This window comes from Gopherus evgoodei, chromosome 12 (genome assembly GCF_007399415.2).
Source record: "Gopherus evgoodei ecotype Sinaloan lineage chromosome 12, rGopEvg1_v1.p, whole genome shotgun sequence".
In the NCBI taxonomy this organism is placed as follows: Eukaryota; Metazoa; Chordata; order Testudines; family Testudinidae; genus Gopherus; species Gopherus evgoodei.
Genome location: NC_044333.1, coordinates 4044877 through 4115241, shown reverse-complemented (window position 1 = coordinate 4115241; position 70365 = coordinate 4044877). Strand labels below are relative to the sequence as shown.

General features: G+C 51.3%; 2 protein-coding genes and 1 non-coding gene across 4 annotated transcripts; all 3 read left to right on the top strand.

Annotated features, from left to right (window-relative positions):
- Window positions 1-7580: 7580 nt before the first annotated feature.
- LOC115660693 lies at window positions 7581-7768 on the top strand. The gene has a single exon (XR_004002900.1). It is a non-coding gene; the product is annotated as a U2 spliceosomal RNA (small nuclear RNA).
- A 16172-nt stretch (window positions 7769-23940) lies between these two features.
- On the top strand, window positions 23941-63080 carry AARS1 (alanyl-tRNA synthetase 1). 2 transcript variants are annotated; one of them, XM_030582299.1, is made up of 21 exons: window positions 23941-24047; window positions 26188-26351; window positions 27245-27433; window positions 29963-30108; window positions 32666-32857; window positions 33872-34016; window positions 35974-36119; window positions 38018-38126; window positions 38246-38396; window positions 39019-39143; window positions 41137-41281; window positions 42083-42261; window positions 43874-43987; window positions 45105-45311; window positions 46602-46786; window positions 46863-46971; window positions 48054-48167; window positions 48718-48837; window positions 49507-49593; window positions 53691-53804; window positions 62164-63080. In XM_030582299.1, exons 2-21 carry the CDS (start codon window positions 26208-26210, stop codon window positions 62347-62349), a joined length of 2907 nt encoding a protein of 968 aa, XP_030438159.1. In that variant the 5' UTR covers window positions 23941-24047; window positions 26188-26207; the 3' UTR covers window positions 62350-63080. The 2 variants fall into 2 exon arrangements, with proteins under 2 accessions (XP_030438159.1, XP_030438160.1); XM_030582300.1 differs by lacking the exons at window positions 48054-48167; window positions 48718-48837; window positions 49507-49593; window positions 53691-53804; window positions 62164-63080 and adding an exon at window positions 47967-48053.
- A 1016-nt stretch (window positions 63081-64096) lies between these two features.
- On the top strand, window positions 64097-66711 carry EXOSC6 (exosome component 6). The gene has a single exon (XM_030582301.1). It carries the CDS (start codon window positions 64097-64099, stop codon window positions 64898-64900), a length of 804 nt encoding a protein of 267 aa, XP_030438161.1. The 3' UTR covers window positions 64901-66711.
- Window positions 66712-70365: the final 3654 nt, after the last annotated feature.

Below are 70365 nucleotides of genomic sequence, written 5' to 3'. Positions count from 1 at the left end.
ACGGGTACGTCACAGGAAGTGGGTGGGTTTATGCAATTCATGAGTATGTGGCAGCAGCCAGGGAAAACAGTGAGATGAACCCAAGTAACCAGACTGAAAGAATTCTTGGTCTTTGAGTAGAATTGTGTGTTGAGTTCTTGCTTTTGAATTCGTAGATTGCAGTCGTTTAGGGGGAGTGATTGTCGCTTAGAGTTTCATAGTTATCAAAGTCTGGTTGATGGCATTTGGTCCCTGGCTGGGAGCTCATCATGGTGATGTATAAAGCTGTGGCGGAGGTAGGGCTGTCTCGTTTTCCAGCCTATTGCTTGACAGATTTTTGGCTTAAATCAAGTGCATTGCTGGTCACTGTCAATATTACAAGTGAGTGGGCATGACTTTATGCACCCACAAAAAGGAAGCAGCCAGTAGAGCTTTTATGTTAGACTTTATCTCCTGCGCCAATTAAGCTGTACCATGTGAGAGACCTCCTATCCCCATTACCTGGTCTGCTTATTCATACCCGAGACTGTCTGTAACTTTTTGTTCACTGCTGTCTGACTGTATCTTGATCTCACCCACCATATATCCTGCATTGGGGATGTTGGGGACTGTATTTGTTATGTGCTATCCCATACCAAAATACTGGTGTTTCCCTATACTCTGTATGTTACCTTCAATGACCAATAACTGATGTTTCAAACTCTCTGTATCATCTATTTTTAAACATTCTCTAATAAACTTCTCAATCTCGATTTAATCTCATTTACTACACTGACACACTATATTTGCTACTCTTAAAAGACTTAATGGTGCTCCGAGATGCATCCTGCTGCCCTTAAAACACAGCTCAAGGCACCAGCCTCTACCCCGGTATGTCTTATGCCCGGGAGTCCCAGGCCCCTGAGTGCTGCCCTCAGGGTCTCGGGGACATGGCAGGTCAGCAAATCCAGGGGGCAGTGCAAGAACAGGAAGGATACCCCCCCGAGATGCTGCCGCAAGCAGCTCCCACATCCTGAGACGAACGTGCCGGGACATCACCACGAGGGAAAACATACACCCCCACTCTCCAGCTGTCAGGGGGGCTGTCCTGCCGTGCTCCAGCCCCCGGAAGAACCTCCAGCCGAACGCCAGCAGCTCCAGCCAATAACAGTCTGCCCCACCGGGCTCCCGGCACCAGAGAAACCTCTCCCTGATGGCCAGCAGCTGCAGGGAGCCAACCCCACCACGCTCCTACTGCAGGAAGAATCGCCTGCCAATCACTAGCAGCTGCAGAAATACTGCCCCCCCCCTCCACGCCACCGGAGAGAAATACAGCCGCCCACCTGCTGATACCGTCTGGAGTTTGCCCCCGCGTGCCCCAACTACCGGAGAAAACCCCTGCTGCCCAGCTGCTGCCCCTGGCAACCCCGCTGTACCCCACCACCTGCCCCCATGAGGGGACTCTCCCGTGGTCCCGCCACCACCCGTGCCACCCGGAGTCCCTGTCCCATACCGCTGCCGCATGTCCTACCTGGGGAGCCCAGCTGTGTGCTGCGGCTGCTGCTGCCTGAGCCGCAGGGGGTCCTTGCTCTGTGCCCTGGCAGCCGCTGTCCCTTGTGCAGCCTGGAGAGCCCCGCCAAGTGCTCCAGCCGTTGATGCCTGAGCCGCTGGGGGATCCCTGCCCCGCGCCCCGGGTGCCGCTGTCCAAGCGGCCGGGGGAGCCCTGCGGCGTGCCTCAGCCGCCGGGGGACTCCTGTCCCGCGCCCCGGCTACCGCTGCTCAGGGAGCCCCACAGCGAGCCCCGGCTGCTGCTGCTCGGGCCGCCGGGAGACTCTTGTCCTGCGCCCCAGCCACCGCCGCTCACAGCACCTGGGGAGCCCCCTGATGGGCAGCTCCAGCTACCTGGAGACTGCCCCGCCATGTGCCAGCCGTTCCAGAGGCAGAGAAATGCCCCCACTGCACCCAAGCCACAGAGGGACTCCCCCGCCGCTCACCAGTGGCTGCAGCCACCAAGGGTCAGCTCTGCCACATATGAGCTGCCCCAGACGCCGAGCCCCACGTATCCCAGCCACAGGGGGGTTCTCCCACCACCTACCAGCAACCCCAGCCACCGAGAGACTGCCCCCACACGGACAAGCCGCTCCAGAACCCGAGAGACCTGCCCGCCGATCCCTAGACGCTCCAGCTGCCAAGAGATGTCCCCCCTATTCTCTTGCGGTCACCGGATACACCCCCTGTGCTCCAGCAACCCCTGCCGCCAAGGGGCAACCCCCTGACCCCCGGCAGGACACCCCCACCCCTCAGGAGCCCCAGTCACTGGGAGGCATCCCCAGTGCTCCTGGGGCGCAGCTTCCGCTGAGGGTTGCCCCCCCCACCAGCCGTGTGACGGAAGGCAGCCAGGAGGGCCCCAACACTCCACAAGATGGATGCTCAGCTCTAGACACCATTTACTTGGAATACCCCCTTGCCGCAGATGTGCTCATCTGCCCCATTTGCTTGCCGCCCCGACGCTTCCATGTCCTCAGAGGGGTCACCAGACATCTGAGGAGGTGCCACAACAAGTCCACCGCCTTCAGCTGCGCCCTCTGCAGCCTGCCCTTCGAGTCCCAGAAGAGATGCAAGGCACACCAGGCCAGCTGCAAGAAAGTCCACACAGCAGCAGCTCCGGTTCCGGTCCCCTGCCATCCTGTGCCCCGGCCTGCTACTCCTGTGCTGCAAGGAAACAGAGCGACCCCGCCAGCCGCCGTCCAGAAACCCACTCCAGTCCCTGAGCTGGTGGACCAGGTCCCCGCCGCCGGTACGACATCTACCGCAGCGGAAAACGTCAACTATGCCCCTGCCAGCAGGTGTCCTGTCACATCCTCCCAGGTCACCCGGAAGCTCTCCGAGCTGAGGCGTCTCAGTGCCTCCTCGAGGCCCAACCCGCATGACTGCACCCCAAGAAGGGTCAGTGCTCCGCCACGTGTGGCTGCCGGAGACCCTGCCTCCGGAGGCACCAACGCCAGCCCTCGGTCCACCCTGCGAACACCAGCCACGAGGGGAACCAACGCAACTCCTCAGCCCGCACCGCAAACCCCACCCGCCGGGGGAACGGAGACCACTCCCCAGACCACTCCGCACGCTGCTACTGTCGGAGGACCCACCGCCACAACCAGGCCACAGCACCAGACCCCCATCGCCAGACGGACCGACATGGGCCCAAGAGACACCAGGCCGATCCCTGCCATCAGAAGGTCACGTCCTCCCACAGCAACCCTCCCAGATGACAGCCGCACACGAACGACTGGGTGTCACCCCCACACCCACCGGCCCGAACCAAGTCCCACCAACAACCTGTAATGACCCTACCCCACTGGTGACTATGCCTTGGGAACCAACTGAAAGGCCCCCTGAGCCACAAGTGAGACAACCCGCCGACCACGCGGCAAACTCACTGCCCATGCCGACCGAAGAACCAGAGGACCAGCAGCCGACGGTTAGACCAGTGACACCTTGGCAGGCCACCTGGATCGAGGAACTCCAATCAGCAGCCTCCTTCAAGGAATCTGAGCTGCTCATTTACAGGCTCACCCGCGAGTTATCTGCAGAGATTGCCTCCAAGAGAACATCAAACCAGGAGACCTTCCGGCCTGCCCTCAGACGGCCCGTCCCGAACTACGACACTACCACGAGAGGAACTGGAAGAAGGAACGCCAGCTGCCGCTACAACCCGACAGCAGCCTCAAGGATCCAGAAGCTGTACAGAGTGAACAGCCTCAAGGCCGTAAGAGAGGTCTTCGATGGTCCCCCTTCCTACTGCACGATCTGCCTGAGCGCCTCTATAACTACTTCCTCGGAGAGTTCGGCAGAGTACCCAGGAACAACGCGCAGCATGGAGTGCATCCGTCCCCTGCCCCATGTTACCAATGCAGGCAACCTAGAGGCCGACTTCACACCGAAAGAGGTGATGGCCAGGCTCTCCAGAACAAAGAACACCGTGCCCGGAAAGGACGGCATCCCCTACAGCCTCCTCATGAAGCGAGACCCCGGCTGCCTCGTGCTCCCTGGCATCTTTAACTTGTGCCGGCACTTTGGCCAGTCTCCCACCTCCTGGAAGAAGGCCATCCTGATCTACAAGAAGGGCAAGAGAGACGACACCAGCAACTGGAGACCCATCTCCCTCTGCTCCACGATATACAAACTGTACACCAGCTGCCTGGCAGCCAGGATCACGGAGTGGGCAACGACCGGGGGAGCCATCAGCCTGGCCCAGAAGGGCTTCATGCCATCAGACGGGTGCTATGAGCACAACTTCCTGCTCCAGACCGTCATCCAGATGACCAGGAGGGCGCGGAAGCACTGTGCAATATCGTTGCTCGACCTGGCCAACGCCTTCAGGTCCATCCCCCACCACCACATCTTCAGCACACTACGGGAGTTCGGGATGCCGGAGACCTTGCTTCGCCTGATCCGGGAACTCTATGAGGACTGCAGCACCACCATCCACTCGGTGGAAGGGGAGACCGCTGAGATCCCTGGCAGCCAGGATACGGAGTGGGCAACGACCGGGGGAGCCATCAGCCTGGCCCAGAAGGGCTTCATGCCATCAGATGGGTGCTACGAGCACAACTTCCTGCTCCAGACCGTCATCCAGATGACCAGGAGGGCACGGAAGCAGTGTGCAATAGCGTGGCTCGACCTGGCCAACGCCTTCAGGTCCATCCCCCACCACCACATCTTCAGCACACTACGGGAGTTCGGGATGCCGGAGACCTTGCTTCGCCTGATCCGGGAACTCTACGAGGTCTGCAGCACCACCATCCACTTGGTGGAAAGGGAGACCGCTGAGATCCCGATTCGCAGCGGCGTGAAGCAGGGCTGCCCCCTCAGCCCGATCGTCTTCAACCTCGCCATGGGGCCACTCCTGTGGGCAATCTCTGACGGCTTCGACCTACACGGCGAGAGGGTGAGTGTTTTGGCCTACGCGGACGACCTGGTCCTGATCGCAGATGACCCTGAGAGACTCCAGGGAATGCTCAACACCATCAGGAGAGCCATGGACTGGACGTGTCTCCGCTTTAATGCCAAGAAGTGCGCGTCCCTCCACGTCAACAGGAGCAAGATGGACTCGGTGCTGACGACAGAATTCCTCATCCAGAGCGAGTCTGTTCCCCAGGCAGAGGAGCAGGCATACCAGCACCACGCTGATGGACTTCCGCGTCCAGCAGACCCCCGAGGACACCATCTGGGAGATCCTGCAGGACACCGCCAAGATTGATGCACCCCTGCTGGCGCCGTGGCAGAAAATCAACACCCTCAACACTTTCCTGATCCCCTGCATCGCTTTCGTCCTGAGAGGATCCGCCATGGCAAAGGTGCCTCTCAACAAGGTGGACAACACCATCTGACAGCTGGTTAAGAAGTGGCTGTCTCTACCCCAGAGAGCCAGCAATGAGCTTGTATACATCGCTCACAGGCACAGTGGCACCAACGTCCCCCGCATGGGAGACCTCTGCGACATCGCGATCATCACACACGCCTTCCGCCTCCTGACGTGCCCGGACGCCATGGTAAAGAATGTTGCGACGACCGCCCTGCGTGCTGTCATCGAGAAGCGAATTGGCAGACCTCCCTCTGACCGAGATGTAGCCACCTTCTTGAGTGGTTCTCTGGATGGCGAATTCGCCCAGGACAGAGGCGACATCGTCTCGCTGTGGTCCCACGCCCGCAATGTCACGCGCTGGCTGGGCAAGCAACTGGGCTGCCGCTGGGAATGGAGCGAGGAACGGCAGGAGCTGGGAGTCCTGGTGCCGTGGATTGAGACGGAGGGCAACATCATCGTCAGCCCCGGAGCCAGAGGTGTACTGGAGAAGTCACTGAAAGCCGCCGTCCACGTGCCGTACGTGGACACTCTGAGGAAAAAACCTGACCAGGGCAAGGCCTTTGAGGTGACCAGCAAGTGGGACTCCAGCAACCACTTTCTCCCTGCAGGCAGCTTCACTCGATTCGCTGACTGGCGGTTCATACACCGTGCCCGACTGAACTGCGTTCCGCTCAATGGAGCTGTCAACCATGGGAACTGGGACAAGCGCTGCAGGAAGTGTGGGTATGCCATGGAGACCTTGCCCCACGTCCTGTGCAGCTGCAAGCCCCACACCAGAGCCTGGCAGCTGCGCCACAACGCCGTCCAGGACCGCCTAGTGAAGGCCATCGCCCCGCAGCCGGGTGAGATCACCGTCAACCGCACCATCCCCGACACCGACAGCCTGCTGTGCCCGGACATCATCGTCATGGACGAGGATCGGAAAAAGATCATCCTCGTCGACGTGACGATCCCATTCAAGAACAGGACCCCGGTCTTCCGCGAAGCCTGAGCCCGCAAACTTGAAAAATACGCTCCCTTGGCTGACACCTTGTGGGCAAAGGGCTACGAGGTTTACACCGATGCTCTGATTGTCGGGGCCCTAGGTGTCTGGGACCCCGATAACGAACTAGTACTTAGGACCTGTGGAGTGGGCCGCCACTACGCACGGCTTATGAGACACCTAATGGTCTCGGACACTATTCGATGGTCTAGAGACATTTACACAGAGCACATCACCGGCCACCACCAATACCAAGAGTGAGCCGGCATGACTGCGTGCACCCACAAGGGGGAGGAGACCTGTAAACCTCTCCTGTTGGACTTTATCCCCTGAACCCTGAACCAACCGAACTGAACTCTACCATGGGATGGTCATCCTATCCCCATTACCCAGTCCATTTATTCAAACCCACGACTGTCTAATTTTTTGTATGACTGATGTACCCTCACTGCTCCCTGACTGTATCTTGATCTCACCCACCATACACCCTTGTAGCAGGGTGGACTCCTGCTCCGGGAGAGAAGGGGTTAAAGCAGCCCTGGCAAGGGGCCGTAGCTGGAGCCAGAAGCCTGGGCTGATGGGGGGAGTGGCTGCAGCTGGGGGCCACACCCCAAACTGAGCCACAAGGCAGTATAAGAAGGCCAGGGGTGCCAGAAGCAAAAAGAGTCTCTCTCTGACTGGAGAGAGAGACAGGCCTGGCTGCTTGGGAACTCACCCAGGGGACCTAGAGGAAGGCAGGGCTGGGGAAAAGCCTTAGGAGCTGAGAAGCCCTGGGCCAGCAACTCCCCGGGCTGCAGGGCCTAATTCTAGGCCTCCAAGGTACTGGGCTTGCAGAGGAGCAGCCAAAGGGTGGGTAAAGGCAGCCAGGCCAAAACCCCTTTGCCTATGTGTCCCTACTGCATCACACTATGATGAGTGGCTGATACTGGTGGGGGCCAGACAATGACTGGGCAGTAGCCAATACTGAGGCAAAGTGGGGATAGTGGGTGGGTGGGGGAGACCCAGTTAAAAGGGCACTGAGGTCCAGGGAGGGGCCCAGGGCCAGCAGAGGACAGGTGGATCACCGGCCTGCAGAGGGCGCTCAGTAGCTGGAATCAAGCTAATTCCCCAAAACAACCAGCAGGAGGCGCGTGGGCGTGAGTCAGCCCCTTTACAACCCCACGTTGGGGACATTGCAGACTGTATATGTTATGTGCTGTCCAATACCAAAATACTAGCATCCCTCTATACTCTGTATGCTACCCCCAATGACCAATAACTGACGTTTCAAACTGTCTCATCTATTTGTAAACATTCTCTAATAAGCTTTTAAATCTGTTCTTATCAGTTTAATATCTGATACGTCCTCTGTTTGAGGACTATATATTAAATAGATTTTTGGAACAGGGGGATGGAATAGGAGCTTGCTCCATTCACTCCACACATCGACCTGGTATTGCAGTACCTCCAGGAACGGTGCACCTCCCCTCGAGGAGACTATTCTGGTTAAAAGATAGAATCAGTTGAATTTTTTACACCCATACTGACTTGGACTCTAAATATATTTTATGGGTGGTGTACCCAAGATCCCTTATTCACTGACCTCTGCCATGTACATTGGCCAAACTGGACAGTCTCTACACAAAAGAATAAAGAGACATAAATCAGACATCAAGAATTGTAACATTCAAAAGCAGTAGGAGAGCACTTAAATCTCCCTGGACACTCAATAATGGACTTTAAAAAGTCACCATTCTTCAAAACCAGACTTCAGTGAGAAACTAGAGAACTGGAATTAATTTGCAAACTTGACACCATCAAATTAGGCCTGAATAAAGACTGGGAGTGGCTGGCTTACTCCAAAAAAAAAAAAAAAGTAATTTTCTCTCTTGATATTCATACCTTCCTGTCAATTGTTGGGAATGGGCCACTGTCACGGAGCGTGGGGGAGTCTGGCCCTGCACCCCTCTTCCTGGGACTCTCAGTGACTCTCAGCCAGCCAGTAAAACAGAAGGTTTATTGGACAACAGGAATGCAGGTTATAGCAGAGCTTGGAGGCACAACCAGGACCCCTCAGTCGAGTCCTTCTGGGGGTTCAGGGTGCTTGGATCCCAGCATAGGATTCCCTGAATTCCAACCAATCAGCCCAAAACCAAAACTGAACTGTCCTTCCTCCAGCCGGCTCCTTTGTCCAGCTTCCCAGGCAAAGGTACTGACACCCTTCCCGCCCACCTGGCTCAGGTTACAGGCTTAAAAATCCTGTCCCTCACCTAAAGTCCTCCCCGGCTCTCCCATCCCCGACACAGACAGACCCTACTGCATCACAGCCACCTCCACCCTGATTGAATTGGCCTCGTTAGCACTGTATTCAGGTATACATGAAAAGATGGGAGTTGCCTTACCAAGTGGGTCAGTGCCTCCTTAGCACTGACTCCCCCCTACTTGGTAAGGCAACTCCCATCTTTTCATGTATACCTGAATACAGTGCTAACGAGGCCAATTCAATCAGGGTGGAGGTGGCCCATTCCCAAGCATAGGCGGTAGGTTATATACATTTGCAGTGCTCGGGCTCCAGCAATATTTGGAGCTGGGTCTCTCCCTTGTCTCTGCCTGGATCGGGCACCGCCCCTGCGGGCCTCCCCCGCCCCACGTCCCTGCCTGGACCAGGTCCCAGACCCCGCTTGCCACCCCCGCCCCCCGCCTGTCCCCCGCCCCGCCGTGTCCCTGCCTAACAGAAAGCAGCCTGCGCCTCTGCCCCGCCTGCTTGCGAGTAGAGCAGCTCCCTGCAGAACTGCTGTCTGCTACCCCAGGGTCCTAGCGCCTCCCATCAGATAATGGCATGGCAGGCTGCCCTTACCTTGCCCTTCTGCCCTAGCCCTGAGCCTCTCCAATGCCCCAAACCCCTCATCCCCAGCCACAGCCCTCATCTCCCCGCACCCTGATCCTCTACCCCAGCCCTGAGCTCCCCCCGCAGCATGAACCCCCCATCCTCAGCCCCACAGCCCTCACCCCTGCAATCCCTCCTATCCCCAAACCCCCTCCCAGAGTGTGTGCCCCTCCCAGAGCATGTACCACCTCCCCCTTCCTACAGCCCCGCCCAGAGCCTGCACCCAAACGCCATCCCAAAGCCTGCGCCCCTCCTGCACCCTAATCCCCAGCCCAGGACCTGCACCCCAGACCTCCCCCAAAAACCCTGCCCAGCGCCTTAGGCAGGTGGGGGCAGAGTTTGGGGAGGCAGGTTCTGGGCACCACCAAAATGTCTACAAACTTGCCACCCATGTTCCCAAGTACTGACAGGGAGGTGTGAGAATCAAGCCTGAATGTGTGTTTGAGAGAGTTATGTGAGAGCAGAAAAGAGCTGTTGAGGCTGCCGCAGAGCACAGGGCCAGTTTAAGTGGTAAGTTAACAGCTAACTAAGCTACAGCTCATAGGAGAGGCCTCTAAAAAAGAAAAAAACTGACCCCATTTCAAATGTTATCAAAACCGGTGGAGTAAATAAAGTAGATATGGGGCGAAGTTCTCTCTAACTATAGACGTTGTTGTTCAAATACGATAAATGGGCCCCTCTGGCTACACAAATACCCTCTCCCGTTACTGAGTGTTCATTACTGACAGGTGTGAGGCCAGGGCTGGCGGGGAGAGATCATTGCATTTGTAAAATGAGTGTTTATGCGTGTAGGGCTGCTGTCAGCGTCCTAAGGCAGCTGCTGCTGCTAAAATTGTGGCCGCGGCTCCGGAACTCATTTAAATCCCTAAATAACCGCCCTGCTGATAACAACCGGGACAGATGTGAGGTCAGAGCGGCCGTGTCACGAAGCGCTCCCGCCACGCTCAGCTACCCCCACGGAAAGACTCTCCCGCGGCTCCGCCGAGAGATTCCTGCCCTGGGCCCCAACCGCGGCCGCTGATGCAGCCAGGGGATCGCCGCCCGGTGCCGCAGCCGCTGCCGCTCCAGCCGCCGGGGGTTTCCCGCCCGGTGCCCCAGCCGCTGCTGATGCCTGGGGAGCTTCCCGCTGCGCTTCAGCGGGCAGGGCTCCGACCCGCCGCTCAGCAGCGGCTCCAGCCGCCGGGAGACTGCCGCGCCGCGTGCGAGCAGCTCCAGCTGCCGAGAGATGCCCCCGCTGCACCCCACGGCGTGAGTGGCGGCGGCTGGGGCGCGGGTCAGGAATCCCCCCTACTTATGCAGCCTGGGGATCCCCGCCACGCGCACCAGCAGCTGAGGGATTCCTGCCCCGCACCCCAGCCGCTGCTGCTCTGGCCGCCGGGGGTTTCCCGCCCCGCGCTCCAGCCGCTGCCGCTTGTGATGCCTGGGGAGCTTCGACCTGCGCTTCAGCGGGTAGGGCTCCCCAGGCATCACGAGCGGTGGGGGCTGGGGCCCGGGGCAGGAATCCCCCGGCGGCCAGAGCAGCAGCGGCTGGTGCACGTGGCCGGGATCCCCAGGCTGCATAAGTAGGCGGGGATTCCTGCCCCGCTCCCCAACCGCTGCCGCTCGCGATGCCTGGGGAGCCCTGCCAGCTGAAGCGCAGCTCAAAGCTCCCCAGGCATCACAGGCGGCAGCGGCTGGAGCGCGGGGCGGGAAACCCCGGGCGGCTTGGGGAACTGGGGCTGGGGCGCGGGGCAGGAATCCCTCAGCGGCTGAAGCAGCAGCGGCTGTTGCACGTGCCGGGGATCCCCAGGCTGCATAAGTGGGGGGGGAAGGGAAGGAAAGGAAAGATTCCTGCCCCAGCCGCTGGCGCCGGTGAGGGATTCCTGCCCCGCGCCACAGCCGCTTCTGCTCAAGCCGCCGGGGGATTCCTGCCTGTGCCCCAGCCGCCGCCACTCACGCCCTGGGTGCAGCGGGGGCATCTCCGCAGCTGGAGCGGCTCGCACGCGGGGGGCAGTCTCCCGGCGGCTGGAGCCGCTGGTGAGCGGCGGGTCGGAGCCCTGCAGGCTGAAGCGCAGCGGGAAGCTCCACAGGCATCGCGACCGGCGGCGGCTGGGGCGCGGGGCAGGAATCCCGCCGAGGCTGGAGCAAAACAGTACCAAGGGACCTCGATATAAACAAGATTGAGGACAGTTTCATCCAAAAAGCTACAGTGATACAGAAAGAATGAAAAGCTGCCTTCGCTAACATCCCAGTTTAAAGTAATTGCAACTATTTTAATATACCATAATTCATAAGCATGTAATTAAGAATTAGATGGTCTTGAACTACATAAAATAATCAAGATAACAATGATAGACACATTCAGTAACTAGAATATGAAAGATGAGTGCAGTGTAAATGCTGACAATTGCCTCCCCCAAAACTGGCAGAGTGCCCCCTTCACCCTCCTCCCCAAATACACACACCGCTTCAAAAGCACTCACCTGCAAAAACATAAGTCAGTACTTATGCTACAGCCAACAAACTCACCCCAGGGTCACATAGTCACTCCTGTTCCCTAGCATTTCTCCTCCCTTAGGTTCTCCCTGAGTTGCCCCACCCCTTCCTTAGGGGTCGGGGTTGATGGGTGGTAAATGGCTTGGGGATGAAAGTCTCATTATGCAGCTCTCCACTTGCATAGCAGGCTGCTAGCCTCAGCACAAGGTCCCTCAAACAAACAGACCACACTATATACTTCTGTAAGGTTAGCACCCTGGTGGCCAAAATGGAGTCTGCTCTGCAGGCAACTCTGACCAAAGAGAAGGCCCGTGCAGGAATGCAGCAGGAGAAATCCCTTCCACCCCAGGGCACCTTGTTCCAACCCCCCAGAGTGAACACACACCCCCAACAGGAAAAGTACAATGGATATAACAAAGAGAGAGATTTATTTACAGGGGGATGAGAGGAGAAAAACAACAAGGGGAAATATAGGGGGAGCAGTAAAACAGGGCTGCACCCAAACCAAGGCCCAGGGGCCCAGTGGGAGCACAGTCTGGAAGGGCAGACACTGAGCATTGCATCTGCACACAGAGTTCAGGAGGCCTGAGCAAAGTTCTAATCCAGTGGTGAGTCTTGGGTGCTCCTGGTCGTCTTCGGCGCCAGTGAACTCTCCCCAGCAAACCCCTCCGGTGCCCTCTTCTGCCGCTCTCTGCAATGCCCCACAGAGCGATCACCTCCCCCACTTAACTAGTGAGCAGCCTCCCTCTTTGTTCCCAGTGCAGAGTCACAAGCCCCAGTACTCCCAGCCCCACGCAGCCCTGGGCAGTCGTGATACTGGGTCTAGCTCCGGCCTGTCCTCAGGCGATTCCTCCCTGGCACAGTGCTGCTCCGGGCTCCTGTCCTGGGCTGTCCCCAATCGGCCGCCCTGTCCTTCTCAGGCTTCTGGCAGGTTCTCTCCTGCTTCCTTTGCCATGGCCTCTGAGCTGCTCCAGCCCCACCCCCTGGAGTTTCCCTCCTTTTTTCTCACTCTCTCCCTTTGTGACGTTATTGATATAAACTGGGACCATAGCAAAACTGGTTGATAAAAACTGGGACCAGCAAACCCTCCGCAAAGACGCCTGTGGGAGGTCCACCAGAGCAGCCTGCCACCCTCCCCGCAACTGGCAGAGCGCCCCCTGGCGGCACGCCGCCCCAAGCACGTGCTTGGTGAGCTGGGGCCTGGAGCCGGCCCTGCATAGAACCAGGTCAATTAAGCTTTGGCTCAGAACCCCACGCTATCCAAATCTGAAATTTGGGATTGAGAGTTTGGTTGGTTAAAAATCAGTGACCATGAGACAAAAAGCATCAGCAAAAGCAATGAAACTGCAAGCCCTGATGGACAGCCTGCAGTTTGAACATGAGCAAAAACTGGCAGAAATTCGAATGAGAGAAGCAAGCCCTGGCCCAGCTGGAGGAAGAGCCGCTGAACGAGAGAAAGAAGCTGCTGAGAGAGAGAAAGAAGCTGCTGAAAGAAAGGAGGAGGCTGATGAGAGGAGAAGAAAAAGCTCGTAAGGGGCGTCTGGAACTGCTGGCTGGCTGAGGGAGAAAGCTCGACAAAGGCAACAGGAGACTCACAAGATGCAACAAGAAACTGCCAGACTTCAGCTCCAAGTCAAAGAACAAGGGAAGAACAACAGAATTGTATCCTCTTGAAAATCCAGTTTATAACTATGTTGACATGTGGTATTACTCTGGGCAGTTTGCTGTGTGTAATCAGTTTTGCTATGGCCAGGGAGAGGGGGAGTCTAACCCGGTGGGTAATAGCAGTTTGTCTGTTCAAGAAAGCAGTGTCTGTGAATGGAGTTTCTGAATGTCAAGATCTCATTGGGGAGGAAAATGTTTCTCAGGAGCAGATTCAAGTAATGGTCAGGTGGAAGCCCTAACTGAGGAAGGAAAGGGTAGATTTGTAATGAGTAATGGATTGGTGGCTAGTACAGCTTGTAAAAGTAAATCTGAAATGGGTAACTGTGATTTGCTGCAAGTAGCTCAGTGTAGTGAAAAAAGCAGCAGCTTATCTGTGGGGAGTGGCAATGTGCCTGGCAGGGAAAGTTTGGAGGAGCCTAGGCAGCCTTGTGAGCTGATGGCTTTGTCTAGTCAGCAGTGTGGGAAGACAAGGATAGTGAAGATGAGTGTCCCTATCCCTTACCTGTTTCCTGTGTGGAGAAATGTGACAGTGAAGGAAATGTGCCTGTGTCTGACAGGGGTATTGACTTGCCTATGGAGGAAGCTACCTCAGGGCTGGTCTACATCAGAAAGTTGCAGCGCTGGTGAGGGAGTTACAGCGCTGCAACTTAGGAGGTGTACACATCTGCAGGGCACCACCAGCGCTGCAACTCCCTGTTTGCAGCGCTGGCCGTACTCCCGTTTTGTCTCGGGTGTAGAGAATCCAGCGCTGGTGATCCAGCGCTGGTAATCAAGTATAGACACTTACCAGCGCTTTTCTTGACCTCCGTGGAATAAGCAGGTATCCCAGCATACCTGAGGAAGCCTCTGGTAATCAAACTGGTCTCCTTCCCCAGCTTGCTCTCGCGTTCCCCGAACCCCGAGCAAGCAGGTCTCCTTCCCTGAGGTTTGCTGGGTGGTTCCGGGAACGCGAGAGCAAACCGCGGCGAAGCTGGTCTCCTTCCCCGGTTTGCTATCGCTTTCCCCGAACAAGCAGGTCTCCTTCCCTACGGTTTGCAGGGTGGTTCGGGGAACGCGAGAGCAAACCGCGGCGAAGCTGGTCTCCTTTCCCGGTTTGCTCTCTCGTTCCCCCGAACCCCCGAGCAAGCAGGTCTCCGTCCCTGCGGTGTGCAGGGTGGTTCGGGGAACGCGAGAGCAAACCGGAAGGAGACCAGTTTCGCCGCGGTTTGCTCTCGCGTTCCCCGAACCACCCTGCAAACCGCAGGGAAGGAGGACCTGCTTGCTCGGGGGTTCGGGGAACGAGAGAGCAAACCGGGAAAGGAGACCAGCTTCGCCGCGGTTTGCTCTCGCGTTTCCCCGAACAAGCAGGTCTCCTTCCCTGCGGTTTGCAGGGTGGTTCGGAGAACGCGAGAGCAAACCGCGGTGAAGCTGGTCTCCTTTCCCGGTTTGCTCTCGCGTTCCCCGAACCCCCCTTGAAGCCGCCCAACAGCGCTGCAGTGTGGCCACATCTAACACCACTTGCAGCGCTGGTTGCTGTAAGTGTGGCCACTCTGCAGTGCTGGCCCTATACAGCTGTACTAATACAGCTGTAACAACCAGCGCTGCAAAATTGTAGATGTAGACATGGCCTCAGTCTCCAAACAGTTGTCTGTGAACAGCCCTGTGTGCTGGGACAAGGGAAATAAGATCCCAAGCTGTGTGTCTGGGAAAGAAGAAGGTGTTTATGGCTTTTCTTTGCCTGTGGAGCAGACAGAAGGTGCCTTTCAGCCTGGAATGGTTGAGAATAGTGCAGTTGTCTCAGAGTTAATTGTAAATACAGCTAAAGCGCAGGAAGGGAATGGTCCTAAGTTTGTATCTGCTGGGGAGAATGACACTGTGACTAGGTTGCATCCAGTTAGTGTCTTAGCAAAATCCCAGAGACCAGACAATTCTGGTGCTTGTAGTTTGCCAGTTGCTAATGTGTGGTCGAAAAAGGATGTAGCAACTCTGTCTGATCAGGGTGATACCCTAGCCAGAGCACAAGGAGAGCATGAAGGTGATTTAAGTGTGTTACCTACTGACAGTTTTAGTAAGAAGGAAAAGATTTCTGAACTTGTTCATGGCCAAGGGAAGAAAAATGCTTCTAACCTGTTATCTAGAAAGTCTGTAAGGTTGCCTGAAAGGGAATCGTGTAAAAATCTGCCTGGTGGGCCAGAGGTGATTCTGAATGTAAATGAGACCCACAAAGAGTCTGTGGTTGCTCAGGAAAGTGTTCCTGTAGAGCAAACCCTAGGTGAGGAGGGTAAGGGCAGAAGTTCTGAGAGGGGTGAATTGCTGCTTAAAAAAGCTCACAGGAAAAGGAACCCCCATGGTAACCTGTGCAAGCAGTTTACTGCAACTGAAGGGTGTGGAAGTGATTTAATCAATGAAGTTTCAGTTCCTAACAGCCAGAAATTTTCTATTGTGAATGGATCCATTGACTTTCCTTTTGAAAGATCCAGCTTTAAAAAGGTCTCAGATGGAGTAAAAGCTGTTAAGAAAGTTGAGCAGCCCTATAACCGCATGGCTGTGTGTGGCCAGCTTGTTGGGAAAACAATGGTGTTGGGACAGGAATGTCTCCATACTGATTCTGTGAGTGAGCAGTCTGTGCTTCAGGGTTTAAGGACAAATTTGGTTGCTGGTGTTCCAGAGCTAAACGGTTTTATGTCTAAACACTTAAGGATGCAGGGAAGAGCAAACAAACTCTCACCCTCAAACCCTTTGGATTTGTGTGGTATTTCTGTAAGACAGAGTCCAACATTGGAATTGGTAGCAACTAAAAAGTTAAAAGCTGGTGTTCGTGTTCATGCAAGTTACCTGGCTGGCAGGGAGAAGAAAGACTTGCTAATAGCTGTTAGCACAGAGAGCCCACCCCATCAGCCAGTGAATTCGGTTAAGCAAGAGGAATCAGGGTTTGATCCTGCAGGACAAGGATGTAGATTGCCACGTACTTATAGGGGCGAAAGAAAAATGCAGAGCTATTATTTACCAGGCTGCACGCGGCAATAGACTGTATAGGTAAGGGATGCAAGGAGGGTCTGGGTCACGATGCAAACTGCAGGCACGCACACAACTAAAATTAATTAATTAAAAGTTTTATTGGGGATAGTTACAAGGGGTAGGGGAGCAGCATATGATTAGCTAATAGGGTTAATGGAACTTAAAACATACAATGGCTAAAGTATTTACTATTAAACAATATTTATAAACAAAGATGCAGTAAACAATATTTATAAACACGGATGCAGCATTTAGTAATAACCAATACTTACGAATACAAACCAACTCATAACGACCGGCAAACGTAGAAACTCTGCTTAAAACACGTGAGCTGAGAGAGGCTTCGAGGTGATCAGGCTCGGTTACGGGTGTGCACAAGGTACACAGGATTCGTTTTTCTTTCTCCTCTTCTGCCTGCACATGGCAGACCAGCCTAAAATACCCACTATGACATCATAGAAGTGTCATAGGGGACGGGGCCCAAAAACTGTGTGTGTTCGTTTCTGATTGGTACAAGCAAAGTTTACACCAAGTAGGGGAGCAGGTGCCTGAAAGTCTGGCTTCGCCCCCAAAAGGTGAGGAAATGCATATAGTTCAGAATGCCTTTAACACTGACTGACAAAGGAAGAGGCCAGGGCAATACGGGTATGGGCAAGTCTTTAGGATGCAGACAGGAACTTATCTTAACAAAAGAGAAAAGAGAAAACTGAATTTGCAAAGGAGCCACAGGTTAACCCTAAATGCCCAAACTCCAGTGGTATTAATCCAAGGTGTGGCATGACAAACATAATTGTAAATGAACACTTGCAATGAATTTGTTGTTATTGCTAATGGTGATTTTTGTAACTAATGTGTTGCTATTACCAAGAACTGTAAGAATGTACAATGTGCCCAATCTTTTGAAAAGTCCCTTGAACATGTTGTTACCTGGAGCCTTGCACCCCCCAACAATGTTGAAAGCAATACATGAGAACACACTTTATGTTAAAGGCCTTGCTATACCAATGTTTCACAGTTAATGCCTGTAAACAGTATTGAAACTTTTCACAGGGGAAAAGACATTCCAGACCTGATGTGCAGTAGCAAAGGGGAAACTGAGGCACACTACCATATGGCTTTCATGGCTAAATGCCAGAATTCCTGGAATATGAACAACATTAATATCTACATTGGTTTAATGTTAATTGGGTTCCCAACATTTGTCAGAGAGCGTATGGATAAAGTAGCTATGTTCTTTAGCTCTTGGCAAGATCACATGAAACATACAGGGACCACGCTGCAAAAGCTAACCAAGTTATACCTTTAGTTTGTAAAGAGATTCAATCATGTTATTAAACATGACTTTGATAAACCATTTCTGTTATACATTGGTACAGCCTCTAGCCCAACACTAGCTGTAGTGAGACAGACCCAAGGATGGGGGGCTCTTGGGATGCAGTCAGTGATGTTTGTGTCATCCCTTCCTGCATCAATTTTGCGTTGGGGGTGTGACGTTATTGATATAAACTGGGACCATATAGAACATGGTTTGCAGCCAAGGTCCTGCAGTGGCACCAAATCTTATGTAAAGGGGATCATATAAGGTGTCTAAGACCAGGTTATGGGTTACTCGTTATGATTAAGCTGTCTGTATGTCTGTATCATTTTGTAATTGAAGTTGTAAGTATTGTCTGTATACTGTCTGTATTTCAAATTGGTGCTGTAGTTCTGGGTAACACCCCAGACAAGTTGGTGTTAGCTCTGCTTAGCCTGCTTGATGGCCCATTAAGGACCATCAGCTACACAATTGACCCATTGAGAGGAGGCAGATATGCCTTGTAACTCAGCAAAGTGTGCAGGAACTGGCCCAGGTGACTGCAAACTCCATTTTCTGTAATTTTCCACAGTAAGAACAAAGAACCTGGAAGAGCCTATATAAGGTGATGCCTCATCTCCATCTGTCTTCAGTCCTGCTTCTTACCTCTGGAGGGACTTTGCTACAAACTGAATCTCTACACAAGGGACTGATGACCCATCCCAGCTGGGCATGTACTCCAGAGACTTGATTTGAACTTGCAGTTTACTCCATCACTGCTACAAGCCTGAACTAAGAACTTTGCCATTACTGTATGTAATTGATTCCATTTAACCAATTCTAGCTCTCATCTCTACCTTTTTCCCTTTATGAATAAACCTTTAGATTTTAGATCTAAAGGATGGCAACAGCATGATTTGTGGGTAAGATCTGATGTGTTATTGACCTGGGTCTGAGGCTTGGTCCTTTGGGATCGAGAGAACCTTTTTTCTTTTATTGGGGTGTTGGTTTTCATAACCATTCATCCCAGGATGAGTGGCACTTGGTGGTGACACTGGGAGACGGGAGTGTCTAAGGAAATTGCTTGTGTGACTTGTGGTTAGCCAGTGGGTGAAACCCAAAGTCATTTTTGTCTGGCTGGTTTGGTTTGCCTTAGAGGTGGAAAAGCTCCAGCCTAGGGCTGTAACTGCCCTGTTTAAGCAATTGGTCCTGAATTGGCACTCTCAGTTGGGTCCCGCCAGAACTGCATCGTCACACCCTTCCCCCTGGGAAAATGATTTAAAGGGGCCATGCTCTCTAAACCCCGAAGGGGTTAAAATTCAGTTAAGCAGGGCTGCCCAGAGGATTTAGGGGGCCTGGAACCGGGCCAGATCTTGGGCGGCAATTCAGCAATGGCTCCCTCTTGGAGGGAAGGACCCACTGTCGCATGCACCCGAAGAATTAAGCAGCAGTGGTAGAGCAGCCTAAGTGCCGCTGGTCGCAGCTTTTTTTTTTTTTTCCTCACCGCTTGCGGCTCTTGTACTCACCAGGTGGCGCTCGGAGGCATCGGCAGCACTTCAGTGGTGGGTCCCTTACTCGCTTTGAGTCTTCCGCTGCACTGAAGGACCCGCTGCCAAAGACCCAGAGCGACTGAAGGGCCGGTCGCCGAAGTGCTGCTGAAAACCTGGAGCAGCTCGCGGGGCCCCTGCGGGGCCCGGGGCAAATTGCCCCATTTGCCTCCCACTCTGGGTGGCCCTGCAGTCAAATAGTAAGCACATCACAAACACGCTACAGACAACAGGCTCACCCCAAGAGTCACATAGTTGCTTCTCCTTCACCTGGAGAATTCCTTCATAAAACTCTCCTGTTCTCTAGCCTCCTCGTCTCTTAGGAGCGGGCTTTTTAAAGCTGTGTGTCCTTGAGGAGCCCTACCCCCTGTTTAAGGGTTGAAAGGTGCAAAGGGCGTGGCTATCATAGCCTCATTAAGCAGCTCTCCACTTGCATACTGCAGGCCTCAAGCACAAGGTCCCTCAAAGAGACCACACTATACACTTCAATCAAGCAGCAAGCACACTGCAAACACACACCACAGACAACAAGTTCATCTCAGGCTCTTCCTTCACGTGGAGAACAAACTTGCAAAACTCACGTAAGCCGCTCCTGTTCCCTAGCTCCTCTGGTCACTTAGGAGTAGGCTTTTTAAAGCCTTGTTCTCCCTGAGTATCATAGAATCATAGAATATCAGGGTTTGAACGGACCTCAGGAGCTCATTTAGTCTAACCCCCTGCTCAAAGCAGGACCAATTCCCAACTAAATCATCCCAGCTAGGGCTTTGTCAAGCCTGACCTTAAAAACCTCTAAGGGAGGAGATTCCACCACCTCCCTAGGAAACCCATTCCAGTGCTTCACCACTATCCTAGTGAAAAAGTTTTTCCTAATAGCCAATCTAAACCTCCCCCACTGCAACTTGAGACCATTACTCCTTGTTCTGTCATCTGCTACCACTGAGAACAGTCGAGATCCATCCTCTTTGGAACCCCCTTTCAGGTAGTTGAAAGCAGCTATCAAATCCCCCCTCACTCTTCTCTTCTGCAGACTAAACAGCCCTTGTTCCCTCAGCCTCTCCTCATAAGTCATGTGCTCCAGACCCCTAATCATTTTTGTTGCCTTCCACTGGACTCTTTCCAATTTTTCCACATCCTTCTTGTAGTGTGAGTACCAAAACTGGTCACAGTACTCCAGATGAGGCCTTACCAATGTTGAATTGAGGGGAATGATCACGTCCCTCGATCTGCTGGCAATGCTCCTACTTATACAGCCTAATATGCCATTAGCCTTATTGGCAACAAGGGCACACTGTTGACTCATAGTAACACTACCCTAGGACTGCCAACTTTCTACTTGCATAAAACCGAACAGCTAGATGGACCTTGGTCTGACCCAGCCAGTATGGCCATTTTTCTGGTCTTATGAAAAGTTGTACTAGGAGTAGCTTGTGAGAAGTAAATGTAATGAGTGTAAACTGTCCCTCAGTAATCAAGAATTTAGTCCCTGAATAAATACAGTCCATTAAAGAAGTATTTTGGCTACTTACCTGTCTTGGTTTCTCATTGAAACTGTAGCTCATTTCTCCTGGTATTGCCAATGTCTGGAGATATGAGCCAAAGAGACCCAAAGAAAGGAAAGCAGCTGAAATTCTTCTCTAGTGGATCGTATTTATTCACAGACAAACCTACTTTAATTCCCCATTACTGAGGAACAATGTATTTATTCTCTGACACGTTGCCCCTAGTATAACTTCCTGTGAGCGATGTATCTGAATATTTGAATTACTGATAGTTCAATTGTACTGGTAAATGTATTAACCCAATTTGGGATATTGGCATGATTTTTTAACTCTTGGCGAGTTTTGAGGTTGGCGAGACGGCTCTTTTCTGCTCTCACATAACTATCTCAAAGATACAATCAGGCTTGCCTAAGGTACTTAGTTTCTTGCAATACCAGTCCAGTCCTTGCGGTTTCTTGTATACCTCTACACATACACCCTATCCTGAGTTGATTGCGTTCTCAACACTTAACGCTCAACTCAGGAAAACCAGAATTAAGAGGTAAGCTGTGCAGGGAAATCATATTGAGGGTAGTTTTCTGTGGGTGGGGTGGGTGGCACGACTCATTCCAAAAAAAGGAGTAGTAGGGACAAATAGCTAAATTAGACATAGAACAGAGCTGGATAAATTTAAGAGTGGGATTGTATTATGTGAGAGCAAGGCTTCAAAAAGCCAACTTCCAAGTGACCAGAGGAATTAGCGAATAGGAGCAGCTAATGTGAGTTTTGTGAGGGAGTTCTCCAGGTGAAGGAGGAATGTGACCCCTGGGGGGTGGGGGAGAGAGAGAGTGTGTGTGTGTGTGTGTTGCTTGACTGAAGTGCCAGTAAACCTAGAGGATGCCAGGGCCACTTGGCTTCTCAGGACAGCTGACCCGAGGGCAGGTGCCAACAGGCCTCATCTGTGCTGGTTTGTCTCCCGCCAGGGCCACCCAGCTCCTCTGGACAGCTGGCCTGAGGGTGGATGCTGAAGGGGCCTCGCCTATGCCATTCTGTCTCCTGCCAGGGCTGCCCAGGTGCTTTGAACAATCAAGCCCTAGGGTGGTCCGGCGCTCATATGTCCAGTTCCGCCACCTTCCAGGATCGCTCAGCTCCTCAGGAAAGCAAGGCCTGCAGGCAGGCAGCAATGGGCCTCACCTCTGCCATTCTGCCTCCTTCCAGGGCAACCTAGCATGGCTGGATGTGGGTGTCAGGCCTGCCCCAGCAAGGATAGGGGCCCCCCAACACCTGTCAGACCTAGCCCAAGCATCACGGCCAGCCGCAGGCCTGTCAGAGGCACCAGGCGGGCCCCTAGCACAGCTGGTTGGCCCCTACAGCTTGAGAGCTTGTGGATAAACCAATCCACATTGGGGTTGTTGCCTTCTGGATTCTAGGCCTTTTCATCATGGTTGCTTTATGTTTGCGAGTGTTTGTCAGTGTGCCGAGCTGCCTGGCCACGCCTCCACCTAGGAGCTGAGTAAGGGGGCACTTATGCATTTCTGGGGCGCACCCCAGGTAGGCACTGCCCAGAGCTTGTCTCACCCCATCCTGTGCCTCAGCCCCCTCCCGCACCCAAACTGTGCTGCTGCTACTGCTGGGGGGAGGTGTGGAGCCAGGTAGGGAGTCTGCCGCCGCCTACACCCGCCCCAAGCACCAAAAGGGGTCCTGGGCAGCACGCTGCCACCTGTGCTACCCCAGCATCTGGGCCACCCTCCCCAAGCACCCATGGTACCCCTGGGTAGGCCTCCCAAGTTTTAGTGAGGGATATATAGTAGAAGTCATGGACAGGTCACGGGACATGAATTTTTGCTTACTGCCCGTGACCTGTCCATGACTTTTACTAAAAATACCCGTGACTAAAACGTAGCCTTAGCGATGTCTCAATATGCCAATAACATCATCGTCCTCGTCGAACCCTTGGAGTTGAGGATGATCTCTTCCACGGGTTTTATTTTGTACGGGTCCTTTGGTGACTGAGGCATCAGATCCTCGAGCTACAAACCTGTTGGCAATGAATACAAGCCCCACGTGTTTTTTTACATGTGTGTTTTTTGTAAGTGATCCCTGCCAGGGCCCCATCAAAACTCTTTGAATTGGGCCCCGCCCTTCCTAAAGCCAGCCCTGGTTGGTAGACATTGCAGGTGATGTTGAAAGGCAGAGTTGGTCCACAATTGCTGTATAACAGTTGTCTGTTTTTTCTTTTCTGTGACCAGGGCAAGGCCATTTTCCTCAAAAGTGATGGTTCCTTCTCTGGCAAGTCTTTGCTAGCTAGCCCTGTCCTGGGATACTGCCTCCCCATGTGTGGTATTACCAGGGGCAGCTTTAGCAAGTGTGGGGCCTCATTTGTGGGGCTTGTACTCATCGGGCTGCGCTCCGAGTCTTCAGCCGTACTTCAGATTGCTGCGCTCCAGCCGGGGTAGCAGGGCTTGCTGCGCTTTGGCTGAGGGAGTGGGCCTGCGGGCCTTGCCGCACTCCTGTGGGAGAAGTGGGGCCACGGGGCTTGCCACGCTCCGGCCGGGGTAGCGGGGCCACGGGACTTGCCACGCTCCGGCCGGGGTAGCGGGGCTACGGGACTTGCCGCGCTCCGGCCGGGGTAGCGGGGCCGCGGGACTTGCCGCGCTCCGGCCGGGGTAGCGGGGCCGCGGGACTTGCCGCGCTCCGGCCGGGGTAGCGGGGCCGTGGGACTTGCCACGCTCCGGCCGGGGTAGTGGGGCCTGATTTGGGGGAACTGGGGGAATCGGCCTAAAGCCGGCCCTGGGTATTAGTGCCACATCTCTTGACGTTTGTCTGGAGGGTGTCTTTGAAACATGTCTCTTGGCCTGCCAGCCTGCTGTCTCTGCCGGTGCGCTGGGCGCACAGCCCTTGCTTTGGGAGCCGTGCACCGGGAACGCGCACACGGGCCGCCCCAGCTCAGCCGGTGCGGGTGACCAGGGCCCTGGCCCCGGTGCTGGGAGTCGGAGGGAGGCTGTGCAGGGCCATCACCCTGAGGGTGGCACCGGGAAATGTATTCACCCCACTGGGCAGACCCCGTGCAGGGGCCTAAGAGCAGCTCCCCAGGCCGCACCCAGCGCCTCGCCCGCTGCGCGCCACGGCGCAGCACCGGGCCCCGCCCCTCGCTCTCAGCGCGCCCCGCCCACTGCCTAGCTAAGATGGCGGCCCTCTGTCCCCTCCCCCACACGAGGCCGTGTCACTGCCGTTGCATCAGCCGCCTCACCGCCCCTTCCACGTGACGTCACAAACTCACCACCCCCGGGCGCGCGGGTGACTGTCAGCGGCAGGGACCAATCGCTGGCCGGCGCCTGCGCCCAGTTGTTGTGGGCGGGGCGGAGCGGAGGTTGCAGCGCGGTAGGTTGTGCGTGGTGCTGCTGCTGGAGGTGCAGGGCAGAGGTAACGAGCGGCAGGCCCGCGGGGGGGGGGGCTGGGCTACATCGTGCCGGCAGGGAGCAGGACCCCCCCTTACCACGGGGCCCCCATTTCCTGAGCCACTTCCCAGCATCTGCTCCAGGGCCGCAGCCGCAGGGGATGCTGGGAGTCTGGCTCAGGGTGGCAGGGTCTGGGGGCTCCACCTGCCCTGGCAGCGTGGGGTGGGGAGTCGCACCGCGTGGGCGCAGGGGTGGGAGCCCCACGTGCCGTCGGAAGGGCCGGGCTGGGGCGGGGAGTGGGACCTCCTGGCATGCAGGGAGCATGTATTAGGGCTGCTCCTGGCATGGCTCTGGTAGGACCCTGTCCATGCCTTCTGCAGCAGATCTGAGTGCAAGGCTTTTGCCTATAATATTTTAAACCAGGTCTCCCAAATTTCAGGCCCTGTGGGCCTGCATTTTAAATGTACTTTAAGAACGTGAAGGCCATTTTGGGTCTGACCAATGGTCTTCTCATAATAGCCAATGCCGGGTGCTTTGGGGTTGTTTCCCTCTTTGTTGCATCATCTTAGTCCTGCTTAAAATGGCATAGCTGTGAGGGGTATTGGTTAGAACAGGAAGTTAGGAAGCCTGGGTTCACTTGGTTTGTGAGGGTTGTGAGTTCAATCCCTGGGACAAAAATCTGTCTGGGGATTGGTCCTGCTTTATTTGAGCAGGGGGTTGGACTAGATGACCACCTGAGGTCCCTTCCAACCCTGATATTCCATGATTCTGTATGAAATTCTTTGCTCTGCATGTGACCTTTAGCCAAGTTAGTAAATGGGTGGTTCTTGCCAAAATCCTCACTCTAGGAGAAATGAAAAAACTTGACAGCTGAAATGCCAGTACGAGTTTTTAGTGCACTTCAAAAATGATTTTGTGTTTTTTTTTTGTTTTGTTTTTTTTTAGACTTAGCTTTTTCCCCTCACTTTCAAACCCAGCCTCCTCTTTCTTGCTCACAGAGAGTCAGAGCAGCTGTGGCTCTAATGACTTGAGTGATGGACAGGCAGATTCTCTGCTTAGTCTCCTGTTTGTGAAAATGGGACACCTTGTTCTCTCTAAATTCCTCTGGAGGGTTCCAGAATGGACTCCGAGACTCAACTCCTCTAAGATATATTGAATGGGAGCTAGGTGCCTAAATGCCTTCGTGAATCTGGGCCTGGCTGGCAATCATGCTGCTGGTTTCCTTGCTACTCCTGTGGCTCTGGAGAAGCAGACAGAAAGAAGCCATTCAGACCTCTTTCCTACTTGGGGTGAGGGATAGCTCAGTGGTTTGAGCATTGGCCTGCTAAACCCAGGGTTGTGAGTTCAATCTTTGAGGGATCTGGGGATTGGTCCTGCTTTGAGCAGCAGGGGGTTGGACTAGATACCTCCAGAGGCCCCTGATATTCTATAATATTTTGCCTGCTGTCTCCTGGCAGCCGGAGTAGACCTTGCTTATCAGTTCTCCCATATACACTTTCAGGGACTGCGGCATGTGAAGCAGGAAGCAACAAGTGCTCTCTGGGGAGACGGGCTGGTAGTCAATTTGCTGTAGGAGAGTGATAATTGGTGCAGGATCCTAAAGTCCCAAGTTCCTTTCATCCTGGTGTTTAGGGTTTCTTTAAACTGTAACAATCTGTTCCCTTGTTTTCCTGCTAAGTGAATTACTGAATTGCCAGCCCTAACTTGGGGTTTGTAGAGAATGCAATGATCACTTAAAACCCATTCTCTGTCTATTGTATTTGCAAGGCAGTGTGATCCTTGTTGGATGGTATTCATGAGCCACAGCATAGAGTCACCAGTACTGCAGGCCTCTGTGTCTGTGAGTCAGGGCCCCTCCCTAGAGGAGCCAGGCTCAATCTGACTTAATGGTTTAGTATCCACCACACAAGTGTGTAGGGGATATTTTGCCTTGAATCTGTGATCCTTTAGCCCAGTACCACAGTGAGACTCTCACATCACTCCTGGAAACAAGTGAGACTAGAAATGAACATTTGAAAATCTTAACTTTCATGAGATCCAGACAAAAGAATTCAGTGAATTACATCCCATTTGCCCATTCCCCAGGGTCCTTATTCATTACTGTCCCATTAAACTGAGCAGAATGTGTCCTTCACCCATCTGCGTTCTCTTTTTTCTTTTGCCAGCTTTGTGTGGTGGTCTCACGATGGAAACGACACTGTCAGCTAAGCAGATCCGGCAAAAGTTCATTGATTTCTTCAAGGAGCACCAGCACACCTATGTCCACTCATCTGCGACTATCCCCTTGGACGATCCTACGCTGCTCTTTGCCAATGCTGGCATGAATCAGGTAGGGCTCTCCCCCAGGACTGTGTGACTTTGGTACTTGTCCTGTGCTTTCTGCAGGAGCAAAGAACGAAGGGGTGCTTAGCTGTGTATGCTGTGGGTAGTACTTATCACACTGAAATTCATTCTGGTAAGATATAATGGGGCTGAACTGCTCCAACAGTTCCCCTGGCTGTGGGCTCCCAGTGCTGTGATGTGATAATGTTAGATAAGATGTCCCTGGATGCCAGAGGGCTTGGCACAGGGCATCCCAGGCTGGGAATGGAGTCTAGCCATGGCACCTGGGAGATGTACTAAATCAGCACATCCCTGAGCAGCTTTTCTCCACAATGATTCTGCTAAGCCATGGTTGGTGTTTAAAGCCTCCCTCCCTCCCTCCCCAGGCGGACTGCTCGATGGAGGTGCAAACTGCTCCCTGCTCCTCGGGAGTCTTGCTCACACACAGTGGGCTCCTCAGAGACATTTCCGTTCTGTGCACCAGGCAGCATTTTCGTCATTCCCATTCTGTCATTGCGTCACTAGGGCCTGATCCAAGTATCCAGGCAGTCAGGACAAGACTACAGCGCAGTTTGGATTAGGCCCTTAGCACCAAGCAAACAAATTCTGTTTTTAAAAAACTTTGGTAGTCTTTTATTTGAATTGAGGGATGGGGGGAGCCTAATTGTCCACCTCCTGGGCACCGACAGGTGGATGCGGCACCTCGGGAGTCCACCAGTACTGCTCCTGGTTTGGCAGGAGTGATGGAAAGGTGCACTAGTCTGGTGGAGTGGCAACCTCAGCATTTCTAAATACACGCATTGGGGATGTTCTTATTGGCCCATGTGTACTGACCCACAGAGTGCTCGCTGCCTAGGTGAGTTCTTAAGTTTAAATCATCTTGTTGCTATTTCCCCCCAGTTCAAACCCATCTTCCTCAATACCCTTGATCCCTCCCACCCCATGGCTAAACTGACCAGAGCCGCCAATACCCAGAAGTGCATCCGAGCTGGGGGCAAACACAACGACCTGGATGATGTGGGGAAAGATGTCTACCACCACACCTTCTTTGAGATGCTGGGGTCCTGGTCATTTGGCGATTACTTTAAGGTAAGCTTCAAGGTCAAGGGGGATCTGGAATCTAAGTGGAGCTTTCATGAAGTTTATGGCCAGAAGGGACCATCAGATCATCTAGTCTGACCTTCAGGCCACTAAACTTCACCTGGATACCTCTACACTGAGCCCAATGACCTCAGTTAAACCAGTCCTTGGGAGGCTAACACAAAGACTGTTGTGTGCTGTAGGCAGAGAATGGGAGTGACTGAGATGCCACTAATGCCCAATTCCCTGTGATGGCAGGGAACTGATTAGGTTGGTTATGCCTGTTAGAGGGCTTTCCCTTCACCCTGTCCCCTGGTCTTGTCACGCAGACAGAAAGCAGAAGTCTGAAGTGCAGGCAGTGTGGTGCTGTGTGTTGAGGTTAGTTTCAAGCAAGCGTATCCAGAGCTCTACACGCCGGTAGAGTCTGTTTCCCAGTGTTCTGTTCCCAACTCTGACACTGCAGAGCGATTACCCCGCCTCCCTCTTCCCAGCTCTGTCATCGCAGAGCCTTGCCTGTGTCCGCATTCCCCCCTTAGCAGGCCCAAGTATACCTGAAATGCATGCCCACAGTCTCGCCCCTTACAACTTAGGATCATCATCTATTTTGGGTCAGGGTCTTCATCCCACCTCTTTTGTACCCCATGGGAGGGGTAAGGAGTGAGGTTGTGCTCCAGTCAGGGATGGGCATTTCTTTGGTCATTTAGTGTTTTATACCTTCCTCCCAACCCCCCCTTGCCTCTTCTGACTGGTTGCTTGACTTTGCCTTGAGATAGGGGTTGAGGCAGTCTTAATATGTGCTCCTGTATTACACTCCTACCATGCCCTGTAAGACTTTAACTGCTCTTATCCGTTCCCATTGTACTGACAAACCCATCTGACTAGGCAGAAGAAACATACACAGTCTTTGGCCACACGTATTAGTATAAGGTATAAGAGTATCAAAGGTCAAACCCAAAATTCTATCCCAGACTGACAAATAAGCCTATATACTAACAATGCGCAGGAACGTGAAAAGCCCCAAAGGTCCCAGCCAATCTGACCTGAGGGAAGATTCCTTCCCGACCCCAAATCTGGTGATCGATTAGACCCTGAGCATGGTAGTAAGTTGCCTGAGAGAGAGAATTCTGTATTCCACCTCACAGCAGTGGGGCCACTGATAGAAAGTAAAAATGAAAAACGAAGAAGACTGCATGTGAGCATCGGACAGTAAAGCACTTGGGTGGAAAAAGCCCGTAGCTGCCTCACTGCCTCCCAGGGACCTTGAGAGAATTAATTAGCTAATGTTTGTAAAGCACTTGGAATGTGAAAAGCTCTCTGTAGAATTGTGTTCTTGTCTGTCTAATCTCTGTACTTTTATAACCTCTTACACTGCACTGTCTGAACACCTTGGTAGCGCTACAGCAGTGTGAGCGACATTCATCCCTTTAACAATAGGGTATCAATAAAAAATACAAATAAACCAGTACGCCCCTACCCCGATATTCAGATATAACACTGTAAAGCAGTGCTCCGGGAGAGGCGGAGCGGCACATTCCGGTGGATCAAAGCAAGTTCTATATAACGCAGTTTCACCTATAACGATAAGATTTTTTGGCTCCCTAGGACAGCGTTCTATCGAGGCAGAGGTGTACTTTTAAATATGATTAAAGTCTCCTGGTCCAGTAGGCTACGAAAGGGAAAGCAAATCCTTGTATCAGGCTTTTAGCATCTAGGCAGGCTATCATACAGAACAATAGTTTTCCAGTGCACTTTCTGCAGCCCTTCCTTTGTAAGTGGCTCAGACTGCAGGCTTTAGAGCTTTGGAGCCAGGGTTCCAGCAGATGTTTTGGTGGCAAGCCGGAGTTAGCGAGAAGGACTTGCCGAGGAGATAGGAGCATAAAATGAGGAAGTGTGATGTCCTTGCAAGGGGCTTAGTTCGAGAGTTAATACTGTGCCAAGGAACTTCATGAAGCTGATCAAAGTACAGCAAGGTGATTAAAATAACAGTGGAACCAAAAATCAATGAGGAAAGAGAGAATCACAGTGGAGCCTGCTAAGTATTAATTTTTTATTCTTTGGCTGATTGTGTGAAGCCATCCAGGGAACCCTCAGTTTATTGATGTATGGGAATTTCCTGTGCCCTGCAAATATTGGCCTGCCTGTTTCAGCTGTCGTTAGCTAAAGCTCTCCGGTTCTTGACCTTATTTGCTATCTAAAAGTCTGAGACTTCAGCTCATTTCAGGTTCTGAGGGGCAGGTGTTTGGCAGAGCTGGCAGCTCAGAGGGGTACCTGCGGAGGGCCTAGAGAGAGGGGCAATCCATTGTGGCGGTTCCAGGCCTCAATTCTTTGCACACAGTGGAGTCAGTGAGAGGATGTTTCATGTGTTCTGTGTTCCCTGTTCTTCCTATTCAGTTTACTTTAGACTTGTGATGTGCGAAGCCTGTTCTGAAGCATTACAGTTTGTGCTTTCAACCCCTGCCTGGTCTGGGAATGGGCTGTGTTGTATGGGTAAGAAGATTTGTTTGCTTTTCCTAACTCATCTTGTCTTTCCTGGTGCAGGAACTGGCTTGTAAACTGGCTCTGGACCTTCTCACCAACGAGTTTGGCATCCCCATTGAAAGACTCTATGTCACTTACTTTGGTGGCAACGAGGCAGCCGGATTAGAGCCAGACCTTGAGTGCAAACAGATCTGGCGGGATTTGGGGTAAGGGCATTTAAAAATATAACTGTTCTTATGAAAACAGTGCTGGTGATAGGTGCAGGCCTGGCAGCCTTGGCGCCTAGAGTCCCTTGTTTGGCCATGCCATGCTTGAGGCAGAATTAGCTTCGTGTTGTCTCACCAGTGAGCCAAACCACACCCTAAAGGGACAGCCTGATGGAGTGAGAAATAATTCACTCCCCACAGCCCAGTCAGTCTTTGACACTGATGCTCCGTGATCTGCACTGGCTGCCTGTTGGTTTCCAGATGGAGTTAAAGGTGTAGGCTTTGATCTGTAAAGCCTTGAATAGCCTGGGATGGGTCTGTCTGACAGAGCACTCCTGCGCTATCCTGCTGCAGCAGTGCTCAGCAAAAAACAGTGCAATTGCTTTGGCTTGCCAGAATGGGAGCTGCTGATGTGGTGTTCTCCACAAGGAGCGTGTGACTTGGGGATTGCTTTCCTCTTGGGTTGCAGTAGTCTGGATCTGCTGATTTCCAGGGCATGCTGCAAAATCTGTCTTTTTCAAATGGGTGTTTGGAATGGGAGATGGGCTGGGGAAATTTGAGGAGAAAGGAAGTTTCCATTTAGTGATTATTTAATTAACTGCCATTTACAAGAGCTGGGATCCGCTGCTGCTTTGTTCTGTAGTCACAGTTTGGATTTCCAGTGGCACCTGAGCCTGGGAGATTAGAGATTGAAATAAGTAAAACATTGACCCTTCCTAACCATGCAACCCTTGCCAGCTAGGAAGTGGGATCTCTGGGGTTGTAGATGTACCTGTGAAGGCTGAATCCCTTCAGCACAGGATTACTGGACAGACTCGGGACGTACAAATTCTCTTCCATCAGCAAGAGCGAGCCATTGCTGTGAAGGAATTAACCTTCTACCAAGGTGGATAAAAATCAATGATTTAAAATAAATAAATAAATAAAATATAGGTTTTTTTTTCCTCAAAAAACATTTTTTTAATAAAATCCGATCTAAAGAGAGTTTGAATTAAGATACATTATAGCTCAAAGATATCTCATCATGGAACGGGGATTGTAAATTCTAATTTTATAGTATGAGACAGTATATTCTTGTCATGTTTAAGAAAAGTTTTGTAAATGAGTTCCAATAGTTCATGGATTAGGGATTCAATCTTATGGGGTTCCAGGGGCTGCTGTATAGACTATTTAAGTTAATCTTTCTGTCTACCCAATGGGACGCAGTGTTCAGTCTAGAAGATGCCATCAGAGATGCTTAGTTTTGCAGTTCCCAAACTGTGTGGATTTGTGTCTCCAGAGACAACATGCTTGTTAACAGCAAAAATGTTTTAAAATAAATAAAAGATATATTGAGGTGAGAAATAACAGACCTCAACCCTGTTGTCCTTCTGCAAATTTGTATACAGGGAGTCAATTCCTTACCTCTCTCTAAAAGTGAAAAGTTTCAAAAAATTCAGTGAATAGAAGATTGTTGGGTGCAGAATAGATCTGGAGAAGGATAAGTCTGAAGCTGAATTTGAGAAGGGAGGGACAGGCAGTAGAAACAAAAGTGAAACTGTTTGAGCAGCATATTCCGGAAGTCTTGAGGCCTTTCTGAGTGTGGCCTTCGTTGATTTGAGATCTACCATGCCATTTTCTCACTAGAAGGGAAAACCTATAATGGCAGCGGGCCGTAAGAGACCCAGTTGGGAATATTTTAATGAAGTTCCTCTACCTGTGAAGAATATGTATTAAGGTTATAACAACCAGCAAGAATGCACTTTTATGTAGAAATCCATGATTAAATTGAGTCTTCCTGAGTAGTGATTTAAATCATCCCTGCCTTGTACGACTGAAATGGAATCAGAAACTGCATGGAAACCCATTTATGACTATGCTCAAGATACATTGCTGGCTGAAATCCCATATACTTTGCAGTAGGAACAGCGGAAGTAGGTGGTATTTACTTCACACTGCATTTTATTTTAAGGAAATGCAGCATGTCTTATTTGGCAATGGACACAAATCAGTGGGTCTTCACGGTGGCAGCATATCACAGATCATGTTCTCTGGGTGGCAGAGCCATAAAGCCAAGTGCTTTGAGGTGACACTCATTATTAAAAGGGAGTGATTGAGGTGCATCCCGTTGTAATGTTGCTTAAATAAAGCCTGGGCATTCTGCACAAATGAAAACCCCTAATGAAGCCTAACCAAGGCCAGTGGTCCAGCTGCAGCCTTCAGGGCCTTGTCTCTGAGGACAGAAGGCTGTAAAAAATCAATCACTTTCTGTTCTAAAAGCACATGGTGGCATCTTAAATATATTCTACGTGCAGCAGGCCTCTCACCAGGAGAGATTAGCTTCTTGTGAATGTGTCAGTTTGGATGGGGTGCACTTGGTTGGTCCTGCTAGGATGGGAAGTCCAACTGGTAGGTGTTAAAAAGGAGGATCTCAGCTGGGTCTCTCTCAAAAGCCTGTGGGCTCTTCCAACCCATTCAATGAGTTTTAAGGAGTAAAAGGTGGTTTCTTTCTTTGCCCCTGAATTGAGGGAGGTCTTGCTCTTACCTCTCTAATTTAATGGGCCCTTTCCTGGTACAGACTGGCTGAGAGCAAGATCCTGCCTGGCAGCATGAAGGATAACTTCTGGGAAATGGGAGACACAGGCCCCTGTGGCCCCTGCAGTGAGATTCATTATGACCGGATTGGGGACAGGGATGCCTCGCACCTCGTCAATCAAGATGACCCCAATGTCTTGGAGATCTGGAACCTGGTGTTCATACAGTTTAACAGGTGAGCCAAGAGCCTGCCCCCTCCACGCATTTCTTGTTTGATGGGGAATGAGCGCTTCATTCTAGTAAAAAGACAGCTCTGGAAAGCCACAGCACCGGGAGGCTGTAGGCTTGGGAGCCTCTGCCCTCCAGTGTGAACCGTTCTCACCAACCCCACAGCTGGCTTCTGAGCTGCCCCAGTGGGTGTTGGGGGAATATGGCTAAATTGTGAAATCTGGGATTTAGGAGGAGGGAGGTTGTAGTTCATCTGCTGTTACCTCCCACTGTTTTTCCCTGTGTAACACCTATGCCCCATGACTAGCCTCTAGAATCGCTGATAGGGCGTCCGCCACTGCTGTTCCTCGTCAGGCACAGAGGGGCCCCATTTAAACTCCTTTCTTCACCCTCCGCACCCTAGCAGCTAAGCTGTGCTGCCAGCTCCCCATGTCACTCAGTACAGTGTATTTTGTGTGTTAACTATCCTCCCCAAGCAGCCATTGGGAGCAAATAACCAGGCCCAGCCACTGTGTGGAAAGGACTGTTATGGAGCAGTGAGAGCAGAATGTGGCAGCCCAGCTGCTCGGAGGATCTGGAAGCTGCCTGTAATTCAGTCAGAGTCCTTCAGGCCAAACAATGGGCTCCACTCCCCAACCGGGCTCACTTCTGTGCCATCAGTGGGGTTGAGGCTCGTTCTAGTTCTGGAAGGAGGGCCATTCCGCCACTGGCCTGTGACTTTGGAATGCTCCCCCCTGCCCTCATATACATGAGTTAGTCTGTGGCAGCCCCCTGGGCCAGGCTGGGGACAATTATTCAGCCCATTTTTCTGGGGTGAGGGAAGATTTGTTTATGCTGGTTCTAGTTTGCTCTTGAGTGTCTTGTTAATTACCGTCTTAAGGCTCCCAGTGGCCCATGTGTATGCCTGTCTTATAAGACCAATGGGATTGCTTAAAGTCATGTGGGGATGAGGGAAGAGATGGCAACCCCCCTGCAGCAACTCGTTCAACGACTGTTTGTCTTTCTCCCTGGGGTTGGGTAGAGAGGCTGATGGGACCCTGAAACCTCTTCCCAAGAAGAATATTGATACTGGGTTGGGTCTGGAAAGGCTGGTGTCTGTGCTGCAAAACAAGATGTCCAACTATGACACTGATCTCTTCATCCCATACTTTGAAGCCATCCAGAAGGTACAGATCTGTGACTGGGCCATTGAACCTGATCAGAATTTATCTGCTTCCCCTATTATGCATAGCCTCATGGCACCATACAGTCAGGGAAGCTGTCCCAGAGGATGGGACCATGGTGACTCCCTAGCAGCTGTGAGAACTACCTGTCGTGAACCTAAAAGCACTTGGTTTGCAGATTTTTATCTTGGCAAGGGTAGAAGACTAAACTATTCCGTAGTTGCTGCTTTAGGAGTGAATCTGGGGAGAACATGTGAGATGTGCTTACCATGAACTGTTTGGTCATCTTTGAAAGTAGGAGACACTGCCCTCCCTGCTATAGCTGCCTTCCTTTTGCAAGCTTTCTAAATGCACTAATCAGTTTTCAGAGCCCTAGAAAGCCTGACTCAAAGGGACTTCCATTTTAAATAAATGGACCTGATCAGTAGACTTGAGATGGCACAGCTCTGTGTTCAGGGCCAAGCTCTATTTGTCATGCTCTGGGCCAGCAGAGGCTGGGAACTTTGCAGAAGCAGCATGTCCCTCCTTTGGGAGTCTTGGTGGAGAGGGTGCCCCACCTCTCCTCTTGATTACTCCCCCCCACCCTTTCCAAGCACTGGGGGAAGTCTCATATTGCTCGGGAGGGTGCCGTGTCCAGCTCTCCTCAACTGGAAACACGGGTGAACCCAGTGGGGATCTAGGTGATGAAACTAGGTCCAGAGCCAAACTTCAGCAGCCAGTCACCTGCCTTAAACGCCCCCTGCTCCAGGGCCTGCCGGACTATGTTGCTTGACTTTTATGATCCATCTCTGTTAGGTAGATGGCATATGCTGGCCTGCTGGGCAGTGTCTGAAAGGTATGCAGCAGAAGAGGGTGGATTTATGCTCCTTTTTGGTTCTTTAAGATGGATACATAAAGCCTGAAAAGATTTTTTTTCAAAAAAGTTGTTTTTCTGCTTGCTTTTCTCATTCGGAATATCCCATGTGATCATCTTGATTTTGCTGGAAGACTCTGAATTGTGGATTGTGAGCAATCTTAGCCCTTGGGGGTGAGGGTGAGGGGTGTTGAATCTTTAACAAAGACATTCTTTCTCTTGAACGTTTCTCAGACGTTGGAATTGTCTAGATGTTAACACATGGGTTTCACAGTCTGACTACAAATCCCTTCCCCAGTACCTTTCAGTTGCTGGGGGTTTCTGATATTCTCATCCTACCAGTCTCCTAGTCACCCGCGGAGTCCTTTCTGCAAATGAGTTGACAGGATCAATATTTCGAATATTAAAAAAAACAGGCAGAAAAGCTGCATTTTGGGGGCTTGTTTCTGAAAAGCCTTCCCAGGCCATCTCCATCGACCATAAAGGAACAAAGAGAGGGCCACACGCCAAGAGAAACGTGCAGGTCACCTTTAAGGTGGCTTTCCCTGAACACGGTCTGACTTTGTCAGTGAAGGAAGAAACCAAGCCCCGAAAGCTGCAGTAGAGCGTGGTAAATAGAATAGGGACTGCAGTGAAACTGCTTGGGGGACAGACTTGTTGGCTGTATTGGTTATGCCTGGCTGGAGTGTGTGATCCAACATAGCAAAACCAGCCATGTCCCTGCTCCAGCTGTCCCTCCAAATCCAGCTGGAGTCTCCATCTCGGTCACTGCCTTTGCTGACCTGGGCTCTGAATGCTGGAACCAAGCAGTTTCACTTTGAATGTGCCCAGTGTGCCCTTCTGATCAGGGAGAGCTGAGCTTGGCTCCTTCCAGAGCCACTTGACCTCTATTCTGGGGGTGGGGGGGGAGCAGTGAGGTAACCTCCTCCCATCCAGAGGAGTGTGCTGCCTCCATAACATTCCCAGCCTCCGTTGGCCCTGAGCAAGGAGAGTCATCCAAGCCATGCTGCTGAGCAGAGCCATGTATCTAATCATATATATGTGTGTCTCTCTAATCGGACAAGACAGCAAGGTTCTCCATACCCACTGTCTCCTCTCTCTGCCTAGGGCACTGGGGCCAGGCCGTACACAGGGAAGGTTGGTGCTGAGGATGTAGACGGTATAGACATGGCATACCGAGTCCTGGCAGATCACGCCCGAACTATCACCGTGGCACTTGCTGATGGAGGGAGACCTGACAACACTGGCAGAGGGTAAGAGTGCATTACTGAACTGGGGAGGAAGCAGGAGTGGTGTTACTGCAGGGTGTATGTGTGTCCAGAAGCTGCAACTCAGTCCTGGCGATGGTGAAATTCCACCATTTAGAGGCAGGTGAAACTTACAGCCATTGACATCTTGATCTTGGAAACAGGTGGTGCGATGTCCCCCTCTGCTTTGGGTGCAGTGAGGGTCTTCTCACTCCTTTGGGTATCTGGAGATCCCTCATTTGAACCACCTCCACATGCAAGGCACAGTTTTCCTTGTAACTGAGAAGGCTGGAAGGGATCGATAGCAGGGCTTGGAGCCAGGCTTATTGTGGTTTGGGTAAGTGCTGTGCAGACTTTCCACCCAGCGCTGCCAGTGCATCTCAGTCCTGAGCTTCAGCTCTGCCCCTGCTATTCCAGCTCTGGGCTTCCCACACACATGCTTTAGCCAATGTCCCTCAGTGCTGACATGCAGCTGCTCCACAGGGAGGCAGTTCCCAAGCTGTAAGAATGTAAATATATGCATAGGGCTATACTGCAGGCCTCTTTGTCAAGTAAAGGAGATTGAATGAGTGCAGTGTTGAGAGATCAGAGGTAGCAAAATGGAACAATGTGGTAGTAATTGGAGACCCCCACTACCCAGTAAAATGGTCAGATGACCCAAGGGGGCCAAGTTGGAACAGCTAGTTCTAGCGCACAAGCGGGGAGGCCGTTCTGCACTCAGCTTCAAGTGAATGCACAAGGCACCAGTTCAAGAAGGGAGAGTAGTTGAGCCAGTGTAACAGTGACCGCAATTAGTGTTGATAGCCAACGGGCGGGTAGGCTACAGAAAGGGACACAGCATCATTAACCTTTAGAAAGGGAGATTTCAGTAAAGTGTGGAGGTTGGTCAAAAAGGCCCCAAAGCTAAAAATAAAGGAGGTAAACTTCATAGATGGATCAACCCTAGAAAGGGACTTGGGTGTCAAAGCAATGAGATTTAGGATGTCAGAATAGGGTGGAGAATAACACTGAAAGCATTAAAATGCCTTAATGATGTAAATGAAAGGTGTGGCCCTGTCTGTCACTGGTCACCCTATGTTATTGCAGAACTACAGATGTGGTCAGAGAAGAGGGATGAGAATGATCAAGGGCCTGGAAAAACTCTCATGTGACAAATGATTGATTGAAAAATGGGGGTTGTTACCTGAGCAAAGAGAGAGATAAAAGGGGACACAGCAGAGTATGGAAAATAGTGACAGTTCTAGAGAAGGTAGATCCAGAAGTTCTGGTGTCTGTGTCTCATAACACAAGAACAAGGGGCCATTGAATAAAATTAATAGAAGGAAATATTTTTGTACACAGTGCATAATTAGACTGTGGAACTCACAAACGCAGGAAGTCCGTGAGGCCAAGAGGCCAAGAATTTAGCAAGATTCAAAAAGGCATTGGACACGTATACAGATATCAAGAATAGCCAGAGTGATCATAATTACTGATCACAACATTTTGGGAAGGGATGTGAAACCTTATGCTGCTGGGCGGAAGCTAGGCTGTAACTAATAGAGGTCAGTGTGAGACCTAATTTGCGGGCAGATTTATTTCACATCTATTACTATAGGGTTTTTACACCTTCCTCTGATGGACCTAGGCTCTGATGCAACCTGGTGCATGTTTGTGTCTCACACACCTGTGCTGATGCCCCTCAGTCCTGACACCTAGTCCCGCTCCCCACACTCTGCCAGCGCACCTCATCTCCCACCCACAGGTGCTGAGGGTGTGGATTCCAAGCCTAGGTGGAGGAGCTGAGGAAGAGGCCCTCAGCATTCGCATTGCCCGTGGTTAGCTCCTGGTGGATCCCACTGGCAGGAGGGGAGAGGGGTGTAACATCGGAGTGAGGGTCCCCTCTCTCTGTGCTGTTCCTGCAGGTATGTTCTGAGAAGGATTCTCCGGCGGGCCGTGCGTTACTCCCACGAGAAGCTCAATGCCCCCAAGGGCTTCTTCGCCTCACTGGTCGATGTCGTGGTGCAGTCACTGGTAGGTCCCTTTGCTGCACGGTAACTGCATGAGACTCCAAGGTTGTGCGTGGTTGGAGACTCCATCCGCTGTCTGATGCTGATCTCGGCTCTTAATGGCTGCTACTTCTGTGTCTGCAGGGCGACGCGTTCCCCGAGCTAAAGAAGGACCCGGATATGGTGAAGGATATTATCAATGAAGAAGAGGTTCAGTTCCTGAAAACGCTCAGTAGAGGGCGCCGCATCCTGGACAGGAAGATCCAGAGCTTGGGAGACAGTAAAACGATCCCTGGTAAGGTTTTGTTTTAACTCCTTTCATGCTGAATGAGGCTTCCAGGGAATCCTCCTGCGCCAGCACATCAGCTGTGTCCTGTGGAAATCTGCTGCTGAGCAGCATTTGCCACCTGGGAGTCGTTCAGGGCTCAGCTGAGCTGCCTGTGAATTTAGCAGGGAGAAAGATGTCAGATAGATGGTCCTGGAGACTGAAGCCCTCTATCGCAGCAGGGGCAGCTGCAGAGTGAGCCCCCCATGCACCATCCTGCCACAGGCTCACCTGTGACCTACAAGATGATCCCTTCTCCATGGCCTATTCAGTCCTTGGGCTCTCTGATGCAGCTGCCAACAATTGGTTCCTGTTCTGGTGGGTGGTGACATGTTACTGTGGACAGCTGTCTGCTAGGGACTGAACTGAGATCCACCTACGGGTGTCCTGCGGGCTGTGACCCCAGCACTGTGACTGCTCACTTCCAGTGCCCATTAGCTAGGCATACCTCCGAGGTCCGCTGCCGAGTCTCGTAAGCTTTGCCATTTGCCGAGGAAGAGTCCCAGACCCTTTGGGAGCTGGTTTGCTCCGGGTGGGAGGGTTCTGATGGAGGAGTAGTGGGAGACCTGACTGACCTGTTTCTCCTCTCAAGGGGACACTGCCTGGCTGTTGTACGACACCTATGGTTTTCCCGTGGATCTCACCGGACTCATTGCCGAGGAGAAGGGCCTCACTGTGGACATGGAGGGCTTTGAGGAAGAGCGGAAGATGGCTCAGGTAAAAACCAGCCCGTCTGCGTTGCCCCTGCTAGAAGGAGTAGGCAGGGGGCACAGGTGTGGGAGGACTCCTTTGTTACTGGGTTAAAGGGACAACACTCTGCTCCTTTACAACAGGGCGTCTCCTAGGAAATCTGACACTGAGCACACTGGGTCATGTTGCTGGGTTCTGGGGCAGGCTGGGGCAAAGCACAAGAAGTCTGGCTGGAGGGCAGATCCTGAGGGTGCAGGGCTCATTTGCATGGTGAAACACTGGGCACCTCTGCCTCCTACCAGGGTGCCTAGCTCCTTGCCAGCTCTCATGGAGCTTTTTCCCCCACTGCCCTCTTGAAGGCTGAATTCCCAGAAGTAAACAGTGAGCAGGTTGCATGAGAATCAGCCCTGCTGTCTCCCACAAACGTTCACGGGGGCTGTGCAGATGTCATGTGCCTTTCCTTCCTTCTTTCTCGTGATCTCAGCAATCAGGAGCACCGCGTTTTCCACACAGACTCCAAACCTCCTCCTCTGTGTGGTTGTGGGAAACCTGCCTTTCATCTGCCCTGGCTGGTGTCCCCCTGTGTTCTATCTGTGCCACTTCACAGGTTCTTCTGAAAATATGCCCTCTTGTGTTCATTTCATTGCTGCCTGAAGCAGACTCGCTGATTATATTTCTTTAGGCTGGGCTAAGACTTCTTCAACAGATGGATAATAGTGGGGCTGTAGCCAACAGCAATCTCTGTGTAGATGGTTTTCTAGGTCAGGTTTCTCAAACTTTTACTTTCTGAGGCCTCCCAACGTGCTAGTAAAAACTTCAGACCCCAGCAGGAGAGAGCGGGGCCTCCTGGCTTCTGCCTTGCAGGGTGCTGGGGTTTGGGGACCCCCTGGAACTAGCTCGTTGGCCACCGGTTGAGAACCGCTGCTCTGCATGGATCTGGGACTCATGCCAAGTAATGCTGCATTTATGGGACTGGAAGGACACCTGGATCATCCTGCCAGAGCCTGTCTGTGCATGAAGTGGGGGAAAAGGGGAAACTTTCTGCACCTTGGTTCTATGATGTCCAGTACAACAGTGCTCCATGCACCCTCATCCTGAGAATAGATCCAAGATGCCATGGTTTTAATCTACCCTATAGTAATAGGCCTTATTTACAGGAGAGTTTCTAAGAGACTCTCTCCCCCTCCCCCTGTTACTGTAGGATGGTGCAGCCTTGCTTTTGGGTAAACTGGCGTAGTCAGGCTTCAGGCCACGTTGGGTGATCTAGGCATGCTCTGAATGCAGCTGAGCTATCTGATGGTTAGAACCCTAGCGCTCTGCCTTGACCTGTGGTCCCGTCATTGGAATCAGCATGGAAGCTGCACCAGGGCCAGAGAAACTGGGAGCCCCCCCCCCAATCACTAGGTGAGATACAGCCCCTACAAATCCAGCTGTGTCCTTCATGCTACTCACTGAGCACCTTCTGGGCGCTTCAGTAGTGCAGAGCTGGGCACTGTGGGGTCCTGCACACCCAGTGCAAGATTGGATTCATAGCTAGGCTGCTTTGCATTGCAGCTGACTTGCTGTAGAGCAGGCATGGTATGAGCAGAACCCTCACTAGCCCTTCCCTTTCGTAGTAGCAGTGCAGGGAGTGCCCCACAATGTGTGGATGGGATTGCTACTGTAGTGCTGCCATGGCTGTCATGCTGCCAGTCACCCTGCTTCAGAGCATCCTTCACCTGGTGACCTCAGGGGGACTACGTGGATCCCTGCCAGCCCATTGGATTTTTGCCTCCTCGATTTCTTGGCAAACTCGCTGTGAATGAGAGGAAAGCTGTGAATATCAGTGTGTTTGATGCAGGTCTACAACATAGACTAGACTTTGTCCAGGATGTTGGGTGTCCGTTCTGCCCCAGTCGTGCCTCTAGCCCAGCATGTGCTGCTAAAGCCCAGCCAGCTAATGCACAAGGATTGGATCCCTCTGGCAGTGCTAAAGGATCTTCTCCCTGCTCCTAACACTGCCACCTGTCGCCATTCTCAGCTGAAGTCTCAGGGCAAGGGAGACGGTGCGGAAGACCTCATAATGCTGGACATCTATGCTATTGAAGAGCTCCGCACCCGGGGACTGGAGGTAACCGACGACTCGCCTAAATACAACTACACGTCGGATCCCAGTGGTGCCTACGGTATGTAACAGTGTCCTCTAAATGGTTTCCCTGCCCCATGCCTCACTTTGTGGGTCTTGCATGAGGTCAGGTCTGGAGGATAGTCTGCGGACTCTACCACAACTTGCAGCGAGGGCGCCTTTGTGTCTACCTGAATCTCACGCCTTCTGCCTGCCCAGTGACCGGCTGGCAGCCTTTAGGGCTGAGGGGAGGGGAGAGAACCATGATGGGCTGACAACTGCCAGCAGAGGTAAGTGGAGGATAGTGCAAATCAGAGGTGCAAATCCACTGCCTGGCAGGAGAAGATACTGACCGTTTGGAGCCAGGGAAACCTTTTAAAGGAAACCGATTTCTTTGGCTGCTCTAGGGGCTGTCCAGCTCATACGCTCCCTGCCTGACCAGTGGGACCCTCTAGTGGTTCATTTTCACTCCAGCTTTGTAGCTGGGCATCCCTGGAGACTTGCTTTCCCTGGATTCCCTGGTATCTTGGTCCATCACTGAGCACTTGGCCTTCTCCCTGATGATTCTGATTTATTTGGAGCCCCGGTCATGGATCAGGGCCCCATTGTGCTCTGTGCCACGTAGACACAGCAAAAAGGCAGCCCTTGCCCCACAGAGCTGACCAGCTCAGTGATTTCCCCATCCCAGCTAAATGTCCCTCCGCAGGTTCCACTCACAATGTTCTTTCTTTACTTCTTGTCTTAAACTGTTAATCAACTGCTCCAGCACTCCAGAGGTGGCTGCTGGGCGTGTGTGTCTGTGGCTTGGTGTAAATGCCTGGGATTGTCATGTCACTGACCTTTTCTCTCCCACTGGCAACAGAGTTTGAGAGCCCAGTGGCCACTGTGCAAGCAATCCGCAGGGAGAAGAGGTTTGTGGAGGAAGTGTCTACGGGCCAGGAGTGCGGCATAGTGCTGGACAAGAGCTGCTTCTACGCCGAGCAGGGCGGGCAGATCTATGACGAAGGCTACCTGGTCAAGGAAAACGACAGCAGCGAGGATGTAAGTGAGACCAGGCACCTGTGTGCTGACGTACAAACAGAACCACTCCCTGAGCCCCATTCTTGGGGAAGAGGGATGAAAAGACAGTGGGGCTGGGACAGGGTGGTGCGGTGGATCGTGTTTTGGCCTGGGCTGGGGGAGACCCAGTTTCAATTCCTTGCTCAACCACAGGGACCACAGACAATCACTTAGGCTCTGAGTTCCCCATCGATACAATCACAGAAGGATGGAAGGGATCTCAAGAAGTCATCTGCACAAAGGCAGGACCATTAAACCTAGACCAGCCCTGACGGGTTTGTCCAACCTGTTCTTCAAACCTTCTAGCGACAGGGATTCCACACCCAACCTTGGACACTTGTTCCAAAGCTTAGCTACCCTTAGCGTTAGAAAGTTTTTCCTAGTACTAGCACTGACTCCACACTTGGTAAGGCAACTCCCATCTTTTCATGTGCTGTGTATTTATACCTGCCTGCTGTATTTTCCACTCCATGCATCCGATGAAGTGGGCTGCTGCCCACGAAAGCTTATGCCCAAATAAATTTGCTAGTCTCTAAGGTGCCACAGGGACTCCTTGTTGTTTTTCCTAATACTGTATTGTACCTGTATCTCCCTTGCTGCAGGTTAAATCCTGTATTTCTTGTCCTACCTCCAGGGAAGATGGAGCACAGTTGATCACCATTCTCTTTGTACTAGTCTTTAACATAACTTGAAGACTGTTATCAAGTCCTCCCCTCCCCTGCCCCCAGCTTTCCTTTCTGCCTAGTTTCTTGAACCATATCTCATAGGTCAGGTTTTCTGAACCTTTGGTCGCTTTTGTTGCTCCCCTCCTGGACTCTCTCCAATGTGTCCACATCTTTCTTAAAGCATGGTGCCCTGAATGGGACACACTACTCCAGCTGGGGCCTCACCAGAGCTGAGCTCAGGATAACTATTTCCCATGTTTTACATCCCACACTCTTGCTAATTCACCTCAGAATAACATTTGCCTTTTTTTGCAAGTGCATCATGTAGCTGATACAGATTCAATTTGTGATCTACTGGAACCCCCCCAGATGCTTTCCAGCAGTATGTCTGCCTGGCCAAGTGTCCCCATTTTGTAGCTGTACATTTGATTTTTTTTTTTTTTTCCTGCCAAAGTGAGGTAGATTGAATATAATCCTGTCAATGACAATGGAGAGAATAGCCCTGACCTGCCTCTCAGGGGTGTGTAAACAGTATAGATAAACCTAGGTGAACGGTGATCAAGTGCTCACATGTGATGGAGGCCAAATCTGCAGGCCCCCTCTTTGGCTCTTTGTCCGTGATCCTGACCTGCCGAGCGGTAATGGCCGATTGTTCAGTAATTGGAATTGGGGCTTAACTGACCTCTGCACTGCACTCCCCAGAGCCACCTTTCCTCCTTGGTCTTAATTTAATTTTCTAGTTCACTGTCCCCCACTCCCACTGCAACTGTCAGTTCCCAGAGAGAGTTGGCCAACCCACTTGTGCTACCAGAGAGGCCTGTGTTCCTGGGACTTACTCTTCTGAGGGCTTTTCAGTTGCCATCCAGGATGCTGGGTGAAATAATAACAACAATTCCCCTGCTGTCTGTGCTCTCCCCCATCTGGTATAGAAAGCGGAGTTCACGGTGAAGAACGTGCAGATCCGGGGGGGCTACGTGCTTCACATAGGAATGGTCTATGGGAGCCTGAAAGTGGGAGACCAAGTCCATCTGTATATTGATGAGGTGAGTTAGAGCAATGCTATGGTGGTAATACCGTCTCTCTTTCCCATGAGAGATTGGTGTCTCCTTTTCTTCCAACATTCTGAGGCCGCTGCCTGCTCCCATCAGGGCATCCCAGCAGAAGATCTGGGTCTTTTTCTGCCCAGTGTGCAATGGTCTGATGCTGTGTGCCTGAGAACTCTTGCCTCTCGGAGAGCTTTGGATCACAGTCATGGATTTGCAGATGTCATTTAGTAGAGCTCAGGTTGAGCCACGAGTCTCCCAGGAGCTGGCGGTTGGAATTTGTGTTCTGCCCTGAAAGGGTTAATGTGATGTGGGTTAGACTGGGGCACTAGTGAAATCCTGGCTAGGAAGGGACTGTCCAGCTGCCCTGGTCTCTATGAGATTTCAATTACATAAGAACAGCCAGACTGGGTCAGATCAAAGGTCCATCTAGCCCAGTATCCTGTCTACCGACAGTGGCCAATGCCAGGTGCCCCAGAGGGAATGAACAGAACAGGGAATCATCAAGTGATCCGTCTCCTGCTGCCCATTCCCAGCTTCTGGCAAACGAGGTTAGGGACACCATCCCTGTCCATCCTGGCTAATAGCCATTGATGGACCCATCCTCCATGAACTTATCTCCTTCTTTTTTGAACAAATTTTTCTTTCTCTCAGGTGTCTTCAGTGTTGGTAGAAGATACTTGGTTGAACCCTAGCATGTAAAATCTTCTTCTCTCCTGTACATGGGCAGCCTACCACTCACTGTGCACTCCCCCCTCACTGGCCCCACCCACTGTGCCTCACCCCCTCCATGGCCTCTCACCAAGCACAGCCAACCAGCGGGACAGTTCGGGAGATGGTCTCTGTAACAGAGGTCCTGGGAACTGGATTGAGACCGTTTTTCTTGATGCTGGCCCCAGAGCGGCCTCAAGACCGAAGCTGTTTTTGGTGTCTCCATCCTGCATTGGCCCAGATTTCTCTTGAAGCAGAACTGATTTGTAGCTGTAACTTCCTGATTCTCTGTCCCATGAATAGTCAGTTCTCACTGGGCTAGGCCAATGATGTGTAAGCAAGAGACACGTAGCAGCTCCTCCAACACAGAGCCCTTTAATAATTGCTTTCCCTCTGCTCCCTGCAGCCAAGGCGGAGACCCATCATGAGCAACCACACTGCCACCCACATCCTCAACTTTGCCCTGCGCTCGGTGCTGGGGGATGCCGACCAGAGAGGGTCCCTGGTTGCCCCAGACAGGCTGCGATTTGACTTCACTGCCAGAGGAGCCATGTCCACCCAGGAGATCAAGAAAACAGAAGAGATTGCCAACCAAATGATAAAGGAAGCCAAGGTGTGCCTGGGCAGGGGCACCACCTCTAAGTCTGGGGAGAGGGTGCTTGCTGGAGGACTCTGATGGCGGGAGCCGCAGGCTCAGCTTGCCAATGTGCTTGGTCCATTGAGTTAACCCTCTGCCTCACTCCCCTGGGGTGGTGGTGGTGATGCTACACACACACTCCTTCTCTGCCTCCTAAACCTGGGCCAAATGGAGAATCAGGGCATTGATTTGCAGAAAAAATGTGGTGCTGATGTTGAGTGGGGCAGGCGGAAGGACACATGCTGGCTTATCGTCCCACCCTCTTGACTGTCAGCTGTGCAGTGTGAGCAAGTGTGGAACTGGCTGACCAGAGCAGATCAAGAATCCCTATTATCTCCTCACAGCCCATCACCCTGCATGACTTTGCCCATGTTTCATGGGTAGAGGTTTCATCTCAGACATGACCCGAATATCTCCTGCTATGGGAGCTGGCTCTGTCTTCTAGCTGCATGCCCTTCCTGTTAGACTGGGTCTGGAGGAGGCCAGTGTTGATCTGTAATGTGGCGCAGTCCTGAGCGGGATGCAGTGATACTGCAAAGCTGAGAGCATGAGAATCATGATCTCAGCAAGAGATGTTCCACAAGTGTGTGTCAGTGTGCATCCCATCCTGAGGGTACCTTCACCTCGGACCTCGTGTTTCAGAGTGGATTCTTTCTCATAGCACTGCTATTGAGTGAGATCCACACTGAGTACAACATCTCAAAGAACCACAGGCACTGGAGGGTAAGGAGCTGCTCTTTGTTGGCCTCTTTGGTATAAACTCAGATTTCCTGGTAAGATGTGGCTTTATTTTCACTGGAAAATATAGGTTTAAACTGAACTCTGTGAGCCTCATAATTATTTCCCAGAATATAAATTGGCTGTTCTTTATTCACTGCGCCTGTCATGCACTGTCATGTCAGTGTACATGACATCTCTCTGGTGGGATGGCCAGTAGAGTACTCATGGCCACTGTTCTCCAGGTTTGGAAAAGCACACAGGTGTCGCTGGATTATTGATGAGCCATTAGCCATAGGCTAATTTGGATGCTGAAATCTGTCAGGCTATGAATCTAACTCTGTAAGCAGCAATTAGCACAGAATGGGCGTATGTCTCAGGGGAGGAGGTGTGAGAGCTGAAGCTGCTCACCCAGAGACAAATGCACCTGTTGCTTGTTGAAAGTGAGATGAAAAGTTCTGATGCTTTGGTTACAGCTGTTAACCTGTATCTGCATTTCTGTCTGTGCTGGCAGTGCCCATCTGATCCCCCTTGCTTTGACCTCCCCAGATTGTATATGCCAAGGATTGCCCTCTGGCAGCAGCAAAAGCTATCCAGGGCCTGCGGGCTGTGTTTGATGAGACCTACCCTGATCCTGTGCGTGTTGTCTCCATTGGCATCCCCGTGGAGGACATGCTGGCCGATCCCTCCAGCGCCGCTGGCTCTGTCACTTCCGTCGAGTTCTGCGGAGGGACGTGAGTATCTGAACAGGAGGATGGGGGGACAGTGATAGGATTTTTAGCCATCTCACCTTGTCTGTTCTTTCCAAAGACACCTTCAGAACTCAAGCCATGCTGGCCCTTTTGTGATTGTCTCTGAAGAAGCGATTGCTAAAGGCATCCGGAGGATAGTTGCAATCACTGGTGCTGAGGCGCTGAAGGTAAGTGGAGAGAGAAGGGGGGATCATTGTGAAATCCAAATATTGTGAGTAGCCTCCTGGAGCATGTGCATGTGGCAATCCAATTGCGGACAAGAGATTTTCATCTGTACTAAAGATTAAGAGCCAGATCCTCCACTGCGTTTAAATGGTCCTTGGACCACTGACTCCACTGAGCACTTGACCCCAGCTGCCTGCAGCATTTACAGCTTCTAACTTTAGCTTCAAAGCTGCAGGCCGGATGGGTGAAGCAAGCAATGCCCTTCCAGAGCTAGGTTCCCTGGCCAGGCCTCCAGCCAGAGGGTGGAGCTGGGGAGTCTTCCATGCAACACTGTTGCACACCCTCCAGCTGTGCCAGTCAGACTGGCAGTGCAACAGGAGTGATCAGAGTGTCTGATTTCCCGCCAGACCATGCCAAACCAGGTTGGTGGGAGGAAGGATGGCAAAGGGTGGTGAAAGGGGTGAGAGAAATGGAGAAGAAATGCTTCCTGTTAGCTTTTGTAGCGGCTGCACTTCCATTCTTGGGCTGGTATCTTACGGGATGATGCTCTCCCAGGGAAATACTTCAGCTTTTGGTACGATAGATCTGTAAGCGTTCTCTGTGCTTACTGAGCAAATGGCACAAAGAACACGGCCCTGGAGCAGAGCTGTGGAGACAGAGCTCTTGGGACAACCACTATATTGTCAGCTGCAATTAATTTTGTGAAGTTTAGTCTTTGTTCACATGAGTTCCAGTCCTTGTGCTGGGCGGTGTAAACTGGTCCCCAGCTGGTGTCAAGAGGGCGTTTTCTCCCAGGGTCAGTGAGGTGCATCTTTGTAGGGTTTAATGGCTTTCTCTGAAGCATCTGACATAGGCCAGTACTAGGAGAGGAGTGGCAGGTACTGGGTGTGAGATTGGCTAATAGACAAGCACCACCTTACTTTGGTCTGCTGCTGAGAGACTTCACTGTAGCTCCCTGTGAGAACATCTCTCTCTCTCTCTCTCTCATGGGTTGTAGTATTTCTGTCCTTTGTCGCATGGTGTTGGACAGCCCAGCGCTCAGTAGCCCTCCTATGGAGCTAAGAACTGAATTCTGCTCTCTCAGGCACTCAGGAATGCGGACAGCCTCATGAAATCGCTCTCTGCCCTGGATGCCAAAGTGAAGGTCCAAACCACTCCCAACAAGGACGTGCAGAAGGAGATTGCAGACCTCAGTGAGGTAGGGTTGGGACTCCAGGAGCGTTGCGTCAGACTGGCAGGAGCAGAGAAGAGTGAGATGCCTTAGCCTGGGTTCTTAAATCAAAGCAAGTCACTTAGCAGTTGGGACCCAAGGGTGCATGGAACCTATGTCCAGTGCCTAAAGTGCAGCTTGGGAAACCCAGGTTCAATTCCCTGCTCTGCCACGATCCTGTGTGACCTTGGGCAGGTCCCTGGATCGCTGTGCTTCAGTCCCCACTATTTCAACAGCAGTAATAACCCTGTCCTGCCTCACACGAGTGTTGAGGGGCTAAATCTGTTAGAGGTTGGGAGGCACTTGGACACTACGGTGATGGAGGCCACAGAAGTATCCTAGGTGGACCATGCATTGCAGATTCAGCAAATGCCACTTGGTTCTCTCTCTTATGTGTGACGTTGGGAAGTTTCTTGCTGGGTGCTCTGCTTGAGTGGCTTTTTGAGTTTAAAGCTAGTTCATTAGGGTGGGAAGCACAGAAACCTCGGCCTCCTGTTGTGATAGGCCTCGAGCCTGAACCCTCCTCTTCTGCTTCCAGACACTGGCTACCGCAATTATCCCACAGTGGCGGAAGGATGAGCTGAGAGAGGCACTCAGAGCTTTGAAGAAGGTTATGGATGACCTGGACCGCACAAGCAAAGCAGACATCCAGAAACGAGTGAGCCCACTAGCCCAGCTGGTTAACGCTGGTGGGATGGGGGTTATGGTGGATATCTGTGGGCTCTGCTTCCTGTTCCCAATCCAAACAAATGGATGCTGCTCTCCTCCCTGTGAAAGGGGCCTGCACTGCCTAAATGTGGGGGGTCAAGGTCTCTGTTTTCCCCTTCGCAATCTCCTCTTCCTTCCCCCGTGCCTCCATAGCTACCTCACGGGAGTGAGGTTGGACAGTCCTCTGTAACAGTAATAAATGTTGTCAGCTGACCATCGGGGTGCTGATGGACAGAAAGGTGGGTGAACCACCTTAGTTCCTGGAAAATGCTTCCAGGGCCTGAGGTGGGATATTTATCGGTTGCAGCTGAATGGACTGGTAGCTATTGCTTCTGACTTCACATGGTAACTGATGACTGCATTGGGGAGGCTGTGTACAGCTCAACCTTCTCTTGGGTTGCATATACAGATCTTCCTCTGCGCACGCTCAAAGGTTGCATTGCACTCCTGGCTGGCCCAGTGTTTGGGTCTGTGCAGGACTGGGGCAGAATGATCAGGGAGGAGGAGGTGGGGAGTTCCATCTGGCAGAGGTTTGAAATCTTTCCCTGTCACTAATGGACCTCCTGTGTCCAAGCGCCACACACGTATTTACAGTCTGACTCCCCGCGTGTTCTCGCAGGTGCTGGAGAAGACCAAGCAGCTCATTGACAGTCATCCTAACCAGCCACTAGTGGTCCTGGAATTGGAGAGTGGAGCTTCAGCAAAGGTAACCCAGCTACCAGGGCAGAACAGCCTCTCCAAGCCCCCTCCATACACGTGGATGGGGAGCTTGGAACCTAGCCTCTAAATCTGTGCTCTGGGCCAGCGGACACTTCCACAGCGTACTCATTACACAGCCTGTTTGTGAGCCTCCATCCGGAGGCACAGATTAGTGTGGGGAGTGATGTGTGCTGCTGTTCACATGCTGGTCTCTGCACCCCTCCTTCTGGTTTAACTAAGCCCACCCGAAACATAACCGGAATGGTGAGGATCTCCGTTATTTGTCCTTCAGCTCTCCTCTCCTTCCACATCCCAGCTTCCAGACTCTGGGTGAGGATGGGGATCCCTTCAAAAATCTCTCCGTGACTTTCCTATGTGACCCAAGTAAGGGTAGCCCAAGGAGGTAGCTAGAATAAGGGGAAAATACAGGCTGGAGACACTTCTGAACAGGATGATCTGCAGAGATGCAGCGGAAGTTCTGTCACATGGGACGCTGAAAACTAGCCAGGTGAGTACAGTGTGTCCTGTGCTGGCCCCCAGGTAGGGACTAGGGGGAGCTTAAGACAAGCACGAGTGGAGTGTTGTTCTCCAGATTCTGTAGCCTGTCCAGCTGTATTTGTTACAGGCAGAGGCAAGCTTGTTTCCCATCCCACTCTATCTCAAGTAGCCACGAGCCGAATCCGTCCTTTCATCTTCGCAGTGCTTGTTTGGCTGTGCTGGCTCAGCCTCTATCACTGACAAGCACCACTCATAAATGGAGAGTCGTGTAAACGAGGCTGCAGCCATCCACTTTGAATGCCCCTGTTAAACTTCTCCGTGGACAGCCTCCCAGCTGATCTCGTTCCAGCCATCCCTCCTGTCAGTTTCAGGGTAACTGCACCTACTTTCCCACATCGTGCTCCCTGGAGGCCACCCACTCTAGACTTCCATCTCCCAGCCGTCACCTCTCCTGGGCGGAGACCTGCATTGTACTCCCTCCTGACCGGGGGACCTTTAAGGCTGCACTCCTCTCTGCCTGCACTGTGATATCTCCAGCAAACCAGACTGCCTACAAGGCCAGTGTATGCACTTTGCCTCCTCTCCAGAGGATATGCCTAGTGCATTGCCGGCAGTTATAAGTTAGTATGCAGCCCCTTCTCAGTAAGTACCTTTATTTTTAAGAGACAGCATTACAGAGAAATCCTATTTTATTAAAAAAAACAAAAAAACAAAAAAAACCCCCACAGACATGCTGAAAAGCTCACTGGAGGTCACCCCAACTCCAGCCTCAGGCTCTGATAGGTGTCAGTCCTTCAGAACCAACAACTGGGTTTTCCCTGTAGTGATAAGTTCATAACGGTCTCCGACTCCAAACCAGAACCAGGCTGGCAGTTCAGAGGCCCAAGCTGTATAAAGAAGTGGCTGATCTCCAGTCTCCGGGAACAGGTGATCAGCAGACAATGACCCATGCCTTAGATCCTTGCTTCCAAAGACTGGGATTTTGCATAACTGGAGATGGAGGAAATTGTAGTAACCTCCCCTTGGGAGTCCGCAGGAAATCTACTGAAGACTTCTTGTCCCCCGAGTCCAGTGTTTGGCACATTTTCAATAAAAGCTTGGAGCTTCCAGGCCTCCCCACCAATCTACAGAGCCATATGATCGTGGCCCACAGTAATACATCAAGTTAATACAATGAGGCTTTCAAAGATACTGCTGGAAATTGCCCTGTGTCACAGCTCCATCCACTCACTTACATAGCCCTCGTCTCCATAGGATCTGCAGGCTTCTGTGGGGAAGGAGAACATTGTTCTAGATCTGGAATTCTCTTCTGGGGCCATTTCTGCGATCTGCACAGGATCTCCCTTGCTGCGTTCCGAGACCAGAGTCCAGGAGCCTTTCTGCATTGTGCTGCTGGCATGTCCCTTGTGTAGTAGTGTGCTGGAGGTGTCCCCTGGGGGATTGCGCACACAGTGAGATTACAGTCACCACATCCTGACAGCGTCTCCTGGGCTGGCAGCATCTAACAGTACAGCTGGAGTCATGTGCATCAGCTTATCCACACACAGCCTGTTCTGGGAGTTCTGTAAATACACCAGATTTTTGAGTGAGGGAGCTCCATCTCCTTTGGAAAGTCTTTGTGCCTGGTGCTTAGGGACTTATTTCTTGCCAGTCCATGCAGCCTCTCCACTCCCACCCATCCTTCCTGCAGCCCACTTCTGCTGGCTAGTCATAGAATCGTAGGACTGGAAGGGACCTCGAGAGGTCATCTAGTCCAGTTCCCTGGTCTCATGGCAGGACTAAGTATTATCTAGACCATGTACTTGAAAACTGTTACCAAGTCCCCCCTCTTTCTTCTCTTCTCTATACTCAACAAACCCAGTTTTTAAAATCTTCCCACATAGCTGGTTTCTAGACCTTTAATCTTTTTTGTTGCTCTTCACTGGACTTTCTCCAGTTTGTTCACATTTTTCCGGAAATGTGGTGTCCAGAACTGGACACGGTACTCCAGCTGAGGCCTAATCAATGTGGAGTAGAGCAGAAGAATTATTGCTTGGGTTTTGGTTACAACACTCCTGCTGATGCAAAAAAAGCAAACATTCTGGGATACAACAGTGTTATACTGTTCACTTATATTTAGCGTGTGGTCCACTGTGACCCCCAAATTCCTTTTCGTAGTACTCTTCCTAGGTAATCATTTCCCATTCTGTATGTGTGCAACTGATTGTTCCTTCCTAAGTGAAGTACTTTGCATTTGTTCTTATTGAATTTCATCCTATATACTTCAGACCATTTCTCCAGTTTGTCCAGATCATTTTGAATTTTAATCCTATCCTCCAAAGCACTTGCAACCCCTCCCAGCTTGGTATCATCCACAAATTTTGTACATGTGCTCTTTCTGTCATCATCTAAATCATTGATGAAAATATTGAACAGAACTGGACCAAGAACTGATCCCTGTGGGACCCTATTTGATATGCCCTTTCATCTTAACTGTGAACCCCTGATGACTACTCTCTGGAAATGGTTCTCCAACCAGTTATGTACCCACCTTATAGCAGCTCCATCCAGGTTGTATTTCCCTAGTTTGTGAGACAGTATCAAAAGCCTTACTTAAGTCAAGATATACTACATTTCCCACTTCCCTCTATCCACAAGGCTTGTTACCCTGTCAAATAGAGCTATCAGGTTGGTTTGACACGATTTGTTCTTGACAAATCCGTGCTGTTACTTACCACCTTATTATCATCTAGGTGTTTTATAAAATGATTGCTTAGTTATTTGCTCCATTATCTTTCCATGTACTGAAGTTAAGCTGACAGGTCTGTAATTCCCCAGGTCACCTTTTTATAGCTTGGCACTATATTTGCCCTGTTCAGTCCTCTGGAATCTCTTCTATCTTCCATGACTTTTCAAAGATAACCACTAATGGCTCAGACTGCTCCTTGAGTATTCTAGATATAACTTTTTAGGTCCTGTAGGCTGCAACAGAAGATCTATCTGCCTGTGCAGGTTCCCCTTCACCCACCGCAAGCTGTATGCATGCTAAGGAGGTGGTCGTCTCCTCACTTTGTTCTGAGCAGCTCTCCCCTCCCCCCACTTGCAAACCATGGTTTCACTGGTTTTGTGGTTGAAGAGCTGCAGATTTGAGGCCTCAAGTGACCAGAGATGGGGAACTGAATGAGGCTGAGAGTTGCGTCTGGACTGGGGAGCTGGTCCAGCTCGAGAGTAGAGTCTGCATGGGCTTCAGAAGCACAGTGTTTCAAGCGGTGGCCTGGAGTGACTGGGACAAGCAGCCGCTGTTGCTGATGCAAACATGGAAGGCCATGTCAACTCTAGAGGATCCGTGCAGGCTACGCTGAACCCCTGAGAGTCTGAGAACTACAGAGGTGCTGCTCGCTGCTTCAAGGCAAAACGCATGATGAAGATCTTGATTTAGGATCTTGGCCTGGCAATGGCTTGTGTCAAATTATCTTCAGGGCCACTGGAGACCGTCCTGGCTGGGGCTGCAGAGTAATCTGTGTGGGAGCCTGCAATGTGCGGTGTATTCTGAGGCCAGGTGGAAGGTATGCTGGGATGGACTGGTTCTTGTCATGACGTTGTGTGTATATATGTGTCATTCCACAGGCCCTGAATGAATCTCTGAAGCTACTCAAGGCTTATTCCCCTCAGACTGCGGCCATGCTCTTCTCAGTGGATAATGAAGCTGGAAAGATCACCTGCTTATGCCAAGTACCTCAGGTAGTATCGTGTGTGTGCACCCATCCATGCGTCCACCCTGCAGCCATTCAAAAGGAGGGTTAGAGCACTCACCACCAGCTGGGGGCCACTACAGAATTCCTGCACCCTTCATGCACAGGGTATCTGTAATGGGGACTCCAGCATATAAGATGTGGGGTGCACCCCACTTGGGGTGCACAGAGGAAGGTTCAGTGGGGCCCAGGCTAGCTCCCCATGAGGGTTAGGGAGGGAGCGCCACACAGCCCCGCCCCACCCCAGCCGCACGCCAGCTCCTGGCCCCACTCCCAGCTGTCACCCCAGCCTCGGACCTCTTACTTACCTGTGACCCTTCCCCCTGAGAGCCATGGCCCCGCTCCTGACCCTGGCTCCAGGGTAGGGGGGTAGACGGGGTAAGGGGTGGTGCAACCCTGAAAAGTTTTTGGGGACCACTGTTGTAAGATGAGAGATCAAAAAATGGGAACAGACACTGACCCTTGCATTAGGATCCCATAAAACGGGCAGCTGCAACTGAGGAGAGAGGCTCTAGAGTATTACCTGGTGTTTCCTCGAATTCCTGTCCTCTTGCTCTGACTGCCCCCCTTCGGCCTTGCCCTGGCACCCAATGGCATATTCCAGTTTTTTGTTCTGTTACTGGTGCAAGTGCAGGGCTTCGCCTTACTACAAAGAGCAAAGCAAGAGTCTGAGCTTCCTGAGGTGACGTGCGCTGTAGATGCTGGAGCCAGGCATGGGTGTTGCAGAGTGGTGGGTGCGAACTCTGTGCAGCAAATATTCCATGACAGAGAGGTCCCTGCTGCTCCAGTGAGGAACGTGTCTACCGGCTGCTTTGCTTGGCACTCTTATTCTGTGCCAGTGGTCCCTAGGTCTGCCTGGGAGGAAATTGGGTCAGGCACAAGGTGTGGAAGGGATGCCCTACTGAAGAACAACTTCAGTAATTCAGTCCAATTTAAAGATAAACCTCCTGGGTAGTTTCAGGGCTATAAAATGGGGTTTATTCAGAAACAGCTATTCTGGAATAACGCCACATGCAGACATTCTTCATCTGGAATAAGAGTGCCTTGTTGTTAGTGTAATCTAACCCACTTTGAAAGCTGTTCCTGAAAAAAACTGTGTAGACAAGTCTTCAGACTGAAATCTCTCTCTCTGGATCAGGCCCAGGGCCATTTGTTAGATGAATTCCACTTACCTCTCTTCTTTTCCATGTTTCATGTGACACTCTCTTTCTCCACCCAACCGCACCCCACCCCACCCCAGTGTTCAGTTGGCTCTCACTTCCCTATCTCACTGATATTATCCTGTGTATATTGGGGCCCCGTGTCTCCTTCTCCCCTTTCACCCTGGGTGCTGTTTTTATAGACCATGTGAAGTACTAGGCTTAGTGTCCCCCAACCCCTCTTTCCTCTCTCCAGGATGTCTGTAATGTAAACCAGTGATTCTCAATCGGGGTATGCAGAGGTCTTCCAGGGATACAGTAACTCATCTAGATATTTGCCTAGTTTTACAACAGGCAACATAAAAAGCACTAGTGAAGTCAGTACAAACTAAAATTCTTCAAGTAGTGTCCTTGTGGGTGCTCCAGCTTAGGTGTTGGTGACTCCTTGCACCGCAGGTTGGAGATTTTAGGTAGCCATGCTGGGTTGGGTCGCACATGTGCAGCAGTCTCGTGGTGACGTTGGTGCCTCACGTAGCACGCGCGCACAACCCAACCCTTTCAGTTCCTCCTTAACCATCCTCGGCAGCAGACACTGCCTCTTCGGTGCTGCCTCTTCATTTTTCTCCTAGAAATGAATTAGTTTTAGATAGTTAATACATAGACTCTTTACTAGTTAGCTACTCAAAAAAATTTTTTTCTTGTGTGTGTATAGAGAGAGAGATTTTTCACTTGTTTACCAATTGAGAAACTTTAGTGGAAATTCGCCTGGATTTAAAAAATGTGAATCTTACCACGAGGTGATGCCTATCTCCAATGGCCATGTATCCTGTGCCCGTTGTTTGGGGGAGACCCATATCCCCCAAAAATGTGCTCATTGTAGCAGCCTAAAGGGTAGGGCGAAGCGTGACCGAGATCTCCGCCTCAAGATGATTTTGATGGAAAAATCTCTTCAGCCTCCTCAGGAAACCAAATCCACATCAGCAGAGGGCTTTATGAGCAAAACTGTCTATGAAGCGAGCTGTGACACACACACACTCACTCAAAAAGAAGAGGTCCCCGGCGAGGACGGTATCCTTGGTGCCGAGCTAATCTAGAGCAAGAGCCTTGGAGGCTCTGGAGCATCGTCCCCTTGCGGACCTCTGGTGAGCCCTGCTGCACCAACATGGAATCGAGACATCATGCCTCCCCCACGGCACTCACCACTCCAGTGCGGAACTTGGCACCAAGACCAGTGCTGCCACCATTGGCACAGACTCATTCGTCGGCACTGGCAGACGGACCGAGAATGGTGCCAAACGTCTCAACAAAGGTGGACCACAGTAATGAAATGACACCAAGCACATCTGCACCACCACAGTTTCTGCATCAGAAAGACATAGCGGTCTCATCGGTACCGTAGTCACTGTTGCTTGACACCAAGCAATCACCGGGCCAACGAACAGAGCAGCTCCTCACATGGCCTGCCTCATAGTCTCTCTACAGTGATGAAGAGGGAGGATGCACAGGGTAGCCAGTTCTCCTCCCAGCATTTTTTGCCTACGGAGAGGAGGCCTCCATGGGAAGCTGCCAGAACCAGTCGCTGCCAATCTCATGAGGTGCAGCAATGGTATGGGAACCCTGGCTCTGCCCACCACCACCTGTCCCTATGCAGTGGCCTCCCTGGGACCCCATGGCGGCATATAGACCCCACTATACTAATTGCTTTACCCCAGCCCGACAGGAAACTCATTCTCCTTCACCTTTCCCAAGCAGGGAAACATCAGAGGCACCCGAAGGGGTGGCAGAAGAGGAAGAAATTTCAGAACAGGAACAGAAAGGCATTTCACCAGCTCATAACTCATCTTCCTCACCTGATGAGGCCGTCATAATACTGCCTCCAACTACAACAGATGACCTGAAACAGTTTCAGGAACTCTTCCAAAGAGTAGTGGTCAGCCAGGACATTCTGCTTGAGGAGGTGCAAGAGAACCAGCACAAGCTGCTACAAATATTGCAGACATCTACGTCATCAAAAATTGCACTTCCTACCAATGATGCCATCATGGAGCTGGCAGAGAATATATGGCAGACCCCTGCAGCGGTACCACGTACCAGTAAAAGGGCTGACAGTAAGTATTTTGTACCAGCAAAAGGGATGGACTTTCTTTTCTCCTACCCACAACCCAACTCCTTGGTGGTTGAAGCTGCCAACTATCGCAGTGAACAACCCCAATTCTGCTACACCCCCCAGGATAAGGATCACAAAAGATTAGACCTTTTCAGTCATCGAGTGTACTCGTCAGCCACACTGCAATTCAGGTATCGGAGGGGTAGCCGTGTTAGTCTGCATCTGTAAAAAGCAACAAAGAGTCTGACAAAGTGGGTACTCACACACGAAAGCTTATGCTCTAATACGTCTGTTAGTCTATAAGGTGCCACAGGACTCTTTGTCACTGCAATACAGGGTCGCCAATTACTCAGCCCTCCTGGCAAAATACAACTTTGATAATTTAATTTAGCAAGCTGCAAGACTTTCTAGAGGCCCTTCCAGAGGACAAACGTCTCCAGTTCACTGCCATCATGAACACGGGACAGATAATTGCCTAGACACTGCTGCACGAACAATGGCCACAGCTGTCGTAATATGTAAAGCATCTTAGTACAGTCATCGGGGATCCCAAAAGAGCTCCAATTGAAGGTGGATAACTTTCTATTTGATCAGGAAAAGCTCTTCTGCACCAATGTGGATGAGGTCTTACACATGATGAAAGATTCTCGGGCCACTCTGTGCACATTAGGCAGATACACTCCGCCTAGTAAGCGACACTGGTATACACCATACCAGAAAGGTAGAGACACAGCTTTCCAACACTCACAACATCGGCAATTTGGTCACAACAGAACAATGTCCACAAAGATGTAGGGCTCCCCAAAACAAGTCCTCATATTCTCAACCATCTGCAACCAAGCCACAGTTTTGAAGTCTTGGTTAAGGGTCCGAATGACCTCCCCCACAATACAGCACTGCTAGACACTCCTACACCAACTTTTGGGCACCGCCTGTGCCCATTTTACTATGCTTGGGCAGCAACAACAATGAACCAGTGGGTACTAGAGATCATAAGATCGGGTTATGCCATCCCCGTCCCTCTTCAGGGACCCTTCTCACGAGCACTTTTTACAACAGGAAGTGAACCATCTCCTACAATTTGGTGCTGTGGAGCAAGTTCCAAATCAATACAAAGGGAAGGGTTTTTACTCCCATTATTTTTTCATCAAAAAGAAAATTGGCGGATGGAGACCCATCTTAGACCTTCAGAAAGAAGCTCAACAAATTTGTGCGCAGTCATAGATTCAAGATGGTCATACTGGTCACAATTATCTCTACCCTAGACAGGAGGGACTGGTTTTCAGCCCTTTATTTCCAAGATGCCTATTTCCATATTACCATACACCCGGCTCACAGATGATTCTTAAGATTCACTGTAGGGTGAGAGTACTACCCTTTGGTACCCTTTCAACTGCCCCTCGAGTTTTTTCAAAAACCCTTGTTAGTGACGTGGCCCACTCACAAAGGAGAGGAGTGATGATCTTCCTGTACCTAGACGATTGTCTACTGAAAGGTACGACTCGGGAATAGGCGACGCACATGGTACAGACAACCATCAAACTGGTCCACACACTAAGGTTACAGATAAATATACAGAAATCTACTCTGAACCCAACCCAACAACTGGAATTCATCAGGGCCTACTGCGATTCCACACAGGCCAGAGCCATGCTGTCCAACCACAGGTTCATAAATATAACTAATTTCATATTGACAGTCACCTGCAGCCCACGAACGTTTGTGAGGACTTATCTACAACTATTAGGTTGTATGGCGGCCACAATATTCGTCGTGCACCATGTGAGACTACATGGGCCTACAGGGCTGGCTGAGCCCTGTGTACAAGCCCAGCAAACACTCTAAACAAGAAAGTGACAGTACCCTCATAGGTCGTTATGTGAGTACACTGGTGGACAAAACCAGAAAACGTCTGCATAGGGATCCCTTTCCAACAGGGCCCTCCTTCAGTAATAATCACGACTGACACGTCCCTGATAGGATGTGGTGCTTACTTAGACCAACACACCATACAAGGCAGGTGGTCAGCAACGGAAACTCAGCTCCACATCAATCTCCTGGAGCTCCGAGCGGCATACAATGCGTGTTGACGCTTCCTCCCAATCATACAGAACAAATCAATCTGCTTACTAACAGACAACATAGCATGCATGTTCTATATCAGTCAACAAAGAGGAGCTCGCTCCTATTCTCTCTGCACAGAAGCCCTGAAATTGTGGAACTAGTGCATTCACCACAACATAACCATTGCGGCATCACCTTCCGGGGTGTCAGAACACAACAGCAGACAGGTTAAGCAGACACTTCTCCGAGGAACACCAATGGGAAATACACGACTGTCCTCAGACTGTTATTTCAAAAAATGAGGCTATCCATCCATAGACTGTTTGCAGCAGCAGCAAAGCACAAGTGCCCACTCTTCTGCTCCAGAGGGGGACTAGCACCCAAATCACTCGGGAACACCTTTCTCATATCATGGAATACATTGCTCCTGTATGCATTCCCATCGATACCTCTCATCCCCTGAGTTATTCATAAGATACAGGCCGACAGAGCACACATCATTCTGATTGTTCCCATTTGGCCCAGACAGACTTGGTTCCCTTACCTGTCTGCCTAACAGTGAGTGCTTCATGACCTCTTCCATTGTAGATGGATCGCCTCTCACAGAATGGAGGCTGGACTCTCCACCTCAAAGCATGGCTCCTACATGGTTCCAACATAGCTAATTGGACTGTTCAAAAAGCGTGAAACAGCTGTTTGTTAAATAGCAGCAGGAGATTTAGCACTTGACATACCTACCTCTAGAAATGGAAGAGATTCTCACTGATGCCGACAAAAACTAACTGCAGTCACGGCACCTCTACTGATCATATTGAATTACATCTTAGAACTCAAAAGAATGGGGCTTAGCCATAAGCTCAGTCAGAGTACACCTAGCAGCCTTTACAACCTTTCACCATAAGGTGGAGGGAATGTCAGTCTTCACTCACCCAACCACTAGATGCTTCCTCGTTGGTATACAGAACATACGCCCAGAAGTCCAACAACCGGCACCACCAGGGGACTTGAATCTTGTACCAAATGCCTTATAAGAGCACCTTTTGAACCACTGGCAACCTGTTCTCTCCTTCATATGTCTATGAAAGTTGCGTTTTTGGTAGCGATCACATCAGCCAGATGAGTCAGCGAAATCAGGGCACGTATGGCTGAACCTCCTTACACTGTGTTCACTAAAGACAAAATCATCATACAACCACAACCAAAATTTTTACTGAAAGTAGCAACATCCTTTTATGTAAATCAAACCATATACCTGCCCACATTTTACCCTAAACCACACAGGGACACACAAGAGGTTGCCGTACATACACTAGATGTCAGACGAGCCAAAGCGTTCTATTTAGACAGAACCAAACTCCTTCCGCGAAGTCCCAAGACTGTTTATCTCCATAACAGAATGCTCCAAGGGCTGGGCAGTATTGACCCAGAGACTATCTAAATGCAGCGCTACCTGTATCCAGCTTTGCTACCAGTTGCACAACAAGGAACCTCCACCCAGGCATCCGATCCTATTCTACCTGTGCCATGGCTATATCCATAGCCTTCCTGAACAATGTCCCTCTAATCGATATATGTAGGGCAGCTGAGTGGGCATCAGAGCACACCTTTGCAAAACACTCTGCCATCACTCAGTGTGCTTTCTCAGATGCTATACTAGGCCTTACTGTGCTCTGCTACAGCATACAACTCCCAAGCCCCTACCGTCCACAGTGGGGCACTGCTTTACAGGCACCTAAGGTGGAGCACTCACAGAGATGCTACTTGAAGAAGTAGTTATTCACGTTGTGCAGTAATGATGGTTCTTCGAGATTTGTGTCCCTGTGGGCGATCCACTACCTGCCCTCCTCCCCTCTACTTCGGAGTTCATACATTGAGCTCCGCAGTAAAGAAGGAACTGAAAGGATTGGGTCATACACATGCTACATGAGGCGCCCAACAGCACCGAGAGACGACTACTGTGCATGCACGACCCGACCAAGCACTGCTATCTAAAATCTCCGATTTGCAGTGCAAGGACGCACCGACACCTGATGTGGAGCACCCACAGGGGGACACATCTCGAAGAACCAGTGTTACTGCACAAGGTAACTACTTCTTTCATACAGACAATGACTTGTTTATACTACTCTATATACTATACACTGAAAGGTAAGTACAAGGAAGTATTTCTTTACACAACGCACAGTCAACCTGTGGAGCTCTGTGCCGGAGGACATTGTGAAGGCCAAGACTATAATGGGGTTCAAAAAAGAACAAGATAAATTCATGGAGGATACATCCATCAATGGCTGTTAGCCAGGATGGGCAGGGGTGGTGTCCCTAGCCGCTGTTTGCCAGAAGCTGGGAATGAGTGACAGGGAAAGGATCACTTGATGATTGTCTGTTCTGTTCATTCCCTCTGGGGCACCTGACACTGGGCACTGTCAGAAGACAGGATACTGGGCTAGATGGAGGGATAACTCAGTGGTTTGAGCATAGGCTGCTAAATCCAGGGTTACGAGTTCAATCCTTGAGGGGGTCAATTTAGGGATCTGGGGCAAAAATCTGTCTGGGGATTAGTCCTGCTTTGGGCAGGGGGTTGGACTAGATGACCTCCTGAGGTCCCTTTCAACCCTGATATTCTATGATGGACCAGTGGTCTGACCCAGTATGACTGATCTTACATTCTGAATATTTATATTCCTATAGATTTTTTTTTTATAATTATATGGTCAAAATGAGAAAGTAAGCAATTCTTCAGTACTAGTGGCTGTGACACTTGGATTTTTATGTCTGATTTTGAAAGCAAGTAGTTTTTAGATGAGGCAAAACTTGGGGTATGCAACACAAATCAGACTCCTGAAAGGAGTACAGTAGTCTGAGCCACTGATGTAAACAACGAGGGGGGCTCTTGCCTGCCTGGAAGAGACAGCTCCTTCAACCCCTGGCACTGTCAGCCACAGCACAGAGCCTGGAAATCCTGCCTTCTCCCAGCAGTCACTGAATTGACTCTAAACCTTGCTATCTTTATAATAATCTGAACTCTTTTGCTTTTCCAGGAGGCAGCCAACAAGGGCCTGAAGGCCAGCCAGTGGGTGCAGGAGGTGTCGGGGCTGATGGATGGCAAAGGTGGTGGGAAAGATGTCTCTGCCCAGGCTACGGGCAGGAATGTTGGCTGCTTAGAGGAGGCTCTGAAACTGGCCACAGACTTTGCTAAGCTCCACCTGGGCGAGTTGAAGAACTGACCTAATGCCCCTGCACTGGCTCATGGCACATAAGGGAATGCTCTCAACTCCCTCCTCATTCTCATCAGCCTGGCTGATAGGTTACCGTTTACTCTAGTGGAGACTGCGGAGACAGAGGCTGCATGTCATTCCTTCTGAATCCATCTGCTTGAGGCATTAGCAGACTAAAAGCAGAATCATGCCGTAGTGCTCAAAACAAGGGACAGAGAGCCAGCAACTTGTGTCCTAATCCGGCTCGGAGGTCTCCTGCTGTAGCCTTGGTTAAGTCACTTCACTTTTGCCCGTCTGTCGCTGTTCCTTGTGTAAAATCAAGCTGATAATACTGACCTACTTCCGAGGGCTGCTGTGAGGATTAACTAATTATTGTAAAGTCTGTAAAGCACAGTCCAAGGTGCTAAATATTGTCAACCTTCTAAAATAAATTAAGATGCATCAAGGCAAGAGTCTGCACATACCAACCCCCACCTCCCTTCCTGTTACCACCACTGGAAGCATGAGCTGTAATGAGAATGGGAGTGGGAGCTAGGATCCAAGCTGCTAGAGTATTTTGTCCCTCACCACTGTTACCCATCTGTGGATAATGTGGGAAGCTCTTAACTCAGTTCATTGACAATATTAATGTGTTAATTTAAGCTGCTGTAGCTATATCTCCTGCCTTTAGCTGGGCAAACGTACCTCTGCTTGGAACTGTGAGCAGTAGGCTCAGTGTTAATAAAATGACACACAGAGTGAGTGTTGTGAATTGAAAGGCTTATTCATGAAAAATTAAGTTGCCATTTTGATTTGCTGAGGGAACTTAGTGTGAGAGCACCTTGTTAATCAGATATTCGGTCCTTTGCAGTAGTGCCTGCTGCTGGCAAAATTTGCCAAGAACAAGTTCATGAATCCAATGGATCATTTGGCCTAAAAACTGCTTTTCACTGTGCACCTGGAGAGATAGGGAAAGGAGCAGTGTAGGCAGAGAGGCTTGCACCAGGGCCAGGGGAAGGGTTGGAGGGTGGCTTCTCCCTAGCATGACCTTAGTGCCCCTTGCCCTGTAATATCTTGGAAGGGCCTTATGCTGCTTCCCTTATGAATCAGACACCAGGCTTCCATAAAGGAGAAACGGAGGGATGAGGAAAGGAAGAATGAAGCACAGGAAACCAGAGCGAGGATAGCCCCATAGATACTTTATAAATGTATGCCAGGGCTTGAGTCAGCCTCCAGCAACCTAACCCAAACCAGCATAAGCCCCATTTTGTGCTGGTGTAGTGCATGCATGGGAGAGGTTAGCACTGATGTAATTGGGTCAGTTTAGTTAGGGGTGCCCGCTTGGAAAGATCCAGAGCTGTCCTGTGTCCCCAGCAGGAGGGAGCCCAGCTTCATAGGGAAGTAGGGGCTAGGCAGGGTGTTGGATTGCAGAGGAGTGACTGTGTCTGGCCCCAGACCACCCAGCTAGCCTGTAATTCTCCCTGAAGTGCTGCCCCTGGTGTGGCTGGAGAAGGGCCAGTCTGGGCACAGCACCTGGAAGACTTGTCCCCGTCTCTGTCAGCACCGCCGCCAGGCTAGACAGCAGCTCAGCGCAGCGGGGCAAGGCCTGCAAGGGGGCCGGGCTCAGGGCGGGCCCAGCCCGGGGGAGGGGCGCTGCCTCGGCTGGGCGGCTCCGTCCCAGGGCAGGGCGGGCCGGGGCGGGCCCGCGCTAACCCCCCCACCCCCGGCCGGCCGGCCCCGCCCCTTCTGGCGCCGCGGGCGGAGCGCACGAGCCGCCATGGCGCTGGACCACCGGCGCGTGCCGGGCCCCGAGGAGTCGCAGGCCCCGCTGCTGTACGCGGTGCCCGGCCAGGCGGCCCCGGAGGCGCCGGGCCGGGAGGCGGCGGCGCTGCGGCCGCTGCTGGCGCGGGCCGGGCTGCTGAGCCAGGCCGAGGGCTCGGCCTCCCTGGAGCTGGGCGGCGGCACCAAGGTGCTGTGCGCCGTGCGCGGGCCGCGGGAGGCGGCCGAGGGCCGCGGCCGGCTGCTGTGCGAGTTCCGCCGCGCGCCCTTCTCCGGCCGCGGCGCGCGCCCGCGGCCCGGCCCCGCCGCCGCCGCCCGCGAGCGCGAGCTGGGCCTGGCGCTGCAGGAGGCGCTGGCGCCGGCCGTGCGCCTGGCGCGCTACCCGCGCGCGCGCCTGGAGCTGACGGCGCTCGTGCTGCAGGACGGCGGCTCGGCGCTCGCGGCCGCGCTCTCCGCCGCCGCCCTGGCGCTGGCCGACGCGGGCGTGGAGATGTTCGACCTGGTGGTGGGCTGCGGCCTGTGCCGCGCGCCCGGGCCCGGCGGCGCCTGGCTGCTGCAGCCCAGCGAGGCCGAGGAGCGCGCGGCCGCCGCCCGCCTCACCGTGGCCCTCATGCCCGGCCTCAACCAGGTGGCCGGGCTGCTGGGCAGCGGCCAGGGCGGGCCGCCCGAGAGCTGGGCCCAGGCCGTGCGCCTCGGCCTGGAGGGCTGCCAGCGCCTCTACCCGCTGCTGCGCCGCAGCCTGCTGCGCAGCGCCGAGCGCCGGGCGGCCGAGGGCCCGCGGGCCGGGGGGGCCAGCGCCTGAGCCGCGCCGGGCCCGGCCCCATCCCTTCCCCAGGGAAACTGATCCCATCCCCGGTCCTCCAGGATGAACAGGGTATGGGGTAGAGATAATCTGGGGGGGGTGTCCCAGCAGCCCCCCCTTTCCAGAGTAATCTGGGGGGTGTCCCAGCAGCCCCCCCTTTCCAGAGTAATCGGGGGGGGGTGTCCCAGCAGCCCAGCACCCCCCTCCCAGAGGTAATGTGGGGGATCCCAGGAGCACCCCTCTCCCAGAGGTAATCTGGGGGTGCCAGTGGCAAATCTGATGTGAGATCAATCTCCCCTCGCTGCTGGGGAGCAGGGCAGCAGACCCCCCCCAAAGCTAGTTGAGACCTGCCCCACTGCTGGGGGGGAGCAGAGCCGCAACCCCACCCTCCTGCTGCTGGACTGCTAAGGGGACTGAATAATTGAACCACGGAGCAGCGGCACCTCCAAAGGAAAAGCCCCACTGGGATCCAACAAGGGGGCAATGTGACCAGAGCCCCAGGCTGCTGCTGGGGTTGCTCCACTCAGCAAGGAAAAGTGAGCCGATTTGGGGCCTATCTACCAAGGGGAGCACATCAGAGACATTTCCACTGGGGATTGAGCAGCCCTTATGCCCTGAGGATAATTCTGCACCAGCATGATAGCAAAATTGTGGACATTTCAATCGAAATTGGAACTGAAAACAGGAAGCGGACTCTGGAGATTGAACATATGGAGGGATTTTTTTTTCTTTTCTTCTCAACTCCAGTACTGAGTGGGGAGAGCTGGAGACATGTTGTAGAAGAGACTTTACAGATGGGAGTTAACACTGCGGAAGTTATAGAAACTGTGGCAAACCTTAGGGCAAGTCCCCCACACCCAGTGACACTCTGTGCCCATGGCAGCTATCATCCGCCATACTCTTAAGTGTTTTTTTAAATATCAGAAATGGTTTTTGTACTTTATGGTTAATACAATTCAGCAGATGCCACTGAGATATGAACTGGGTTTTGCAGGTTGTTGGTTCATTTCAATGATATTTTGGTGTGTAGGAATGTATTTAGTGTGTGCTCCAGAAAAAAACTGCCCCTCCTGCCTTAGATTATTAAAAGGTTTCTGTTGGCTCCTAACTGATTGCTAGGATATGGCAAGAAATACTGCTGTCAGCAGACATCTGTTTTATTGGATGGTTTGAAATGTTTTTCTATGATTTTTTTGTGACATTTGTTGATTATATCTTAACTCTTCCCCTAAAAATCGAGACTGCATTTTTCATGGTGTTCATTTCACTTTCCCTCAAAATCGAGGGACTCATGCTAGTGTGATTATTTTGGTTTGATCTGGCCCTTTTTTGTTACCTCTCTGGTTAAAACTGATCAGTAGGGGTCCTTTACTGTCTGTCAGTGGCACCTCTGCAAATTAAGCAATTAACTCAAATTCTCCATACAATGGACATGTACTAATGCAGTTTTTTTTCTTTCTGTGGGCTTCATTACACTTGTATTCTTTTCATGTTGCACGCAAAGCATTGTTAATTGCCCACAATAGGAAGAACTGGTAATGAGATCCTTCATGCTGAATGTGCTGTTATAGTGTAACTCACCCAACCCCTGGATTGTATTGATTTGAGGGATGTGTTCCAGACACAAGTGATGATGAAAGGGTTTGGTTGTAATGCTTTGTGACTAAAATGTGTTCAACAGTCAGAAACCACTTCCCAGTAAAATCCAGTGCATATATAAGACCTATTTGTAATTCACCACCAAAGATAATTGTTAAGATGGGAAACATTTGTATATGATAATACATCTTCTTACTGTGAAGTTCACTTTTTCCTGGCTTTGATCTGTGTATCTTAATTCATCCGCTCCGTTTTAATGGCCTTTTGATGAGAACATTTTCTAAGTAAAATCTGTGTTGGTGAAAAGTGCCAGGTCCCCAGCCTTGCAGACCATAATCCACACATCAGATACAGTATAGGTAGGGGCAGTGCTAGCTTTCACCTACTGCCCACTCTCCAGCTCTGAGCCATGGAGGTCACCTCTAGTGTGGAAAGGGTAGCTTTCTGCGTATCAGCCTCTACTCATATGGAAAAGGGGAATTATCTAAAACTTTGCTTTAGAAACTGGATTGACAACAAATTTCACCACGGTTACTGAACAGCACATTGTAACAGCTGGGCTGGGTTTGAGTCTTGTTCTGGAGGGGAAGGCATTACAGCTGTTAGTGTTTATGCAGAGGTGTAGATGTTATTGTTCTCTCTTAAATGGAAATGAGATGACTAAGGGGGATATGATTGAGGTCTATAAATTCATGATTGGTGTGGAGAAAGTAAATGTGTTATTTACTACTCATAACACAAGAACTATAGGTCACTAAATGAAATTAATAGGCAGCAGGTTTAAAACAAACACAAAGTATTTTTTTTTTCACACCATGCACAGTCAACCTGTGGAACTCGTTGCCACAGGATGTTGTGAAGGCCAAGACTATAACAGTTCAAAAAAGAACTAGATAAATTCATGGAGGACAGGTCCATCAATGGCTATTATCCAGGATGTGCAGGGATGGTGTTCCTAGCCGCTGTTTGCCAGAAGCTGGGAATGTGTGACGGGCTGGATCACTTGATGATTACCTGTTCTGTTCATCTCCCCTGGGACACCTGGCATTGGCCACTGTTGGAGGACAGGATACTGGGCTAGATGGACCTTTGGTCTGACCCATTATGGCTGTTCTTATGGGCCCCCATCATAGTAGTATTTGAGCACCCCACAGTGTTTAAAGTTTTTATCCTCCCAACACGCCTCAGGGGATAGGGAAGTGCTCTTATCAAGAGACATAGCCTGGTTTCGCTGCTAGAAATGTGTGTGTTTCTGTCGAGATAGCCATCTTGGTGTGAAATCCTGTGGCAGGTAAGGCACCTTAGTTTTACTTTGATGTAACTAACCAAGGTCAGCCCCATGGTGCAGGGGTATTGGGTTGATCTTGACTAGCTACCTTGAGGTACAAACATAACTGTGCTTTGTCTCCTAGACTTTTACATGGAGGGAGCTAACGAGTAGCAATCACAGTGTAAAAACCATCTGTTTTTGCAGTGAAGACCTAAGTGAGTCTAGTGGAGCAGGGAATTGAACCCAGGTGTCCTGGATGACATCGTAACAATTAGGCCATCCTTCCTCTCTTATCTAGCAACTGTTTCTCACTGGCAGAACAGCATGCTAACTTACCCCAGGCAAAGGCTTACAAAGTAGAATGCAAGGCTGACTTTTAAACTTTATAAAATGCTTTGGGCTGAGGAGGGAGACATCAGTCTGATATTGGCTTGAATTATGTGCTGTCACAGCTGCCTTCCAGAAAGATTGATTATTGGTTGGACATGGAGGTAATAGTAGAGGGCTTGTGCAAAACTCTTTAAGCTTATTTGCTGATCTTTAGTTATAGACACTATTGGTTGTAGCTCTGGGCTGAAGACAAGCTAGAGCAGAGGTTGGCAACCTTTCAGAAGTGCTGTGCCGAGTCTTCATTTATTCACTCTAATTTAAGGTTTCGCGTGCCAGTAATACATTTTAATGTTTTTAGAAGGTCTCTATAAGTCTAGAATATGCAACTAAACTATTGTATGTAAAGTAAATAAGGTTTTAAAAATGTTTAAGAAGCTTCATTTAAAATTAAATTAAAATGCAAAGCCGCCCCTGGACCGGTGGCCAGGACCCAGGCAGTGTGAGTGCCACGGAAAATCAGCCCACGTGCTGCCTTCGGCACGCGTGCCATGGGTTGCCTACCCCTGAGCTAGAGAGTACCGTGAATGAACATGGATCGGGGTGGAAGACAGATGATTTAAAGTGTCTGAATTTCTCTCCCCTGGGGTGAGTGGTGAGTTGTAACTAGTACCAGAAATCGAGCAGAGCTGCAGCAGGCAGGATGCTTTGAGTTAAGGGTTGTTTTAGAGAGCTCTTGATTCATTTGTCAGCTGATGGTTGCTAGGAAATAGGGTGGAAGAAGGTAATTATTAACCTTTTTGTTACCTAGCAGTTGATACACTGAGCTGGAAGCACTCTGCATCAAGGCCTCTGTACTGGTGTCAGGGCAAGAGGTGGCATGAAATGAGGAAAGAGGAGCCCCTCTAAGGTGAGGGCCAATGTCCCTTACCAAGGTAAATTGGAGAAGCATAGGGTTAAGTGAACTAAAGAGACATAGGCCAGCATTATGTGCTAGCACTCCTGACTGTGCCTTCTAAAAGTCGGTCTAGACTGCGGATAGATCCAGCTGTCCCTGATCTCCATAAGGCTGGAGGTAGGTAGATAGTGCTATGTATGGAGAGTGACCGATCCTTTCCCCAGGGTGGGGCTGGGTTCTAGGAAGTCCTTGGCCAGTGACTGATATGTCCCTCTTTAAGCAGAAAGGCCAGTTGATAAAGACAAATAATAAATCTTTGCTGTGTAGCACAGTCTCAAAGCACAACCCCTCTGTGAGGGAGGTAAAGGATGTGACTAGCCAAGTGGCATCTGGTGGGGATGTTGAAGGTTCGATAGAGGGACACGCTTCCTCTCACAGTTCAGCAGTGGAAAGCGGTTAGCTGTGCTGTAGTGAGGGAACAGGAAGAGGACACTAAAATGACACTCTGCTTGTCAGGTTTAAGAAAACGTAACCACAGACTATGGTCTGTTCTGTCTGTAAGCTCTGGCATCTCTACAGTTTGTCCATAAATCTCCATTACCTACTAGGTCCAGCTCAATTTCTAGTCACAAGTGAACAAATCAAAGCGAGCCATATACAATGCTATAGGTGGACAAGGGAGATAATGAACAGCATCTAATTAGAGCAATAACTTGTACACAAACTATCGGGCCACAAAAGTTTCCTTCCTTGGGTCAAAAACTGTATATATTATTAGCTCAATTAGGTATCGCAGAGGAAGCTAGCTATTGCACTCAATATCATGCTACCCACCTTGTCTATTTATTCTCCAGGCTCAAGAAAGCTATACACATTTTTTGCCAATCAGTATATGTAGAGCAGCCCAGTGGGCTACCAAACAGCAACCTCTTGTAGCCATATGTTTACTGGGAAACCACTGGGGTTCTTAGAGTGCTTGTTCATGTCATTAGGTGTGCATGGCAGCCGGAAAGTTTTTCCCCTAGCAGTATTGGTCAGGTCGGCTCAGGCACCCCTTGGGGTCATGCCTTTATGGTGCTGGATATAGGGCCCTGCTGAGTGCCACCTCCTACCGCCTGTGACTGTTAACCAGAACTTTCGCTCTTGCTTTGGCAAGCATCTAGCAGTCGTAGTGTCGTTCTCGTGTATAGTTAGTTTACATAGTGGTTAGTAGTAGTAAGTAGTTTTACACGTAAGTTTTACGACACAGAAGGGAAGAGATCAGTGCCTCAAGTTAATCCTCATGGACCTCGGCTCAAGAGTCGTGTCGACTCCTGCCCCTACATGGGGCCAGTCGAATCCAGGCCCTCATCTGTCATCAGTCAGTGAGGG

Coding starts and splice junctions, on each gene's coding strand:
- AARS1 (XM_030582299.1), top strand. CDS start 26,208: ATGGAAACGACACTGTCAGCTAAGCAGATCCGGCAAAAGTTCATTGAT. Junction 36,120..38,017: donor CCTGACAACACTGGCAGAGG/GTAAGAGTGCAT, acceptor CTGTTCCTGCAG/GTATGTTCTGAGAAGGATTC. Junction 39,144..41,136: donor AAGAGCGGAAGATGGCTCAG/GTAAAAACCAGC, acceptor CGCCATTCTCAG/CTGAAGTCTCAGGGCAAGGG.
- EXOSC6 (XM_030582301.1), top strand. CDS start 64,097: ATGGCGCTGGACCACCGGCGCGTGCCGGGCCCCGAGGAGTCGCAGGCC.